General features: G+C 42.8%; 1 long non-coding RNA gene across 16 annotated transcripts; it reads left to right on the top strand.

Moving 5' to 3' along the window:
- The first annotated feature begins 45,803 nt into the window (after nt 1-45,803).
- LOC126994276 (uncharacterized) lies at nt 45,804-65,070 on the top strand. Of its 16 annotated transcripts, none has more exons than XR_007748940.1 (8): nt 45,804-45,948; nt 55,195-55,248; nt 56,103-56,198; nt 59,428-59,567; nt 60,298-60,495; nt 61,023-61,125; nt 61,543-61,640; nt 64,805-65,067. It is a non-coding gene; the product is annotated as an uncharacterized LOC126994276 (long non-coding RNA). The 16 variants fall into 16 exon arrangements; XR_007748933.1 differs by having other exon boundaries at nt 60,936-61,133; nt 64,805-65,066; XR_007748932.1 differs by having other exon boundaries at nt 60,936-61,125; nt 64,805-65,065.
- Nucleotides 65,071-67,500: the final 2,430 nt, after the last annotated feature.

Raw genomic sequence — 67,500 nt, 5'->3', positions numbered from 1 at the left:
TAATCCACACCCCTTGGACGGGCTTAAGTGCACCAAATTCCGACGATACCAGAACGAACCAGGATCGTGGCGCTGACTTCCCTAGATCGCTTATGTGTGAATAGGGCTTAATGGTGCGGCCGTGTATGCGCTTTGGAGGTGCATGCTCGCCTACTTTCACCGCGTGTTCAGGCAAGCAACTGACGAAAGAAATATACCATTTTATTGTGCTATGCGTGACTTAATTCCAAAGCCTACAAGCGGCGGTGTGGGATGTGAGGGGGGCGGGGGGGCGGGGGGGGCATGTTGAAGTGATTGATTTAAATAGTCCGCCTTTCTTCGTTTTTCTAAATCCTTCCTTCTACATTCTCTAGTTTGGCACTAAGCAGGGTCACGCATAAGCCACGCCTCTGCCGTGTCTCCTCCCACAAAGCTGCATATGACTTGACTTGGTATAAGTGACTTTGGAATACAAGATGAGCAGAACAGACAGGCTGCTCGGCCTCGTTTTCAGGGGAACACAAAATCGGAGTAGCTGTTATATCACAGTGGAAAATCTCGAAAAATTTTGAAAACTCAGATACTACACAGACCACGAGGCATGGTGCGTCATACCGGCGATCAGGTGGTGAGCCGTGTTGTTGTTCTTTAGCGTCAATACCCCAAGATAAAATTATTGTATCTTAGGTATGTGGAGCTCAACAAGAGTGGAATACCATTTATGAGCTGTTGGTCAGCTACGAGTTGTTAATAAGCGACATCTTTTAGTAAAGCAGAGGCAGAAAATACGCCGATAGAGACATCACAGCACTGGGTATATAAAGCAACAAAATCCTTCCAGCATGCTGCTGTTATAAATAAGCATGACATATATTAATGTACATTTGCGCTACGTAGATAATGTGTATGTTTTGATGTAGCTATTAACGTGTATAAGTGTCTCATAAAACCTTGTCGTGAAAGGGGTTTGGTATAATGAAATCGTGGAACTGATGTCAAGGGAATGGCCCAGGAAGAGAGGGCACGTAATATCTGCTCAGGTCTCTATGAGCAAAAACTTGCGCCCGTACAACTATTAATGCTCACCCCTACAGTTCACCTTGTCTGTTAGCACAGCCATGAACCCAACCACAGTCATCACACAGTTGTCATTGGTCGTCATTTTCTCTCGAATCATCTTTTTCGAGTCTTCCAGCCATCTTCCTTAAAACTCCCCACCACTAACGCGGACTGTACTCCTAAGACTACGTAATGTAAAATAGTTTCCTCATGAAAAAAAATAAATCTATCCTAAAGGAACGCGGATCAGAAGGCCTTTTATTCCAGACACCTTATGAAGGCGGCGTGTTGCTGGGGCAGCCTATGTTGTACGTTTCCTCAAGCACTAATGCCTAAGAAGGGTACCGTTCAATCCCTCAAATTACCGCCCTATAGCTTTACTTTCTGTCCATCTAAAGCTTTTGAATCAATCATAACCGGAAGATTCAAAAGCACCTTTTCCCATTCTAGCCTTCTATCTGATCCTTAAGTTTGGGTTCCACCAAGGTGCGTTCGTACTGGCAATCTTCTTCCTCCTTAAATTATTCTTGGTCATCCTCTCTTAGCCGTTTCCGGTGAGACTTTCCTCTGTTGGTGCTGAACATATCGAAAGCCTTCGATTGAGTCTGGCACAAGTCTTTGCTTTTAACTGCCATCTTTCCAGTTCTATCCTTCTCTCTGTTCCTTTATCTCAGTTTCCTTTCAGACCGTTCTATCTCTGCTGCTCTGGTAGACGGTCACTGTCATTCTTCCCTAAACCTATATTAATATTGTGTTGTTCCACAGAGCTCCGTCCTATCACCCACTCTCTTCCTGTTATTCATCAATGATCTTCTTTCCATAAAAAAACTGCATTATTCAACTTCTTTCAACAGAAGACCTTCTCAACAGGAATTACATTACTCCAGGCTAGAGGCTGCACGACGCTTAACCTCAGACCTTTCATCTCCGATTGGGGCAAAAAGAACCTTGTGTCCTTCAATGCCTCAAAAACCCAATTTCTCCACATATCAACTCGACACAATCTTCCAAACATCTATCCCCTATTCTTCGACAACACTCAGCTGTCACCATCTTCAACACTAAACATCCTCGGTCTATCCTTAACTCAAAATTTTCACGGGAAACTTCACATCTCCTCTCTCACTAAATCAGCTTCCTCGAGGTTGGGGGTTCTGTATCGACTCCGCCAGTCCTTCTCCACCGCACAGCTGCTATCCATATACAAAGGCATTGTCCGCCCTCGTATGGAGTATGCATGTCACAAATTGGGGGGGCTCCACTCACACAGCTCTCTTGGACAGAGTGGAGTATAAGGCTCCTCGTCTCATCAGCTTTCCTCCTCTTACTGATAGTCTTCTACCTTAATTTCCGCCGCCATGTTGCCTCTCTTTCTATCTTCTATCGATATTTTTACGCTGACTGCTTCTCTCAACTTGCTAACTGCATGCCTCCCTCCCTTCCGCGGCCCCGATGCACAAGACTTTCTACTCATGCTCATCCCTATACTGTCCAAACCCCTTATGCGAGAGTTAACCAGCATCTTCACTCTTTCATCCCTCACGCTGGTAAACTCTGGAACAACCTTCTTTTTTCTGTATTTCCTCTTGCCAACGACTTGAGCTCTTTCAGGAGGAGGGTATCTGGACACCTCTCCTCCCGAAATTAGCCTCTCTTTTGGCCACCTCTTTGGATTCCTTATGGGAGCAGCGAGTAGCGGCTTTTTTTTTTTTTTACTTTTGTTTACTTTTTGGTGCCCTTGAGCTGTCTGCTTTGTTGTAAAAAAATAAATAAATAAACTTGGCTCGTCAAAAATCACCTCTATCATAACGAGTAAATTTCTCTTTCGTCCAGTCCCTTAACATTTGCACTATTTTCCCTTTGAAAAGCTATACAGTGAAAACCTGATTAGTTTTTTTTTTTTTTTTTTTTATCAAACGACCTCCATTCTGAAGGAAATGTGTTGTGCAAGACAGCTTCTGTCTACCATAAAACAAGCCATTATCCCCGACCTCGCTAATGGTTGTGGTCACCAACCTACTTCACATGTATTAATGTTACCATTTGTACGACTTTAACGTAGCGTCGCAGTAACATAGAGTTTTGATTTTCTCCTCACCTCCCTCTGTACTTACACGCATTCGTTAGGTTAAGGTTAACATAACATTCCATAATAACTATGAGTTCGGGAAAGTCTCGAGTCTCGCGGGTAGTTCCCTGATAACATAAATATGTATGATAATCAATGTGATACTCCGCCTTGGAGGAACCCCTCAGCGCTCCTTTCATAATCCCGAGTTGGCTCCGTATTGCAGCCAAGCCAGAGCCGACGTGTGAAATAAAGCCTGAGCGGACGTGAAACTAAGAAGAAAACCTTGGACTTATAAACGGATAAAAAAGCAAAACGAAGAAAGTTTAAAAGATCACTTCTATAAATAAGAGACGTGCAGAACTGGCTGTTCGGGCGCGTTGTAGAACACTTAAGTTAACCATCCTGCAATGCCTTCCTCCCCCACTACTGAGCACCTTGAAAAGATATATAGTGATTTTTTTGTTTTTTTACAGCTAAGGAGACAGTTCAAGGGCGTAAAGAAAAGAAAAAAAAAGCCCGCTACTCACTGCTCCCGAACAGAGGTCAAAGGAGTGTCAAAAAAGGGAGGTCAATTTCGGGAGGAGAGGTGTCCTGATACTCTCCTCTTGAAAGAGTTCAAGTCGTAGACAGGAGGAAATGCAGATGAAGGAAGATTGTTCCAGAGTTTACCAGCCTGAGGGATGAAAGAGTGAAGATGCTGGTTGACTCCTGCATAAGGGGTTTGGACAGTATAGGGATGAGCATGAGTAGAAAGTCGTGTGCAACGGGGCCGCGGGAGGAGGGGAGGCACGCACTTAGCAAGTTCAGAAGAGTAGTCAGCATGAAAATATCGATAGAAGATAAAAAGAGAGGCAACATGGCGGCGGAATTTGAGAGGTAGAAGACTATCATTTTGAGGAGGAGAACTGATGAGACGAAGAGCCTTTGACTCCACTCTGTCAAGGAGAGCTGTGTGAGTGGATCCCCCCACACATGAGATGCATACGAGGGCGGGCAAGGCCCCTGTAAATGGATAGCAACTGTGCGGGGGAGACGAACTGGCGGAGACGGTAAAGAAAACCCAGCCTCGAGGAAGCTGATTTAGTAAGAGATGAGATATAAAGTTTCCAGTTGAGATTTTGAGTTAAGGATAGACCGAGGATGTTTAGTGTTGAGGAAGGTGATAGCTGAGTGTTGTCAAAAAATAGGGGATAGTTGTTTGGAAGATTGTGTCGAGTGGATAGGTGGAGAAACTGTGTTTTTGAGGCGTTTAAGGACACCAGATTCCTCTTCCCCCAATCGGAAATAATAGTAAGGTCTGAGGCTAAGCGTTTCGTTGCCTCCACCCTTGAATCGTTAGGTTCCTGTAGGGTGGGTCTTCTATTAAAAGAAGTTGAGTAATGCAGCGTGGAGTCATCGGCGTAGGAATGGATAGGACAGTTCGTTTTGGAAAGAAGATGATCAATGAACAACAAAAAGAGAGTGGGAGATAGGACAGAGCCCTGTGGGACACCACTGTTAATAGGTTTAGGGGAAGAACAGTGACCGTCTACCACAGCAGAAATAGAACGGTCAGAAAGGAAACTGGAGATAAAGGTACAGAGAGAAGGAGAGAAACCGTAGGAGGGTAGTTTGGAAAGCAAAGATTTGTACCAGACCCTATCAAAAGCTTTTGATATGTCCAACGCAGTAGCAAAGGTTTCACCGAAATGGCTAAGACAGGATGATCAAGACTCAGTTAGGAAGGCAAGGAGATCACCAGTAGAACGCCCCTTGCGGATCCCATACTGGCGATCAGATAGAAGGTCAGAAGTGGAAAGGTGCCTTTGAATCTTCCGGTTAAGGATTGATTCAAAAGATTTAGATAGACAAGAAAGACTGTAGTTTGAGGGATTGGAGCGGTCACCCTTCTTCTTCAGGCTGTATGAATACATACTTCCAGCAGGAAGGAAAGGTAGATGTAGACAGGCAGAGGCGAAAGAGTTTCACCAGGCAGGGTGGCAGCACGGAGGCACAGTTTTTAAGGACAATAGGAGACACTCCATCAGGTCCATAAGCCATCTGAGGATTGAAGCCAGAGGGGGCATAGAAAACATAATTTTGAAGAATCTTTATAACAGGCATAAAAGAGTCAGAGGGGGGATGAGTAGGAGGAATATGCCCAGAATTGTTCAGAGTGGAATTTTTAGAAAAAGTTTGCGAGAAAAGTTCAGCCTTAGAGACAGATGAGACGGCAGTGTTGCCGTCAGGACTGAGGAGTGGAGGGAAAGAGGAAGAAGTGAAGTTGGAGGAGATGTGTTTGGCTAGATGCCAGAAGTCACGGGAAGAGTTAGAGAAAGCAAGATTTTGGCATTTTCTATTAATGAAAGAGTTTTTGGTTAGTCGGAAAATAGATTTGGCACGATTCGTGGCAGAAATGTAAAGTTCATAGTTAGCATTAGTTTGAAGGCTCTGGTACCTTTTGTGAGCTGCCTCTCTATCATTGACAGCATGATAACAAGCGTGATTAAACCAAGGCTTTTTAGCGTGAGGAGTAAAGTAAGTACGAGGAGTGTTTGCCTCCATTCCAGAAACAATCACCTCTGTGATGCGCTGAGCACACACAGAGGGGTCTCTATACTGGAAGCAGTAATCATTCCACGGGAGATCGGAAAAGTACATCCTCAGGTCGTCCCACCGAGCTGAAGCAAAATGACAGAAGCATCGCCTCTTCAGTAGGTCCAGAGGGTGTACAGGAGCGAGAGGGCATGATACATAAATAAGATTATGATCGGAGGAGCCCAACGGAGAGAACAGTTTGACAGAATAAGCAGAGGGCCGGTCTCCAAGACGGTCGGGAATACGTGTAGGGTGCTGGACCAACTGCTCTAGATCGTTGAGGATAGCAAAGTTGTAGGCTTGTTTACCAGGCTGGTCAGTGAAAGAGGATGAAAGCCAAAGCTGGTGGTGAACATTGAAATCTCCTAGAATGGAGATTCCAGCGAAGGTAGAGTGGGTCAAGATATGCTCCACTTTAGAGTTCAAATAGTCACAGCATTTTACATCGTTAGTAGAGTTAGGTGAGAGATAAACAGCATAGATGTATTTAGTAATAGAATGACAATGAAGTCTTAGCCAGATGGTGGAAAATTCTGAAGAATCAAGGTTGTGGGCACGAGAGCAAGTGATGTCGTTGCGCACGTAGGCGCAACATCCAGCTCTGGATTGAAATTTAGGAATGAGATGGTAGGAGGGAACAGAGTAGAGATTGCTGTCAGTAGCCTCAGAAACCTGTGTTTCGGTGAGGAACAGAAGGTGAGGTTTAGAGGAAGAGAGATGGTGTTCCACAGAATGAAAATTAGAACAAAGACAGCGAATGTTGCAGAAATTGAGAAGAAAGAGGTTCGAGGAGTTATCAAGACACCTCTCGGGTCGGCAGCCAGAAGGGGAGTCCTCCCTGGGGGAATTTGTGGCCACCCCCCAGGCGGGGACTCCGAGGCATGATGTAGGTGTGCCATTTTGAAATTTGAACTTTGGGAAAAGGTGTATATGTTGTGTGAATGTAGTGTGGTGTGGATAAAGAGGATCTGTCTTTAGAGAGCATGCTGAACTACTCTCCGGTGTTGGTGATACAATAGGGAAACGGTTAGTGAGGACATGGGAAGGGTCTTTGGAGGGCTTCAGCTCCCTTCTCACCTCCCATATATACCTCACCGGGAGTGGCTTGCGCCCGTTCGGTAGGTGTCTTCCTACCTACTCCAGCTATACACGATTTACTTTTTTTAACGACCTCCATTCTGAGGGAGCTGTGTTGTGTAAGGCACCTTATGGCTTTCACAAGACAGGCCATTAGCCCAGACCTCGCCAGTGGCTGTGCTCAGCAACCAACTTGATATTTTTTTTCGTTTTTGCAACTTAAACGTGGCGTCCTATTTGAGTAATGCGCGTTTTTATGTTGTGCTTCGCCTCCTCCTCCTCCTCTTCCTTTCACTTTCCCTTTCTCGTTGCCTTAACGCTTCCCTTTCCCTTTCTTTTCCCTTTCGTTTTACCTATACCTATACTTTTGGGGTAGGCGGTGGCCGAAATGGTAGCGTACTGGGCCCACATTCACCGCGTGATGGACGACGCGGGTTCGAGTCCCCACGCTACCACTCGGATTTTTCAGTCACCGCCGAGTGGCTTAAAACTACCCACATGCTGTCCTGAAGACCACCCATCAACCCCGACTCTATAGGAAGCCGTCCAAGTGAATCAAGAACGAGTTCCGGGGGGCAGCATGAGCCAATGCAGGATGGCGCCACTATAAACACTCGCCTGCGCCAGAACGGGCTGGGCCGACCATCAGGCCCCACCTGGAAGAAGCCTTGGGCCGACCATCAGGCCCCACCGGGAAGATGCCTACCGGCGCAATAGGCAACAATGTAAAAAAAAAAAAAAAAAAAAAAAAATTCTCCTCCTCTTCCTCCTCCTCCACCACCTCCTCCTCCTCCTCTTCCTCCTCCTCCTCCTCCTCCTCTTAATCCTCTTCATATACTCCTCCTCATATCCTCCTCCTCCCCTTGTTTTAATATTTCTTCAAGTCCTTGCTGAAAAAAAAAAACGTGACATCCTGAGTCTCCTTGATAATATAACTGTGCGATAACGAACACAGTTGTATAGTCTGAGCAGACGTGAAATTAAGGCGATAACATTACATAGATTTATTGGACGAGCGAGTGGAATATGATTAACATTTCTAAACGGAGGCAAAGTAAAGAGAAAACTTCCCTCTCACATTCACCTTACTTTCCTTTTTCTTCTCATTAAGTCTGGTCTCGATGTTGGTCTGTGGTCTTATTTTGGTCTTGGTCTACTCATGTTCACCGCCACTGACCGATTCGTCGAGCTGTGTCCTCTCAACCCGCCGCCTTCTCCCTCCCTCCCTCTCTCCCTCGCTCCCTCCCTCCCTCCCCGCCATATCTCCCATCCACGCCAATAATCACAGAATCATCAAACGAGACTTCCACCTTCTTCTTCAATATCTTATGGAAGCGTAACAGCGTGGGTAGGCGCCCTCAAAACCCGTCCCATCATTGGTTTCACCCTGTCCAAATAACCAAACCACGGCAGCCGGTTAGTCAGGAAGTCACAGGGCTCTTTATCTCTCTCCTCTCTCCTAATTTCTCCACGACGTCCGTCCACCTCTACACCGTCCTTAGAAGCGTAGCAGTCTGGTTATACCAACTCTCAAGACACGGTCCTTTTATGGCCCTGAAATCCTGGTTCATGCAACAAAAACAAATTTAGCTTGCCAGCAAGACAGACTTGTTCCTCTTTTTCCTTCAATATAACCAGAACAAGCCTTCATTTTCCCATCCACAGTACCTACTTGGAAAGCGTAAACAAAAACTACATTAAATTAAGGTCCATTTAGAGCATTCAACTTGTCTAATTTAACCAAAACTAAAAGTCAGTCAGTCTTGTCTTTCTCATTGCCTTCAAAATAACCAAAAAAGTCCTTCACCTTCCCATCCACAGTACTTCGAAACCGTAAACAACAACTGAATCAAGGGAAGGCCCATTTAAGCTATCACCTCGTCCATTATAACCAAACCCCCAAACAGTTAGTCTCGTCCCTCCAATTGCTTTAAAAATCACTTGAGAAGGGCTTTAGCTTCCCATCCACAGTCTTTATGAGAGCGTAAACAAAAACATTCTGAAGGGAAGCCCCATTTAAAGCCAACGCCTCGTCTAATATGACCTAGCCCCCAGAATCAGTCAGTCCTCTTACTCCTATTGCCTTGAAAATCATCGGAAAAGGCCTTCATCCTCCTATCGATAGTAATTTGAAAACATTAACAAAAACTCTAAAAGGAAGACCCATTTATAGCATTCAAATTGTCTTATTTAACCAATCCAAGCCAGCCAGCCAGTTTGCGAGACAGTCAGACGCCCTTTCTTGCCTCCCTCCCTCCCTGCTTTCCGCCCTCCATCCTCTACTCTCTTAATCCCCCTCCTTTACTTCCTATGCCACACAGGTCATACGCAGCCACTCAGTCAATAAGACGGTTTCAATCCTTGCCTCTCTCTCTCTCTCTCTCTCTCTCTCTCTCTCTCTCTCTCTCTCTCTCTCTCTCTCTCTCTCTCTCTCTCTCTCTCTCTCTCTCTCTCTCTCTCTCTCTCTCTCTCTCTCTCTCTCTCTCTCTCTCTCTCTCTCTCTCTCTCTCTCTCTCTCTCTCTCTCTCTCTCTCTCTCTCTCTCTCTCTCTCTCTCTCTCTCTCTCTCTCTCTCTCTCTCTCGATCAACACCTGTCTGAGATATTAAAAATGATGTATATGTGAATTTCTTCGCCTGTGTGTGTGTACTAAGTGTGTACTAAGTGGTGTGTGTATGTGTGTCTTATGTTAGTGTATATGTCTGTCTGTGGCCGTATACATGGGATTTGTGTATGTCTGTTACTGTGGGTGTATGTATGGGAGTGGTGTATGTCTGTATGTGTGGGTTTTGTCTGTCTGTAGGTGTATGTCTATCTGTATTGGTTTATGTCTATCTGTGTATGTTTTGTCTGTCTGTGGATGTATGTCTATCTGTGTGGGTGTATGTCTATCTGTGTGGGTTTATGTCTATCTGGGTGGGTTTTGTCTGTCTGTGTGGGTTTTGTCTGTTTGTGGGTGTATGTCTATCTGTGTGGGTTTATGTCTATCTGTGTGGGTTTTGTCTGTCTGTGGGTGTATGTCTATCTGTGTGGGTTTATGTCTATCTGTGTGGGTTTATGTCTATCTGTGTGGGTTTTGTCTGTCTGTGTGGGTTTTGTCTGTCTGTGTGGGTTTTGTCTATCTGTGTGGGTTTTGTCCATCTGTGTGGGTTTTGTCTGTCTGTGTGGGTTTTGTCTATCTGTGTGGGTTTTGTCTGTCTGTGTGGGTTTTGTCTGTCTGTGTGGGTTTTGTCTATCTGTGTGGGTTTTGTCTGTATGTGTGGGTTTTGTCTATCTGTGTGGGTTTTGTCTATCTGTGTGGGTTTTGTCTGTCTGTGTGGGTTTTGTCTATCTGTGTGGGTTTTGTCTGTCTGTGTGGGTTTTGTCTATCTGTGTGGGTTTTGGCTGTCTGTTTTTTTTGGGTTTTTTTTACAACAAAGGAGGCAGCTCAAGGGCACACAAAAAAAGAAAACAATAATAAAAAAAAAGCCCGCTACTCGCTGCTCCTAAAAAAGAAACAAAAGAGGTGGCCGAAAGGAAGATCAAATACGGGAGGAGAGGTGTCTTGATACCCTCCTCTTGAAAGAGTTCAAGTTGTAGGCAGGAGGAAATACAGATGAAGGAAGATTGTTCCAGAGTTTACCAGCGTGAGGGATGAAAGAGTGAAGATGCTGGTTAACTCTTGCATAAGGGGTTTGGACAGTATAGGGATGAGCATGAGAAGAAAGTCGAGTGCAGCGGGGCCGCGGGAGGGGAGGAGGCATGCAGTTAGCAAGCTCAGAAGAGCAGTCAGCGTGGAAATATCGATAGAAGATAGAAAGAGAGGCAACATTGCGGCGGAATTTAAGAGGTAGAAGACTATCAGTATGAGGAGGAGAGCTGATGAGACGAAGAGCCTTAGCCTCCACTCTGTCCAGAAGAGCTGTGTGAGTGGAGCCCCCCCACACATGAGATGCATACTCCATACGAGGGCGGACAAGGCCCCTGTATATGGACACCAACTGTGCAGGGGATAAGAAATGGCGGAGACTTTACAGAACGCCCAGCCTCGAGGAAGCTGATTTAGTAAGAGATGAGATATGAAGTTTCCAGTTGAGATTTTGAGTTAAGGATAGACCGAGGATGTTTAGTGTTGAGGAAGGTGATAGCTGGGTGTTGTCAAAGAATAGGGGATAGTTGTTTGGAAGATTGTGTCGAGTGGATAGGTGGAGAAACTGTGTTTTTGAGGCGTTGAAGGACACCAGGTTCTTCTTTGCCCCAATCGGAAATAATAGTAAGGTCTGAGGCTAAGCGTTCTGCAGCCTCCAGCCTTGAATCGTTAAGTTCCTGAAGGGTGGGTCTTCTGTTAAAAGAAGTTGAATAATGCAGAGTGGAATCATCGGCGTAGGAATGGATAGGACAGTTCGTTTTGGAAAGAAGATCATCAATGAACAACAGAAAAAGAGTGGGAGATAGGACAGAACCCTGTGGGACACCACTGTTAATAGATTTAGGGGAAGAACAGTGACCGTCTACCACGGCAGAAATAGAACGGTCAGAAAGGAAACTGGAGATAAAGGTACAGAGAGAAGGATAGAAACCGTAGGAGGGTAGTTTAGAAAGCAAAGATTTGTGCCACACCCTATCAAAAGCTTTTGATATGTCCAGCGCAATAGCAAAAGTTTCACCGAAACGGCTAAGAGAGGATGACCAAGAGTTAGTTAAGAAGGTTAGGAGATCACCAGGGTGTATGTCTATCTGTGTGGGTTTATGTCTATCTGTGTGGGTTCTGTCTGTCTGTGGGTGTATGTCTATCTGTGTGGGTTTTGGCTGTCTGTGGGTGTATGTCTATCTGTGTGGGTGTATGTCTATCTGTGTGGGTTTATGTCTATCTGTGTGGGTTCTGTCTGTCTGTGGGTGTATGTCATAGCTGGGCACGATAACAGAAAACCTTATTCCCGATAACCGATAACTGATAATGAAAAACCTTATCGGCGATAACCGATATTCGGTAACTAGAAACAAAAATATAGGCGATAACCGATAACCGATACCCGATATAAATCCACAATTCCGATACTAGCTAGCGATAAGTCCGATAGGCGAAAACGATACTATATTGATATTTCAGATAGAACAACATTGATGAATTAAAATTTTCATTATCTGTATTTTAGGAAACTTACAGAACCTTAAAACCACACGTTGACACGTACATATGGACGGTAATACTAGAAATGCCTGAACCGGTGTTGTGTTATTTGGCGTCCCCACCGTCAAAAATTGTTTACAAACACTGGTCTCTCATGAACGGTGCATGCTCAGACCAGCAAGCGTAGACCTGTACAGTCTCACAAAGCTTTTAAACCGTAATAAAGAGTTGCTGGAAGGCTGAATCAGGCATATAGTACCACTACCACCATCCTCGCTGTTACTAGAACGGCACTCTGTACGAGTTGTATTTATATGTACAGAGTGTACGTCGTTCTAGAAACAGCGACGATGGTGGTACTGTATGTTTGATTCAGCTTTCCAGCAACTCTTAATGGGTTAAAAGAGCATTGTGAGACTGTAGAGGTCTACACTTTTTGGTCTGAGCATGCGCAGTTCACGAGAGACCAGTGTTTGTAAACAAAAGCGCCAGCTTTTGACGATGGGACACCAAATAACACAACACCGGATGCCTTCTATACCATGGCATGGTCACAAACGAATATGGAATATCAAATTTGAGGCAGTGAATAATCATTTTTGGGGCAAAGTTAAATGATTTTTCTTTATGATATATTGATTTTTGAGTAGCATAAAAAAATAACCTAGTGTTTTAATTTTCATGATCTAAGTATGAAATCTCATCACCGAAGATATTTTATACCCCGAAGTTTTATCATACAGCACCGGGCCACGCATGCGCAGTAGGGAGGAGACAACGTTTTTTTCTGAGAGGCGGAAAAAAAGTAGCGATTATCGCTAGTTTGGTTACAAAAGTAACGAAGATACCGATATATATTTAAATAGGTAGCGGATGGTCGATAATCCGATTTTGTTATCAGCGATAAAGTATAGCGATAACTTATCGCGATAACGCCCAGCTATGGTGTATGTCTAACTGTGTGGGTTTGTGTCTATGTCTGTGGGTGTATGATAACCGGTGTGAGTTTATGTCTATCTTTGTTGGTTTATATCTATGTCTGAGGGTGTTTGTCTTTCTCTGAGGGTTAATGTCTATGTCTGTGGGTGTATGTTTACCTGTGTGGGTTTATGTCTATCTTGTTGGTTTATATCTATGTCTGTGGGTGTTTGTCTTTCTCTGAGGGTTTATGTCTATGTCTGTGGGTGTTTGTCTTTCTCTGAGGGTTTATGTCTATGTCTGTGGGTGTTTGTCTTTCTCTGAGGGTTTATGTCTATGTCTGTGGATGTATGTCTTTCTCTGAGGGTTTATGTCTATGTCTGTGGGTGTATGCATTTCTCTGAGGGTTTATGTCTATGTCTGTGGGTGTTTGTCTTTCTCTGAGGGTTTATGTCTATGTCTGTGGGTGTATGCATTTCTCTGAGGGTTTATGTCTATGTCTGTGGGTGTTTGTCTTTTTCTGAGGGTTTATGTCTATGTCTGTGGGTGTTTGTCTTTTTCTGAGGGTTTATGTCTATGTCTGTGGGTGTTTGTCTTTTTCTGAGGGTTTATGTCTATGTCTGTGGGTGTTTGTCTTTTTCTGAGGGTTTATGTCTATGTCTGTGGGTGTATGCATTTCTCTGAGGGTTTATGTCTATGTCTGTGGGTGTTTGTCTTTTTCTGAGGGTTTATGTCTATGTCTGTGGGTGTATGCATTTCTCTGAGGGTTTATGTCTATGTCTGTGGGTGTTTGTCTTTCTCTGAGGGTTTATGTCTATGTCTGTGGGTGTATGCATTTCTCTGAGGGTTTATGTCTATGTCTGTGGGTGTTTGTCTTTTTCTGAGGGTTTATGTCTATGTCTGTGGGTGTTTGTCTTTCTCTGAGGGTTCATGTCTATGTCTGTGGGTGTTTGTCTTTCTCTGAGGGTTTATGTCTATGTCTGTGGGTGTATGCATTTCTCTGAGGGTTTATGTCTATGTTTGTGGATGTATGTCTTTCTCTGAGGGTTTATGTCTATGTCTTTGGGTGTATGCATTTCTCTGAGGGTTTATGTCTATGTCTTTGGGTGTATGCATTTCTCTGAGGGTTTATGTCTATGTCTTTGGGTGTATGTTTTCTCTTAGGGTTTATGTCTATGTCTGTGGGAGTATGTTTACCTGTGTTGGTTAATGTCTATGTCTGTGGATGTTTGTCTTTCTCTGAGGGTTGATGTCTATGTCTGTAGGTGTATGTCTACCTGTGTGGGTTGATGTCTATCTGTGTGGGTTTATGTCTATGTATGTGGGTGTATGTCTATCAGTATGGGTTTTGTCTGTGTGTGGGCGTATGTCTACCTGTGTGGGTTTATGTCTATCTGTGTTGGTTTATGTCCATGTCTGTGGGTGTTTGTCTTTCTCTGAGGGTTCATGTCTATGTCTTTGGGTGTATGTCTATCTATGTGGGATTATATATGTCTGTGGGTGTATTGGAATTGTGTATGTCTGTCAGTGCGGGTGTATATCCATATATCTGCGGATCTATATGAGTATTATATGTCTCTCAGAGTGGGTGTATATGTCTTTCTGTGGGTGTAGGTGAGTGGTGTCTGTTTGTCAAAGTGATTGTATATGTCTGTGTTTGTGTGTGTATGGGAGTGTTGTATGTGTCAATGTTAGTGTTTATTTCTATGTCTATCTACGTGGGTAAATATATCTATGTTTTTGTGAATAGTAGGCATGAATGCATAGAGTAAACAAAGACGGTGATTCAGGTGACGTGTTAAAGTTTGCCCATGGTGTTTTCCTGATCCCTTGAGTCATAAATAAGTGATCTGGAAGGGGGGCAGAAAAAAATGTCCCTTAGGGTCCCAAGGGGGGGCAGGGGTTTCAGGAAAATACATCTCTTACATATCGCATTTATTTCTCCTAGCAGGTAACATTAATTCGTGAATGATATACCGTTTCTTATGTTCTATTGCATGAAGAATCCGAATATACCATTATTTTGTCGATTAAGTTTAGCCAAAAAACAGTATAAGTCATTTATGCAAGAAAATGGTCGGTAATAAATATGATCATTGGTATAATCCTTCCAGAAACATGTATATAGACTTGAATACTGAAAATGTTTTCTAAATAAAAGTTATGCACCATTGAATTACCTATAAAATGATACCAAAACGAAAGTTCTATGTTGATAAATAAGAAAATAAAAGTGAATTATGTATGGGTAACATTTCATGACCTCACTCACAGATAGTCCTGAGACCCATTAGTTAGGGTTAACTTTTTTGTTTTGGCATATATGTATAACTTATCACACAACATAAATTTTTCTGGAACATTGCCGTGATTTATCTTTTTAGGTACAGATATACAAAGGTACATACGTGAGAAAGTAAAATGCATATGAAAAATACAGGCCATATTTTTTATACACTTATTTAACTTTCACAATTTAAGTTGCAGAATAATGTGCAGTTCATGTAAATACTGTGTCTTAATCCATCATTAGCTCAAAGGTATAATAAGCGTACCGTTTCTAGACATGCATAATGTGTTTTGTTTACGTAATCTCTATATACATGTTAGCGATTTTTAAGTGTTTTTTGATTAAGGCGCGAACTGTTATCTCACGTGAGGTCCGGTATACCGTTGCCTGCTTTCACAAGTTGATTGTAGTAGGTGAGATAACACAATAGCCTTTTAGTTAAGTGATGTGTGGCCGAGCGGTAGCCGTTATAAGTTCACTTTAGTTCACTTTTGTTCTCTCTCTCAGGTTGATACAAATACCAAATGTATTTTAACTATATTAACAGTTGTACTACATAAGGTTTACAGTTTACGTGAGCGAGACGCACGAAATCAGAGACAGCCACACCGCTGCAGGGCGCGGAGCGGCGGAGCACCGCTCGCCTGCCCGTCACCCGTCTTCTCTCTTCTTCTCTGCGTTGTTCGCCTGTTTTATTTGCTTGTAGTGCGTCCGGAAGGGTGGGGCTTCCGGTTGATGACTGTTGATGAAAGTCATCATTTGCTGATCCTAGTGTCAGTTCATCACAGCTTCCCACGGCCAAAAGCACGACGTGTTGTTAGACATCCTGTTGTGCGACACCGACCGGGTGTCGCCACACGTACAGTCATACATACACATGTACATTATAATATACACATTACATACAGTTTTCATCTAGTAAATAGTATATGAATTTTATATTTCTCCTAATGCATCACTTTCACGTATTACATGATTGTACTACCCTACATAAAACAAAGCTATCAATTTTACATATAACTAATGAAAATGATAATCACTTATCAATTTAAATGAAAAAGACTGCTTATTAAAATTAAATTATAATTTTATGTCATGAAAAATGCCTCGAATCACAGATTGAAATACATGAGTAAAGTTATCTCATTATTTTGTGTAAAAATAAAAGTATCCTTCTATTTACAAACTGCTGCACAGACATTTACATAGGGCTGTGCAGGGTAGGCCCTTCTTAAAGCAACTGCAGGCTCGGCTACATGGTCTCTTACAGCCACATTTTACTAGTTCCTGGCAGACTGATGCAACCTGTGGGACAGACATCCACCGAGGAAGTAACTTCCCATCAGTTTCCTTCCATCCATACAAGCAAGGGTCTGGTTCACGAACTTGTGAGTCATGGGCAGATATCCAGATACTGCTCTGGTAGAGAGCTCTTTGACAATGGTGATACAGAGCATTTTGAGTTGGAGGAATCATTTCTACATTCTGGTAGCGCTGGCAGAACATCTGCTTCCTTAACTGGTTTACTGATTTAGTTTGTGTGTCTCCTCCATAGACTTTAACAATGTAATGCTCAAGAGAGGTGAACAGCTGACTTTCCATTTTGAGTTCCATAAAAGGCTGGAAAGAACCCATTGCTTCGATCACCTCATGAGAACACTTTCTCAGGGCAGTAAAGCACATCCTTTTTGATCGACCTTTAAAAGCAGAGGTTGAATCACACCCGGTTACTGCATGAACAAGAGGAAGGGCACTGCAAAATCTTTTACCAAGGGCTTCTACAATTGCCCTGATGCTCAAAATGCGCCGATGCTTTCCCGTACCATAACTAATGTAGACTTCACAGCTGGTGACAGATGTAGCTTCAAAGAGTGGGAAATGATAAAGTAGAATAATAACTACATCAGAATCGCAGGTCCTCACCAAAACATTTGCATGACCTATCCGCAGTGCATGAAGAATATGTAGTACCATTCGACTGTCAGCTTCCTCTTTGCAAAACTGCCCTTCCATGTCTTCTCCTCGTCCCCAATGGAAATATACAAGTCACCTGGGATGCTTTGGGTGTCAACTGGGTTATCTCCAAGGAACTTAAAGAGCTCTGCTTTATTTTTGCTGTCTCTCAAGAATTCTGTCCAATTACCTGGTATTTTCACATTTGAATCAACTTTTATTCGCACTCCTGTTCCTCTTCCTGATCTTGTGGCATCTTTGATAGACTGCTCCTTATATGTGTCCCATACAATATGGAGCGACGAGACCTTTCTTAGCTCACATTGAATATACTTCTTAAAACACATGGTCTTAAAATCTGTGAATGTTGCAATTCCACGTCCTGGAACTAACATGTGAATGAGTGCCCCACCATCCACAATGAGACAATCATATGACATAGTTTGCTCCACAGAAATAGGGTTATTTGACTCAGAAACTGCTTTCTCCAGACAGTGAATTATTTCTGATTTCTTTGAAGAATACATAACTTCTTCACTCTCAGCCATAGATGGTGGAAAAGCATGGACCTCATGAGAGAAAAACAAGTCTAAATCTCCTTCACGAGTATTTGTTGCAATGTACATTTGGCTGAAAAGTGAGCTTGAGTGTTTTAGTATCTGCACTTTCTTTGGCTTCCGTTTTACTGCTTTCTTGCATTTAAAGAAGATAAATGAGTTATTTTTGATAGGGTCCTCAAAAGCTACTTTTCTCTCAAGGAGAACATTTTTCACAAAGCTGTTGAACTGTTCTTGACCTCGTTTGTCAAAGCTGCTGACTGAATGTTTGTCATTACTGTATTTCCCATCAAGATTCATTAAATCTCCTCCATTTTCTAGGAAAGGATTTCCTCGGCTTCTGATTGCATCGCTTAGGTTTTGGACATCATGGAGAAAGTCAATTTGTTGCTTAGTTCCCTCATCATGATGGAAAAAATCAGATGTTGTGTCGGTATATCCACCCATAAAGTCTTCAAGCATCCGGCTTACCAAAGGACCACAGAGGGACCATTTCACCAGAGATGTTGGATCTTGTGTAAGCCCAATCACACCACCAGAGCTTTTCACTATTTTGTTCATTTGTTCATGACTTTGGTCAATAGCAATGGCAGAGAACCGCTTTGATGATCTTTTTACCACAAAGTTTCCCTCCTTGAATTCTTTGTAAATTGCATCTGGTAGTTCTTTAAGATCCTGAATATGAACAGAAACCCAACGAGCATACTTTATGTGGTCAGTAGAGAAGAACAAAGGGGCAAGATGCTGTAGGCTTTCCAAATAGAGGCAGAAGTCAGTATTCCTTTGAGCTCGAATAAAAGTTAATATAATTGCTTGTAACTTCAAAATGAGAAGCCAAAAGTTGAAAGTTGGAGCGTCTGTCATAGATGTAGTCCATTCTTCCAATGACACATCTGGTTTACATTCCTGATGTGCTTCATGCAGAAGTAAGGTCATTGCAGTGTATGTTACCTCATGAGAATACCTTGATTTTGTTACATGTGCTGCTTTTAAGAGGGCATCTGCTGTTCCAGTAGTTGCTATTCCAGCTTATGTAATGGCTGTAGACCAACCTGAACCTTCTAACAGGTCGCCAAGACATACTAATGCCTGCTTCTCTAAATGGAATCCTCCTAGCATCACAACCATAATATTACCAACTGTTTGTGGGAGAGCCCACTGTAATTTCTTCATCAAAGCATATACAGGCTGGTCTCCAGTAATGACAGGCACTTGTCCTTGGTTTAGAAATGTTGTACTCTTGATCACTAACTTCATTGCATGTAATATCATTGCAGGGTCATTTGATGATTGCTTGAAAAGCGGGAAAAGTCCACTAAGAGAAGGAATAACCTATGTACCATGGGCTCCATGATAGGCAGACCATGTGATGGTGAGATGCTCATTGTTGTTGTCAAGGTTCTTTAAACAAGAGATCACTGTTTTTGCCAATTCTTCTTCTTTAGAGATCTCATTAGGGAGAATATCTTGGTCACTGTTAGTAATCCTAGAGAACTCTTGAGGTGGTACATTGAGTGGAACAGAAAGTTGAGGAATGTTTGTGTATTTATCAGGTAATTTCATTGTTTTGAAGCAGGATTCTGATACGGGTAGCTCTCTTTATTTCCCAGCATTCAGAGCACTGCGTAATTGAAACAATGAAATTGCATTACCATTAAAAGATTCTTTAGATGTAGTTGAAGAAGGGTTGTGGTCTATATTATCTACAGCACTCACTGTGAAAAGCCCACGGACGTAGACCAGGCGGGATGACAGTACCCTCCACTGAGAATTGTGTCAATGCAGATTGAGCAAGCTTACGCTGAAGATACTGAACACGATTGAAATTGATTGACAGGTCAAGTTGTGCTAGCCTGGTCACAGCCTTTTGACTTCTGAAAAGTGAGTGGAGGAAGAGACCAATATAGACGGGCAGTGGTGTTTCTACTGAAGACTTGTCTTGCTTTATCTTCAAAGAGCAGTTATAAAGTATCAACTGAGCAAGACTAAGTGTAGACTGTTCTGCTTCAGAATCAGTATCACATGATGGACCATGTATGAGCATTCCAATCAGAAATGTAAGTGCTTCTGGTACTGACGACTGTTGGGAATCAACTGGGAAACCATTTTCTCAGCAGAATATACATCCTTGTCTGTTATATGGCGCGTTATCTCCCGGCGACATATAAGTGCAGCTTTAGCAAGAGTTTGGTAGTCACTTGACAATCGGGCACGGTTTCCACAAACAGATGTTGGCACAAGGTCCTTCATGGTCTCAATAGTGACAAGTATAATGCCTCTTCCAAATCCAGGTTCCTCTCGAAGGTCTGGGTACCTTTCAAGCACAATTTTTTTAAATTCAGTACGATCAATCCCAGCACTGTTACCATGCAATTGCTTCCGGTAGCATGCTTCTTCATGGAGGTCTTTCAAAGCAAAGTGGGTTCTACCAGCCTAAATATTTTCGTCTATCAGAGCTAACACTTCGTCAAAGGCATGGTATTGAGCAGCGTCTTCAGGTAATGATTGGTTTTCCTTTGTCATGGCATCATAATGGCGGCGAAATTCCACAATACAGTTTGTATGATACTTAAGTTCATTTGCTACTAAGTCACCTACCGAGACATTGTTGAGAACTTGATTTTCATTCATTGCCAATGCCTTCTGTTTCACTTCATCAGTCAGACTTAGTTTTTGGAACTCATGAAGGGGTCTTTTCCAGGTGCCTTCTTGGGTACAGAACAAACACAGCTTTGGTATTGCATCCCCTGATCTTCCACTTGATCTTGCATTTCTTGTGACAGATGATTCATTTTCTGAAGTTGAAGGTAAATTATGCTGCAGTCTGTCTTTCCGAAGCTTCCGCCGGCAATTCTTGTGCCATTTCGCTTTTTTTTCTGAGAGAACTTCAACTGAGCATAAATCTGGAGTTAGGTATTCAAGAATAACTATGCCCGCTGATCTACATGCTTCCAAGTCTGTGAGAAATGTTTCATAAGCCTTTATGTCTTCCTTATTTTTACTGAGAACTGGGCATCTAAGATTATCTTGAGAAGGCCCCTGACACAGCAGACATCGAGACCACTCCATTATGGTATGCTGCTCCAACCATTTGCATGCGACTGGTTTCTGTAAATGGAGTAAAAAGAAGACTCTAGACTAAATAAAGTCATGCAACTAGTTTTGCAAGTTTAAATGTTATACCTCAAATAAACTTGTTTTACAATAGCAGTCGTAAATACACAAAGTACCTCAAAATTTAATCACTGTTTGTATGGAGCAGTTCTTACCTGTGAAACTTTTTCCCTTCAAGACTACACTATACTGTCATTTATAGGCTACATTAGTGACCAATATATCAGCATGCAGTTGGTTTCTGGAAGTGGAGAGAAAAAATATATCAAACTAAATCAGGTCATACGACAACTATCATAGTTCGAAACAGATCCTAAAATAGCCTTCCATCACACAATCAAACACTTCAATGATACACATAGGCCTATGTATCCAAATAGATAGCAAGGTTTACCCTAACTAATGGATCTCAGGACTATCTGTGAGTGAGGTCATGAAATGTTACCCATACATAATTCACTTTTATTTTCTTATTTATCAACATAGAACTTTCGTTTTGGTATCATTTGATAGGTAATTCAATGGTGCATAACTTTTATTTAGAAAAATTTTCAGTATTCAAGTCTATATACATGTTTCTGGAAGGATTATACCAATGATCATATTTATTACCGACCATTTTCTTGCATAAATGACTTATACTGTTTTTTGGCTAAACTTAATCGACAAAATAATGGTATATTCGGATTCTTCATGCAATAGAACATAAGAAACGGTATATCATTCACGAATTAATGTTACCTGCTAGGAGAAATAAATGCGATATGTAAGAGATGTATTTTCGTATACCCCGAAACCCCTGCCCCCCCCCCCCCTTGGGACCCTAAGGGACATTTTTTTCTGCCCCCCTTCCAGATCACTTATTTATGACCCAAGGGATCAGGAAAACACCATGGGCAAACTTTAACACGTCACCTGAATCACCGTCTCTATTAGTCATGCCCACTAGAATGGGAGTGGGGCATGTCTGTCAGAGTGGGTATAGACCAGGTGTTCGTTATATGCGAGGGCTACGTTCTGCAAAAAGCTCGCATAAAGAGAATCCGCATATATCGAACCTATCATCCCATTAATTCTAGGGGGTTATGTTCCACGACCCGTTTTCGAACCCTCTAACTATTTATTCCGGCATCGTTTCACAATAATAAAGCACTAAAGCAACAGTTATAATGTGCATGTTTTTTTTCTTCTATATCACGTAATGTATATTCATATGTATTTTGATTCTTACTGAAGGGAAATCAGGACATGGATATGTTATATGTGCCTTATTCAAGGTAGAGCTTCACCGAGTCTGACAACCCAGGGCTGCTGATTGCTTCCGGGGAGACACATCCAAAGTTAGGCTGATAATTAGCTACCTGAGTATTAACTTTAGGATCAGAGGGAGGAAAATGTTAATTATAGGCGAGGAAAGTGCGGGAAAACATTTGCACCACCGCCCCCTAGTCAATGGCGTAACAGACTGACTGGAGGCCCTGGACAAACTTTTGTTCGCGAAATTTTGCCGGAGGCGGCCGGCAAGCGAAGCAGCGCCATGGCCCGCGGGCTGGTAGTCGGCAGTAAAAAAATAAAATAAAAAAAAAGATCACAGCTCACAATTTTCAATAGCAAGGCATTTTCACGGAAAACTTGTCAAACCTGTAGTATGCGCATAATTCTCTAGTAATTAGTGTATTATTATTAGGTATTATTACTATTATTATCGTTATAGCAAATTATATTAATATTATTTCAGCCTATTATATTAAAATTAATATAGGTAACCTATTACATTATTATAATTACTATATCCTATTATATCATTGATATATCTTAATGTTATATTTTACATAGGTAGCCTATTATATTACTATTATTTAGCTCATCATATTAACATTATTATTATAGCCTATTATAATATTATTACTGTGTTCATATAGCTGGCAGCCATACCTATTCGGGATGAAGTAATGAAGGTAACCGGCAACAGTAACTATTAATTATGCTATTTTTAGTTGTCAACAATGTAATATTCGTGCAATAAATGATCAAAGTCGACTACGTCAGTCAGTCATGACGCAGTAAACGGAGAAACATACTTACAGGCACAGCACCTCGTAGGTGGCACCTGGTGGTGGTACTTTTGGCGTCGTGCATCACAACGCCAGCTGATCAGTCTCCCACATGGACCACTGTCACATAATATATTTATCGTGCGTATTCAAGTTTTCAAGTCATGAATCCGCAGAGGGCCGCATTTGGGCGGTATAGTAAGCGGGGGTTGTGCGGGGGGCTCAGGAGTTTGGAAAGGGATTAGGATTTGGGTTAGGACTTAGGATTAGGGTGAGGTTTGGGTGCAGTCTCCATATCTTTTAAACATGCAGCCCCTGGATTCTACGGTTTATACCACAACACAAATCCAACAAGTCCATTATAATCAGTATTCAGCACAATAGTTGTTAGAACAGCAGGATCCTGCCACGCATCATACCACTCAGTACAGAAACACCGCTGCAAAACTCATCGCACCTTGTGTGTGGCAATGACCGGGGTTTTGTCACTTTCTGGCCGACAATGATCACTCGTCATTATACAGCATACTGAATGCTGATAAAACACAACACAATGTTGTTGCTCGTATTCACTATAATTTCAGTCAGTCGGATTCTTACCCATCAGCACATAAGTTATTAAAATACTGAACCCCCCATGAACCATGCCATGCACCGAGCAGCCATCAGCCAGCCTTGTTTCTCATTTCAAAGATCAAGTCAACACTGCAAGACTCATCACAAATCATGTCTGTGGCAACGACCGGGTTATATCACTGTCTGACAGTGATGAGTGGCTATTACAGGACATGCTGATATACACAACACAACTTTGTCACTGATATCTCACTCTGAAAACCGCGAAAGATACAGATCCCACACAGTGGCAGTACAGTGTTGCCACTGTTGTTTGTTGCAGTGTTGACACATTAGTTATAGTATTTTAGCTAAAATGAAAATAGTACGAAGAGAAAAGCAGTAAATTTAGGGAAAGTAAAAAGATATTTTCACATTATTTTTGTTGGTTTTGTTTCTTTTACTAATTTATTTGTTTTTTTAATCATTGCCTCATCGGGGGCCCCCTGAATACCCAGGGCCTGAGGCTGCAGCCTCCATGTAAATCCGCCACTCTCTCTCTCTCTCTCTCTCTCTCTCTCTCTCTCTCTCTCTCTCTCTCTCTCTCTCTCTCTCTCTCTCTCTCTCTCTCTCTCTCTCTCTCTCTCTCGTCCCACGACCTCCAAGGCCCTTGGAGTTTGTCCACCCCGGTACTACGGGTGTTACGCCACTGCCCCTAGTGCGAGTCGGCCACCATACCTCACCAGCCAGTCGCACCAGCTCCGCTACTCGCATAATAGCGATTTTTTTTCGCATAAAACGAATACTTGGTACATATAGGTTAGTGGCATATGAGCGAATTCGCAAATATCGAATACCCGGTGTATATGTCTTTCAGTGAGTGTATGGAAGTGGTGTATGTCTGTCATTATGGGTGTATACCTGTATTTTTGTGGATCAATGGGAGTATTCTATGTCTATCCAAATGGGTGTATATGTCTTTCTGTGGGTGTAGGGGAGTGGTGTATGTCTTTCTGTGGGTGTAGGGGAGTGGTGTATGTCTTTCTGTGGGTGTAGGGGAGTGGTGTATGTCCTTCTGTGAGTGTAGGGGAGTGGTGTATGTCTTTCTGTGGGTGTAGGGGAGTGGTGTATGTCTTTCTGTGGGTGTAGGGGAGTGGTGTATGTCTTTCTGTGGGTGTAGGGAAGTGTTGTATGTCTTTCTGTGGGTGTAGGGGAGTGGTGTATGTCTTCCTGTGGGTGTAGGGGAGTGGTGTATGTCTTTCTGTGGGTATAGGGAAGTGTTGTATGTCTTTCTGTGGGTGTAGGGGAGTGGTGTATGTCTTTCTGTGGGTGTAGGGGAGTGTTGTATGTCTTTCTGTGGGTGTAGGGGAGTGGTGTATGTCTTTCTGTGGGTGTAGGGGAGTGTTGTATGTCTTTCTGTGGGTGTAGGGGAGTGTTGTATGTCTTTCTGTAGGTGTAGGGGAGTGGTGTATATGTCCTTCTGTGGGTGTAGGGGAGTGGTGTATGTCTATGTGGGTGTATATGTTTTTTTTTCTGAGGGTGTAGAGGAGTGGTGTATGTCTTTCTTTGGGTGTAGGGGAGTGTTGTATGTCTTTCTGTGGGTGTAGGGGAGTGGTGTATGTCTATGTGGGTGTATATGTTTTTTTTTTTGGTTGTAGGGGAGTGGTGTATGTCTATGTGGGTGTATATGTTTTTTCTGTGGGTGTAAGGGAGTGGTGTATGTCTATGTGGGTGTATATGTTTTTTCTGTGGGTGTAAGGGAGTGGTGTATGTCTATGTGGGTGTATATGTTTTTTCTGTGGGTGTAGGTGAGTGGTGTATGTCTGTGTTGGTTTATATGTTTTATCTGCGGGTGTAGGGGAGTGGTGTATGTCTATGTTGGTATATATGTTTTTTTTCTGCGGGTGTAGGTGAGTGGTGTATGTCTATGTGGGTGTATATGTTTTTTTTTTCTGTGGGTGTTGGAGAGTGGTGTATGTCTTTCATTGAGGGTGTACGTATATGATTTTCTGTGGGTGTAGGGGAGTTGTGTTTGTCTATGTGGGTGTATATGTCTTTCTGTGGGTGTAGGGGAGTGGTGTATTTCTCTATATGGTGTGTATGTATGGGAGTGATGTATGTCTCTTTGTGGGTGTATATGTCTCTTTTGGGTGTATGGAAGTGGTGTAAGCCTATGTGTTTACTTATATGTCAGTGACTTAACGTCTATCCATGTGGGTGTAAATGTCTATATCTATAGGTGTAATGAAATGGTGTATGTCTGTCAGTGTGGGAGTATACCTATATATCTGTGGATCTATGGGAGTATTGTATGTCTGTCCAAGTTTGTGTGTATGTCTTTCTGTGGGTGTATGGGTTGTGTATGTCTGTATGTGGGTGTATATGTCTATGGGAGTGGTGTATGTCTGTCCTTGAGGGTGTATATGTCTCTGTGGGTGTATGTATGGGAGACAGAGACACGCCAGTCCTCCTCGAGTGAGCAGCTTGGCCCGCCCTTCCGGTCCGCCGGTTTTAAGTTGACTGTCTGGCTGCTCACCCGGGTCCTGCTACGGGCTGCCCAGCGCACCCGTGCCTCCGCCGCGCGCACCTGCCGGCGGGGACGCCCCCCGGTACCCGCTACCGAAGCTTGCATTGCCTCGACTCTCCCTTATCGGGCCGCCGTACGGCCAAAGGCCCGGTTCCTCATACATGGGGATTAATCTTAGCAGCAGCAGCAGCTGTATGGGAGTAGTGTATGTCTTTATATGTTGGTGTTGGTGTCCATTAGTTACGTTCCTGCAATCTCTGTATTTTCTCTCTTGGTGATGAGCACTTTTTGCTGGTTATTGGTTTCCCCTCTTGCTCTCTCTCTCCCTCTCTCTCACACACCAGCTGACATTCAGCTATCGCCCTGTCATCATGTTTGTATCGTCTCTGTATATCTGTTTGTATTCACGAGTTTTTCACAATGAAGAGGACAGCATCAAGACGCCGTTTGCTCCACCTCGCTTTTGGCGTCTCGCTCTTTTTCCCTTTGCTCGGAGCAGCGCATAGTGGCCCTTTTTTTTGTTGTCTTTTTTTTTTTTCACTTGAACTGCCTCCCTTGCTTCAAAAATATATAAATAAATGAATCCGTAGTGCTCCACAATGATGTATCCTAGTTACCCTTTCGACAACTGGTTTTCTGTGCGTCCGCGAGACCTTAGGGGAGGCTTGCTCAGTGCCCGGCCGTTCAAATTCTTCCGTACATATTAATGGGAAACTTCCGCCTCATTCTAGACAGGTAAGTTGCAGGCCTTATTCTGCCGTGCACTTACGTTTCTCGACTTCGTTAATATGTATCCTTACCTGGGTAGGTATCCTCAGACGCCTTCAACACTCTCGTCAACTATTTCCAAAGGCCAAAAAGGATATTAATCGGGTTTTCATGGTGTTTTCACGCTCACGGTACAGAAGTAGAGTCACACTACCACCAGGGTCATAAAGGTACCTCTGGAAGGCACCAAACTCTACGAAAATCCTGTCAAAAGTCCCTGATATGCAAAGGTGGGCGCGGTACTGAAAAATCAGTAGTGCGGTTGCTGTAGTGCGGTATTTTTTTCTGGAATAGTGCGGTAAGGCTGGATTCACACCAGCCACTTTTTAGTGGTCAGTGGCCGCCACAAAATAATGGTCAAAATAGAACACACACATCTCTATGGGTGCAAGCACACGGGACACTTTTCTGTGGTCACGACTAAACAGTGGCGAGTTGTGGCGGGCGGTGCCATTTTCCGACCACGCCACTGTGGCCAGCGATAGATACCGTTGTTTCAAATGGCAGCGTGCACACGAGCCACTATCGGTGACCACCACCCTGCCACCCGCCGCTTTCCCTCTGTCTTGACACTCGAACACCTGAATTTTAAGTGTCGTAATGATGTATAAGTATGACCTTCACGCATAACTTGTGTTCAGGATATAATGGATAAGCTCTTATATGCTTTCAGAACTAATGTTTCATTTCGTATCACAGTTTTGCATATTGATTGATTCTGGTATGGATTTATTACTGAATGTGGTAGTTTTATTTACCCGGAAGTAGAAAGGGGAAAATGTTATGTAACCGCAAAGACTGCTCAATTATGTCAATAAATTACATCTAATGGGGCTTAATATTCTTCATGTTCAGTCTTATATTGAAATTACCGCAAGTCTCTCTTCTACTGGCACACTCTTCCTCATGTTGATGTCCTGCCGTGTTATACGTGGATCATTTATAGTCATAAGATGACTAAATCTATCCTGTGACCTCCTGAAGTAGTAAAAAAATTATCGTGTTCTTTTAGCTCTGTAAATAATGTGTGGAACGCTACACGCAGTAGTCTGTTGCTAAGTATATGGGGTGAACCCACGGCAGTACTTTCTTCAGCGCTTTTTGATAAGAGAGCACAGACAGCCGCTGCCTCGACGAGATCCATAACGCCACGTGCTGACCTCATTAGTGGCTGCCACCGAGTGGCTCGTGTGCATGGTGCACCTACCCGCCAATTTTCGTGGCGACCATTTTTTGTGTTCGCCACTTTTTGTGTCGGCCACTGACCACTAAAAGTGGCTCGTGTGAACCCAGCCTAACACTGCGGTTGCGGTAGTGCGGTCCCATTTTTTCTTTCCCAGTGCAGTACGCGGTGTGCGGTACTGCGGTAGCGGTAGTCAAAATAAAAAAAATACGTCAGTGTCTATCCTAGCTATCTAAACAAAGGAAACATGCTTAAAATAGTACAATGAAAAATCGGCCTGCACAAAGGGTCCGGGTCCGGGGTTGAAATGGCCGGCATCGCGCGGGTTAGAGAAGACTCGCAGTGTAGTAGTTTAGTCTGTCTGTAATTTATAGTATTTAATTTTGAACAATAACTGAAAAGCCAGAATGATTGAATCACTGATTGTGATAACTGATACCGATTGACTGATTGAGTCCGATTCACTGTAAAAAAAAAATTAAAAATGAATATTTATGTGAGCAGCATGCCGCGCTGCAAATGTCATCTTCAATAATTTTCAAAGTACCGCAAAAACGTACCGCAGGATTTTTTAGTGCGGTCCGCGGTAGTGCGGCATTTTCAGAAATTTTGCGATAGTGCGGTTCTTTTTTTGTGACGCGGTACTACCGCACTACCGCACTAAGTACCGCATTTGCCCTCCTCTGCTGAAGTGTTCGCCTTTGTTCAGGTACTCGCCACTGGTTCTCCCCGGCTGCTGTTGCTTGAAGTTCTCCAGGACATGTTATTTCCATAAGCCTCACGTTTAGTTGAACAATGCTGACGCTGATGTCATTACAAGAGAATGAAAAAAAGGATAAAGAGGTGGTAAGTAAATTCACCTGTCTGGCGGTGTTGCGATAAATAGCTCAACGCATAAATATTTCCCTCTATGTCCACTACGCATGTCCTCTGGGGGAATGCACAGCAGGAGAGCATGTTAATTTGGCTTATTGTGTTGTAGTTTGTCCACTTATGACCTCTGTGGTGGTTGATATTGCCCAAACCTAAAAGAACTGAGCGAACTAAAATCCGCCCTGTTCGTTTGTTGTAAAGCCTCCTCCGTATTAAAAGTGTTGCTCTGATGCTTGTGGCGCGTATCGGAGCCCAGACAGGACAAGTAAAAGGTGGCGGTGAGGGAAATATGGAAACAGTAAGCAAGCTGATCCTCTCTCGGCGAGCTATTTTGCGGCTGCCAGAAAATTCTTACGACAGCGGCATGGAGGGTTACTCCTGCCAGGCCCGCGGGTTGCCTTTGATTTGATGTAACATTGAATTTACTGCACGTTTGATCCGCCATGACGATTTGCTGGCAGGAAAAGCGTACATTACCTCTAAACGTGAGGTGCATCAACGGTGAACTTCCCAAAGACACGATTCAACACGGGGAGATAAGATGGACCGGAGGAGCGCACGTGACAACTCGTGCCCACCTCGCAGGCTCGCATATAAAAAATCTACAGGCAGTCTTGCAAGTATGGATACAATTGTATCCAATGGATACATTTTGACGGTGCTCGTACATTCACACGCCGCTGAGAAAAATGGATACAAAATCGAACTATTAGACATAACTTGATACTTTCTACCTTTTTTGGGGCAAATTGGATACTTTTTTGGCCTTTTTGGCCGTCCAAGTGCCGCACCTGTTTTTTTTTTTTCTCTTTTTTTACAAGCTTGGCCGGCCAAAGGAAATGCAAATACTAGCAACCTAATGACCGCAAGTGTGTGTGTGTGTGTGTGTGTGTGTGTGTGTGTGTGTGTGTGTGTGTGTGTGTGTGTGTGTGTGTGTGTGTGTGAAAAATCTTTCTGTATGCATTGAGCATAATGAGAAATGATTTACTCCCTTGTAATAGAATGCTCTCTCTCTCTCTCTCTCTCTCTCTCTCTCTCTCTCTCTCTCTCTCTCTCTCTCTCTCTCTCTCTCTCTCTCTCTCTCTCTCTCTCTCTCTCTCTCTCTCTCTCTCTCTCTCTCTCTCTAGTCATCTATATTTTTTGGTTAGTTTCATTCACTCAACATTATTTATGCATTTATATCATAATTTCGCTTGTACTTACTTATATTTCCGGGATATCTAATAGCCTATTATAACCTTTTGCGTGTGTGTGTGTGTGTGTGTGTGTGTGTGTGTTATTTACACGGGATCTTTCTCCTTTTTTCTCCCTCATACTTTTTTTGTTAGCTTCCAGTCCCTTTTCTTCATGCCATCCTTACACTCCGCTTTCATTTACTTTCATTTTCCTTTGATTCTGCACATTCCTGTTTCTTTCTTTTTCTCATTACATCGTCCTCTCGCCCTTCATTTCCTTTTCCACGGCTTTCATAATATATTTTTCTCATTTTTCTTTTTACAACAAAGGAGACAGCTCAGGGGCACAGTAAAAAGTAAACAATAATATAAAAAAAAGCCCGCACCTCGCTGCTCACAAAAAAGAATCCAAAGAAGTGGCCGAAAGAAAGGTCAAATTCGGGAGGAGAGGTGTCCTGATACCCTCCTTTTGAAAGAGTTCAAGTCGTAAGCAGGAGGAAATACAGAAGAAGGAAGATTGTTCCAGAGTTTACCAGCGTGAGGGATGAAAGAGTGAAAACGCTGGTTAACTCTTGCATAAGGGGTTTGGACAGTGTAGGGATGAGCATGAGTAGAAAGTCGTGTGCAGCGGGGCCGCGGGAGGGGGGGAGGCATGCAGTTAGCAAGTTCAGAAGAGCAGTCAGCATAAAAGTATCGATAGAAGACAGAAAGAGAGGCAACATGGCGGCGGAATTTAAGAGGTAGATGACTATCAGTAAGACGAGGAGAGCTGATGAGACGAGGAGCCTTAGACTCCACTCTGTCCAAGAGAGCTGTGTGAGTGGAGCCCTCCCACACGTGATATGCATACTCAATATGAGGGCGGACAATACCCCTGCACTATATGGATAGCAACTGTGCGGGGGAGAAGAACTGGCGGAGGCGATATAGAACGCCCAACCTCTAGGAAGCTGCTTTAGTGAGAGACGAGATGTGAAGTTTCCAGTCTAGATTTTGAGTTAAGGATAGACCGAGGATGTTTAGTTTTGAAGAAGGTGACAGCTGAGTGTTGTCGAAGAACAGGGGATAGGTGTTTGGAAGATTGTGTCGAGTCGATGGGTGGAGAAATTGGGTTTTTGAGGCATTTAAAGACACAAGGTTCCTTTTGCCCCACTCGGAAATAATAGTAAGATCTGAAGTTCAGTGTTCTGCAGCCTCCAGCCTGGTGTCATGTAATTCCTGTTGAGAGGGTCTTCCGTTGAGAGAAGTTGAATAATGCAGAGTGGAGTCATCAGCGTATGAGTGGATAGGACAGTTTGTTATGGAAAGAAGATCATTGATGAATAACATGAAGAGAGTGGGTGATAGGACAGAGCCCTGTGGAACATCACTGTTAATAGGTTTATGAGAAGAACAGTGACCGTCTACCACAGCAGAGATAGAACGGCCGGAAAGGAAATTGGAGATAAAGAATCAGAGAGAACGATAGAATCCGAAAGAGGGCAGTTTAGAAAGCAAAGACTTGTGCCAGACTCTATCGAAGGCTTTCGATATGTCCACTGCAACTGAGAAAGTTTCGCCGAAACGGCTAGGAGAGGATGACCAAGAATCAATTAAGAGAGCAAGATCGCCAGTAGAACGCCCCTTGCGGAACCCATACTGGCGATCAGATAGAAGGTTAGAAGTGGAAAGGTGCGTTTGAATCTTCCGGTTAAGGATTGATTCAGAAGCTTTAGATAGACAGGAAAGTAAAGCTGTAGGGTGGTAGTTTGAGGGATTGGAACGGTCACCCTTCTTAGGCACAGGCTGTACTAAGGCGTACTTCAAGCAGGAAGGAAAGGTAGATGTTGATAGGCAGAGGCGAAAGAGTTTGACCAGGCAGGGTGACAGCAAGGAGGCACAGTTTTTAAGGACAATAGGAGGCCCTCCATCAGGTCCATAAGCCGTCTGCGAGTTCAGGCCAGAGAGAGAGAGAGAGAGATTTACATAGAAAATCAGACCACACAGACCCCATGGTCCAGACTAGGTGGTCTGTCCTTAAACCTAAGTGATTTTACATTAATCAGAAGACTCCAAAACGTTGCTTTTCTACTCTAGTTAATATTAAGTTGAAGGAAGTGACGGTCGAGCTTGTTTTTAAAGAAGTCAATCGTGTTACACTGGACCACTGATGGTGGGAGCTTATTCCATTCTCGCACTACAACGTTGGTGAAGAAAAATTTGGTGCACTCTTAATTTACTTGTCTACATTTGAGTTTTGTGCCATTGTTCCTCGTTCGCAAAATGTCATCGATCATAAACAATTTTGTTCTGTCTACATTCGTGAAACCATTAAGTATTTTAAAACATTCGATCAGTTTTCCTCGGAGGCGACGTTTCTCAAGAGAGAACATGTTAAGGGTGGAAAGCCTTTCTTCGTAGGATTTGTTGCGCAAGGAAGGGATCATTTTTGTTGCTCGACGCTGAACACCTTCTAGTTTAGCAATGTCCTTTGCATGGTGGGGAGACCAAAACTGTACCGCATATTCCAAGTGAGGTCTGACTAAACTATTGTAGAGCGGAAGTATTACATCTTTATTTTTGAATAAAAAGTTTCTTTTAATGAAGCCCAACATTCTGTTCGCTTTATTTGCTGCATCGATGCATTGATGTGAGAATTTGAGGTTTGACGCGATTTTAATCCCCAGGTCCTTAACGCATTGAACACTTGTGAGTTTAACGCCGCGTATTTCGTAATCGAACTTCTTATTTTTTGTTCCAACCTGAAGGACCTGGCACTTGTCTATGTAAAAGGGCATCCCTCATTTATCCGACCAAGCTGAAATTTTGTGCAAATCCTCTTGGAGGCTTTGCCTGTCTTCGTCAGTGAGAACCGAGTTACCAATCTTTGTGTCGTCTGCAAATTTACTAATGCGATTATTGAGTCCAACATCCACGTCGTTGATGTAAATAATGAAGAGCACTGGTCCAAGAGCCGAACCCTGAGGGACGCCACTAGTGACCGGCGCCCACTCTGAGTTAAATCCGTCAATCACTACTCTTTGTTGTCTGTTGCTCAACCAATTCGCGATCCATTGGTTTACTTGACCGTCAATGTCTATTTGCTTTAATTTATAAAGTAATTTATGATGTGGGACTTTATCAAACGCTTTCTGGAAATCAAGATAGACTACGTCCACTGATTTGGTTACGTCATAAATTGAGAAGAGATCGTTATAAAAGGTCAGTAGGTTTGACAGGCAGGATCTTTTGTTACGGAAGCCATGTAGTGAATCCCCAATTAATGAGTGGCTTTCGAGGTAACTCACAATTTTGTCTCTAATTATGCTCTCGAGTAGCTTACCTACAATTGAAGTTAGACTAATGGGTCGGTAGTTACCTGGTATTTTTTTGTCTCCTTTCTTAAAAATCGGTGTCACGTTAGCCTTTTTCCAATACGAAGGGACGATGCCTTGTTGCAAGGACATATTGAATATCGAATACGATAGTGAGGGAGGAGAGTATTTCGCTCTTTGTTTCTTTAAGCAGTATAGGATATACTTTGTCAGGTCCGGGACACAATGTTCCTTCTGCCCCAATCGGAAATGATAGCAAGGTCTGAGGTTAAGCGTTCTGCAGCCTCCAGTCTGGAGTCGTGTACTTCCTGTTGTGATGGTCTTCTATTGAAAGAAGTTGAATAATGCAGAGTGGAGTCGTCGGCGTACGAGTGGACAGGACAGTTTGTTATGGAAAGAAGATCATTCATCAATAACAGGAAGAGAGTGGGTGATAGGACAGACCCCTGTGGAACGCCACTGTTGATAGGTTTAGGGAAAGAGCAGTGACCGTCTACCACCACAGAGATAGAACGGCCGGAAAGGAAACTGGAGATAAAGGAACAGAGAGAGGGATAGAATCCGAAAGAGGGCAGTTTAGAAAGCAAAGACTGGTGCCAGACTCTATCGAAGGCTTTCGATATGTCAAGCGCAACAGAGAAAGTTTCACCGAAACTGCTAAGAAAGGATGACCAAGAGTCAGTTAAGAGAGCAAGAAGATCGCCAGTAGAATGCCCCTTGCGGAATCCATACTGGCGATCAGATAGAAGATTAGAAGTGGAAAGGTGCTTTTGAATCTTCCGGTTAAGGATTGATTCAAAAGCTTTAGATAGACATGAAAGCAAAGCTATTGGGCGGTAGTTTGAGGGATTGCAGCGGTCACCCTTCTAAATATATATATATATATATATATATATATATATATATATATATATATATATATATATATATATATATATATATATATATATATATATATATATATATAATATCACCACCATGTTCACTTTTCAGCCAAGTTGTCCTCATGTAGATAATGGAACGAGGGGATGGGTTGATTGCATGGCCATTTTCTCCAGATGGAACCGTCCAACCTAAGGTGCAGCCATTCCTGAAAATTGAAAAGCTAGGCATTAAACGATTGACGCACATATTACATATTTATCCATGTACATTAAGTTAATCACAGTCTCTGATTAATATTGGTAGCATCAAACTGCATTAAAATGACTACGTAATACAGTACTGGCAAGAATTTCATACATACATACATACATACATTTAATTTATGATGTGGGACTTTATCAAACGATTTCAGGAAATCACGATAGACTACGTCCACTGATTTGGTTACGTCATAAACTGAGAAGAGATCGTTATAAAAGGTCAGTAGGTTTGACAGGCAGGATCTTTTGTTACGGAAGCCATGATGTGAATCCCCAATTAATGAATGGCTTTCGAGATAACTCACAATTTTGTCTCTAATTATGCTCTCGAGTAGCTTACCTACAATTGAAGTTAGACTAATGGGTCGGTAGTTACCTGGTAGAGAGAGAGAGAGAGAGAGAGAGAGAGAGAGAGAGAGAGAGAGAGAGAGAGAGGATAAGAGAAAATAATGTAAAGTACTTACCCAGCTCGAAATACTTGATGAAAGTGTCCCTTATCTTAGGGAGCACCCGAAGTTGATTCAGAGCCTCTGTAGAGTGATTGTGATGTCCCTTCATCGTGATGAAGCACGGGTATTTTTCCATCATCCTGTCCCTCCTAACAGTGTACTTCGTGATGATTCGAAAGTTAACATCCATTGTTACAGGACACCTATAAATGAGTGAGAGTATTACAAGATTACTATAATGTTGCATTGTTATGGTGAAGGGCTTGGTTGCGTGTAGCTCAGACAGGGTCTTGGTGAGCGAACAAGGCGTGAAGGGAAACACTCGCTGCTTTAGGTGAAATATATTCTTAACCTAAATACAGTGGGCGTTGGAGAGAGCCGAGACAGTAGGTCTGTATCAGTCGGGCTCTCAGGAAGGAGTGAAGATAGAGACATGGAAAATAATGAAATTACAACTGGTCACGTCTGTCAAGGTGACCTCAAGTTTGACGAAATGCTTGTTACACATACCGAGACGCTCGTCCGATAAACACTGACATTCCTACAATGGTGGCGTGATCTATCTGAAGTGGGTATTTTCCACTATACATGCATTCCTAATCCATGGTGATATATCATAATAATAATAATAATACACTGATATAATTACAACTACTATAACACATCGCATCAGCCGAAAGGAGTCCATTCTACAACTTTATTGATTTACCTGCAGAGTAGTATCACACATAATCACGACCACAATAAATAAGTGTTTTAGTTTACAGAGAACTTTGATAAGGAAGGGAAGTGAGGTCAGGTCAAGTTTTTTACCTGACCTGACCTGACTTTCCAACATGCTGCCATGGTGAGGAGCAGATCATGCAATATGATGCAGTACGATCCTTTTATCGTAATTCTTACCCAAGACAAAACTCTGTAACGTAACTTCTTACTGTATCTGAAATAAAACCCTCTTCTGCGGCGAAAAGTTTGTATTCACCAAACAGTTCAGCGATAAGAGGTGAAATAGGATGTAAGACATTTGACCAGTTTTTCATTTGACCAGGTGTGGAGTGTCATTTGACCAGGTGTGGAGTGTCACTTGACCAGGTATGGAGGGTCAGTTGACCAGGTATAAATTAAGAATCGCTTTTACTCAAATGTTATTTATATATGGTTCCCAACTGTATATGGTCAATCTGAAATGTGAAAAAAAATGGTGACAAAAATGAGGTCACAATCGGGGCAATCCTGCTTCATGTCTTTTAGTATCATTTTAGCTTTTTTTGATATCATAAGCATAACATATAAACCTCTTTTCCTTCCTATTTCAGTGTTTAGCCTGTCTGTCATCCATTGCAAGTAATTACCTGTTAACCTGACCTCCCTGTGAGGTTGAAACTGTTGCTGACCTTGTTTAGTCTCCCTGACCAGATTATTGTACTCATCCTCCAAGCTACTGACCTGACTAGTGACCTCACCAGAGATTAATGCCCCTCCTTGCTCTGACCTACTCCCCTAATCCTTTGCAGCTGCTTTCTTAGCCCCTCGTAGGCCGCCTTCCTGAAGTCAGGTATTAATGTGTTGTTACTGCTGACTCTGTCCTCACATTTAATATTAAATCTAATTTTCTTATTATCACTGTTACCTAATGAATCCCTAACCTCTATGTTGCTTATTATGTCCTCTCTATTAATTAACAATAGATCCAAAATATTTTCCTACCTCATTGGTGATCTAATTAACTGCTGTATCCTGTATCACATCTAACAAATCCTGCGCCTCCTGGTCTCCTGATAAAGTATCCCACTCAATGTTCCTATAATCACACCACACGTACTCATCAAATAACTCATTTCCACTGCCTGCACTCTAGACCTCTGACTTTCATTCCAGACCCACATTACACTTGCATATGTGAGGGATTGTATTTCTCAAATTCCTCTTTACCTCCATGCTCACACTTCTGCCATTTATGATTCGTCTCAAAGACCCTACCACCCATCTTCCTTGCAATGCAATGCCTCTGTTCAAATGTCCTTTCCCCGTGAAATAAAGAATGGTCGTACAGAAATACACATCTTTCATCTGCAAGAGTGGGTGAGTGATCATGTCTGTGTGAAAATCTCAGTCTACCATCGTACTGCATCTTCGTATCGCCTTTACATTTTACTAGTGCGATAAAATATAGTACTGTAATTTTGTACTGATATCGTAGCACCTTTATCAGCGCCATCAAGGTTCTGAAGTCCCTTGGAAGGGCTGAGACAAGGTCACACCTTCCTGACCACAATTACCCCAGTGATAAAACTTCTGAAGTCAGGGTTCAGGTCAACACAGGGTGGGTTAGTAACTGGCGCCACTGTTTGCCTCCCGTCAGTTCTCAGGTCCACATCCAGCCTCATACATATGTGGCTTGTTTCTACATCTATATACTTTCACGATTATTGGCTCCCTTAATTAATACAACTCAATCAAGGTAGATAGCAAAACAGATTCCCTCTGGGTTGAAACAATAGGTTTGCATAATAGGGTGGCGGGGGAATGGAACAGAGTCAGCAATCACATAGTGAGTGCAGGGACGATAGCTTGTTTTAAGAGTAGACTGGATGGCTACATGGACGAGGATAACAGGTGGCAGTTGGAGAGAATCTGGAGCTACCCTGTGTAGGCCACTCGGCCTCTTGAAATCTCCCTATGTTCTTATGCTCTTCATAAACTTATATAAGACAAAACCGCACAAACTATTTAGTTTACTGTAATGAGCATATACTTATTTCAATCAATGGTAAACACAGCTACATCTACACGATATATGTAAGGGCAAGTTTCCCATATATTTTTAAACGTTCAATAGAATTAAACCACATGATAAAGGAAAACTCAGGATTACCATCCATCTTCCTTTGTGTTTCTTTTTTGTAAAACTTTGTTACGTGTACTTATCCAGTAAACGTTTTCTTCTTTCCAACGCTGCGAGCACCATGGTGGCAGACGAGTTTTTGATGAAGGACCTTCCTCTCTCTTGCGGGGTATTCATGCTTAACATTGAAGCAGGTGTCGCTTCTCTTGATGCACAGCGTCCTCCAACGCATGAAGTCTTCTTTGGTTTTAACATTTAAGCGGAACTGCACAATGTCGTCTTTCACCGTTGTAGCTGTACCAAAAAATCCTTCTTCTTCAAAACTAAGCACATGTTGCCATGTTGGAGTGCAGTGGACGGCTAACCCATCTAGACTCTAGTCTGAGGTCACGCACCCAGACTCAGGTCACACACCCTCACTTTCCTCTCCCCCTTTCGTCCCCCACTATATCTTCCCTTTCCTCCACATTTCCACTTCTTACAACAATAATGTATTATCTAATTAGGAGTTCCTAATATGTAGAAGACAAGGGAAAAGGAATGAGAAGAGATAGGCAGATAGGGAAGTTATTATAATAGATACATGCTGAAAACTTGAATGATTGATTGATTGTTTTATTAGAAATAATATTAATTACGCTATTAAGATATCCCTAATGTATAGAAGCAAGGAGAAGAAACAAAATATATCTTCATTTCCATTCCTAAGTATAGTATTAAATCTTAAAAATAGTAAGGATAATAGTAAAATGTAAGTCACGCACACAATGGCATAGTTACCCATCAATTCTTGCCTGGCTAGATCCCCCCACACCCCCCCACACAGCAACACACACACTCACAGGCACCGCGGACAACACACACGCATAAACACACTCACAGGCACCGCGGACAACACACACGCATAAACACACTCACAGGCACCGCGGACAACACACACACCCATACACCCATACACACTCACAGGCATCGCGGACAACACACACCCACCCATACACCCATACACACACACAGGCACCGCAGGCAACACACACACACACACACACACAAGTTACCTGTGAATTCCATTTTCTTTACTTGTGGGTGGCGGCCTGGCCAGTCTCCCCCAGCACCCCGCGCTCACCGCGCGCGCTGATTGGTCCTAATTTCTCCTTATGCTGAACCCTGAAGGCGCGTCCACACCAGGAATCTTTGTATGACAACAATGAATCCCAGACGTTTCCCAAGTGTTTCGGTAACCCACTGGCATACATTTGAATACCCTCGGGAAATAATGTTTCCTGTCCACAGCTCAGGGTTGTTCTCAGGATGTCGGTGTGTGCGGAGATTGCTACAATGGCCTCTGTGTTTTACTTATTATTGCACTCACTGGAGAGCAAGAAGAAGACAAGAAAACGCGTATGGGTGCGGTAGTTTGTAGAAAGTTGAGCACTACAGAATGACTTACTTTTGGCGGAGCCGAGAGTTAATGGAGCAGGGTTTAGTTAATTAGTAATTTTCTTGGAAGGTCAACCACTGATTTTGAAGAACTGTTACGAACGGCGGCTCCCAAAATACAACGAATCTATGCCAGGCACAGAAAAGCCATTCCAGCTTCCATCAGCCTGCAGCCATAATCTGACAGGCGGAGATCCTTTTACGAGCCTCATTAACACCTTCGAAATGTCAAAGCTGAGTTTCCATACAAACTTTCCTGGTGTGGGCGGTCCTGAGAAACGGTTAGGAGGATTCTCATGTTTTCCATCCAGGATGGAAAACATGAGAAACTTTGGCGCGCTCGCGCGCTCGTATATGCGGGTGTGGGTGTGGGAGGGTGTCTGTGGGTGCATATGTATATGTATATATGTGTGTGTGTGTGTGTGTGTGTGTGTGTGTATATATATATATATATATATATATATATATATATATATATATATATATATATATATATATATATATATATATATATATATATATATATATATATATATATATATATATATATATATATATATATATATATATATATATATATATATATATATATATATATATATATATATATATATATATATATATATATAAGAACATAGGGAAACTGCAAGAGGCCGGGTGGCCTACACAGGGCAGCTCCAGAATCCCCCGGCCAGTACTCACGGTGGGTGAGGTGTAGTTACAGGGGTTATAGGTAGAGGCTTGGTCCTCGTTATATCGGCGGTACTAGGCACGCACCAGTACCCTGTCACCTTACTGCACCCACACCTCACTGCCACCTGTCGTCCTCGTCCATGTAGCTATCCAGTCTACTCTTAAAACAAACTATCGTCCCTGCACTAACTATGTGATTGCTGAGTCTATTCCATTCCCCCACCACCCTATTACTAAACCAATGCTTCCCTATATCTCTCCTAAATCTATACTTTTCTAATTTAAATCCATTACTGCGAGTTCTATCCTGCTGCTGGCTAATTCTCAGTACTTTACTTATATCGCCTTTGTTGTAACCCTTGACCCATTTGAATACTTCTATCAGATCTCCCCGCACTCTTCGTCTTTCTAGTTGATGTAAGTTTAGATGTTTCAGCCTATTTTGATACGGGAGGTTCCTCAGCCCCTGAATCATCTTGGTCATCCATCTTCTGAACTGATTCTAGCAAGTTGATGTCCATTCTGTAGTGTGGGCACCAAAACTGGATAGCATAATCTAAGTGTGGCCTAACTAACGCTAAATAGAGTCTGATGATGACCTCTGCACTCCTGTTGGTTACCGTCCTGTTAATAAAGCCTAATACCCTGTTAGCCCTATTCCTCGCACTAATACATTGCTTCCTTAGTTTTAGGTCAGAGTTCACTAACACTCCCAAATCCCTTTCACACTCTGACCTGCCTATCGCTGTGGAGTCTAAACTATACCCGTGTAATGGGTTGCGTGTTCCTACACTAAGTACGCTACACTTGGTGATGTTAAAATTCATCTGCCATTTCTCTGACCAAGCTGACAGTTTGTTGAGATCCTCCTGCAGTGGTCTAGCATCCTCCCCTGTCCTAATAGTGCGTCCTATTTTGGTGTCATCTGCAAATTTACCTATGTCACTAGTTATCCCATTGTCTATGTCATTGATGTAGATAATGAATAAAAGCGGGCCTAAAACTGAACCTTGAGGAACCCCACTGGTAACATTACCCCATTCGGATTTTTTACCGTTAAGGGGAGCGTCTGGGGGGGTATTTTTGATGAATATTTTTAATTCCTCGAAATTCACTTTATGGGCTCATCATACCAGGGATACAATGGGGTGTCACGTGGCGAGGTTAGTTTTTTAAAATTTAAATCCTCGCGCGGTCTGGCGGCCCTTTAAATATCTGGTAGTGTTGCCATACAGAGCGCTTTACGCGCCAAAATATGCATACATGAATCAGTGCTTTTATGTCCGTAATTTTTGGCTACTACAGGGTAAAGTTTATCACTCAGCTTGCTACCCTGGAACATAATATTGGGTACGAGAAGAGCAGCCTCCTAACCAAACTCTTCGGGACAAACCCAGACATCGAAAAGGGTTTGAAACGCCAAACAAAGGAGCTGCAAAGGCACCAAAGACCCAGGGCCATGAAGAGACTGAAGACAACACCAAGTGCAGACTATCAGCCTGGTCAGTTCTAGTCCCAAAACCTGGCTACAATGAGGAAGGTGGCGTCTTCTGATACCCTTGGCTTCGACCAAGTAATACCTCCGACAAGGAGGGGGGACCAGGTGCCAAAATATGGGACACAACAACTGTAAATGCAATGCTAATTTGCACTAAGATGTTGTGGTTACACAGGGTTAGAGTTACATTGACATTCATTACCAATACATTGTCATCGGAGAGCAGAATCGATGGGCGATCGATAAATTTAGTTTTCCTTCGTTTTCTCAAAACAGGGTCACACGCGCATTTATTTGATATTTCTAAGTTATTTATGGACCTAGCACAAACATAAAGATAGCGTTGGAAAGAGAAAATAATTAGCTATAAATGCTAGTGATCAGAATCTAGATAAACATCATCAAAATTTTTATATAAATTTTCTAAGTTTAAACTTTGAAGAAACAAAAAAAAAAATGGAAAAGTAATCTCTAGGAATACACTTATTTTGTATGCCCGTTCCAGTGGTGTTTTTATTTTTGAGCTATCTAAACTCTAAATATGCTTTTTTTCAATTTCAAAATTTTGAAATTTTTGAAAAAAAAATCATAATTTTTTTTTTCAACAAATCTTCACCAAAACTGTACATGATGTTCCTACTCAAGGTACACATCACCTGTGAGAAAATGGTGATCCTCTGATAATATCTTAGAACATGGCAGACGCTCCCCTTAATGGTAACCTTCTGTTTCCTGTCGCTAATCCACGCCTTAATCCAATCAAATACCTTCCCTCTTATCCCATGAGCCCTGACTTTATTCAACAGTCTCTGGTGAGGTACCTTATCGAAGGCCTTACTAAAATCAAAATAAACCACATCATAGCTCTCATCATTGTCAGCTGCCTCGTATACTCTATTGTAATAGGATATAAGATTAGTGAGGCACGACTTTCCTTTAGTAAACCCATGCTGTGAGTCGTGAATTATATTATGTCTGTCTATATGGTCCCTAATACTATCAGCTATTATTGACTCAATCATTTTACCTATAACTGACGTCAAACTGATTGGCCTATAGTTCTCCATAGAAGATTTGTCACCCTTCTTAAATATTGGAATAACGTGTGCCTGCCTCCATGAAACAGGCACCCCCCTGTGTCTGGCGCCTTCCTAAATACTTCCGTTAACTGCCCACTGATTTCAGTTTCACATTCCTTTATTACCCTGGGGAAAAGTTCATCTGGCCCTGGCGCCTTGGTGACTTTAAGTCTATCTATCTGTCTAATCACTAGCTCCCTACTTATGTATCTATATCTATATATCTATACCTATAACTATATCTATATCTATCAATATATATATATATATATATATATATATATATATATTTAGATATATATATAGATATATTGAGATATAGATATATATATATATTGATATATATAGTCACACACACACACACACACACACACACACACACACACACACACACACACACACACACACACACACACACACACACACACACTTAGCTAGATTTTGAGTTATGTGAATGAATGATCATTATAATCCCAATCCCTGTTCCCCGAGAATGAGGTGTGGGAGATGTCTTTATCCACGCCCCCCTGAAGGAGGTCACTCCCAGCAGTCAAGGTGTGTGCCCCTCCTCTCTCTCTCTCTCTCTCTCTCTCTCTCTCTCTCTCTCTCTCTCTCTCTCTCTCTCTCTCTCTCTCTCTCTCTCTCTCTCTCTCTCTCTCTCTCTCTCTCTCTCTCTCTCTCTCTCTCAATTATTATTCAATCTAATATTTATTATTTTTTTGTCTTTTTTCTCCCTATTCATCTATCCCTTTATTTTCTTTTTTTTTCTCTCACTCCTTCCACTCCCACTCTCACTGTTCTCCCACTCTCCTCCTTTCCTCCGTTCATCTTTTTTTTTCTCTAATTTCCTCTCCTTTTTTTCTTATTTGCTCCTCCTCTTCCTCTTCTTTCTTCTTTTCCTACTGCTCCTTTCTTTCTCTTTTATTAGCTTATTCTTCTATTTTGTCATTTCCCGTTGAGAGAGAGAGAGAGAGAGAGAGAGAGAGAGAGAGAGAGAGAGAGAGAGAGAGAGAGAGAGATCTATGTAAATAATTGTGACTACAACATTTTTTTTCAATTTTCTATTTTTTTTTTCACTTTTTCTGAACTTTTTCCTCTTCCATTTCCCTTTCCCTATTTTTATTTCCATTTTTCCATATATTTCCTTCACTTTTACTACTACTACTACTACTACTACTACTACTACTACTACTACTACTACTACTACTACTACTACTACTACTACTACTACTACTACTACTACTACTACTACTACGTACTATTATATATTACTACTACCACTACCAAAATTCGTTTAATATTCTCTCTCTCTCTCTCTCTCTCTCTCTCTCTCTCTCGCTCGCTCTCTCTCTCTCTCTCTCTCTCTCTCTCTCTCTCTCTCTCTCTCTCTCTCTCTCTCTCTCTCTCTCTCTCTCTCTCTCTCTCTCTATATATATATATATATATATATATATATATATATATATATATATATATATATATATATATATGTATATGTATATGTATATATATATATATATATACTGTAAAGAAACAAAGAGCGAAATACTCTCCTCACTACTGTATTCAATATGTCCTTGCGACAAGGCATCGTCCCTTCGGATTGGAAAAAGGATAACGTGACACCGATTTTTAAGAAAGGAGACAAAAAAATACCAGGTAACTACCGACCCATTAGTCTAACTTCAATTGTAGGTAAGCTACTCGAGAGCATAATTAGAGACAAAATTGTGAGTTACCTCGGAAGCCACTCATTAATTGGATTCACTACATGGCTTCCGTAACAAAAGATCCTGCCTGTCAAACCTACTGACCTTTTATAACGATCTCTTCTCAATTTATGACGTAACCAAATCAGTGGACGCAGTCTATCTTGATTTCCAGAAAGCGTTTAATAAAGTCCCACATCATAAATTACTTTATAAATTAAAGCAAATAGGTATTGACGGTCAAGTAAACCAATGGATCGCGAATTGGTTGAGCAACAGACAACAAAGAGTTGTGATTGACAGATTTAACTCAGAGTGGGCGCCGGTCACTAGTGGCGTCCCTCAGGGCTCGGTTCTTGGCCCAGTGCTCTTCATTATTTACATCAACGACGTGGATGTTGGACTCAATAATCGCATTAGTAAATTTGCAGACGACACAAAGACTGGTAACTCGGTTCTCACTGACGAAGACAGGCAAAGCCTCCAAGAGGATTTGCACAAAATTTCAGCTTGGTCGGATAAGTGGGAGATGCCCTTTAACGTAGACAAGTGCCAGGTCCTTCAAGTTGGAACAAAAAATAAGAAGTTCGTTTACGAAATACGCGGCGTTAAACTCACAAGTGTTCAATGCGTTAAGGACCTGGGGATTAAAATCGCGTCAAACCTCAAATTCTCACATCAATGCATCGATGCAGCAAATAAAGCGAACAGAATGTTGGGCTTCATTATAAGAAACTTTCTATTCAAGAATAAAGATGTAATACTTCCGCTCTGAAATAGTTTAGTCAGACCCCACTTGGAATATGCGGTACAGTTTTGGTCTCCCCACCATGCAAAGGACATTGCTAAACTAGAAGGTGTTCAGCGTCGAGCAACAAAAATGATCCCTTCCTTGCGCTACAAATCCTACGAAGAAAGGCTTTCCACTCTTAACATGTTCTCTCTTGAGAAACGTCGCCTCCGAGGAAAACTGATCGAATGTTTTAAAATACTTAATGGTTTCACGAATGTAGACAGAACAAAATTGTTTATGATCGATGACACTTTGCGAACGAGGAACAATGGCACAAAACTCAAATGTAGACAAGTAAATTCAGACTGCACCAAATTTTTCTTCACCAACGTTGTAGTGCGAGAATGGAATAAGCTCCCACCATCAGTGGTCCAGTGTAACACGATTGACTCCTTTAAAAACAAGCTCGACCGTCCTTCAACTTAATATTAACTAGAGTAGAAAAGCAACGTTTTGGACCCATCTGATTAGTGTAGATTCACTTAGGTTTAAGGACAGACCACCTAGTCTGGACCATGGGGTCTGTGTGGTCTGATTTTCTTTGTAAATCTATATAAATCTCTGACACACACACACACACACACACACACACACACACACACACACACACACACACACAGAGTATATATAAACCTCACTAATATATTAGGCCTATATTATTATTATTATTATTATTACTATTATTATTAATGTTGCTATTTTCATCATATACTTATACTTGTAGCAGTAGTAGTAATAGTGGTAGTAGTGGTAGGTACCAATATTATCGGCACCAATGACTACGGAACTGGTACCTATTCTGAGTGGGCCTGCTATATCCTATACATGGTACCGATAATAGCGTACCGGTACCCAAACCAGAACCAATACGCCAATACTGGTTTCTATTAACGGTTCCCAAACTAGAACCAACAATTCAATACCGGCATCAAAACACAGGTCCGATACCAAAACAAGTACCAATAATCTGTTATCGGTACCATTAAAACAAGTAGTCCTTCAAGATGGCGGACTGGCAGACGGTTCAAAACGAAGCGGAGATTTATAAAGTGATTTCCTCGGTTTATTCATGGTGAAGGAGGCTGTTACTGTCTGCCTGGCACTTGGCACTCTTCACCGTTCTGCTTTCCGCCTGGAGTGCCACGGGGGTAAGCCTGGGCGGAGATATAGGCTGTTTTATAGGCCTGTCTGACTGACATACCCCTTCTAATCCTGGCGGCCGTGTTTTAAGGCGTGTTTTTTTTGTCTGTTACGGATGTTTTATTTGTGGGGGGAAGGCTGTGGGCGTGGGGGGTGAACTCCAACCATGGGCGTGTGGCAGGGTGGGCGGTGGGCATGGGGGTGAATTCCAATCATGGGCGTGTGGCAGAGTGGGCAGGGTGGGCATGGGGGGTGAATTCCAACCATGGGTGTGTGGCGGGGGGAGCATGGGGGGTGAAGTCCAACCATGGGTGTGTGGCGGGGTGGGCATGGGGGTGAATTTCAACCATGGGTGTGTGGCTGGGTGGGCATGGGGGGTGAATTTCAACCATGGGTGTGTGGCGGGGTGGGCATGGGGGGTGAATTCCAACCATGGGCGTGTGGCAGGGTGGGCATGGGGGGTGAATTCCAACCATGGGCGTGTGGCAGGGTGGGCATGGGATGTGAATTTCAGCCATGGGTGTGTGGCAGGGTGGGCATGGGGGGTGAATTCCAACCATGGGTGTGTGGCAGGGTGGGCATGGGGGTGAATTCCAACCATGGGTGTGTGGCAGGGTGGGCATGGGGGGTGAATTCCAATCATGGGTATGTGGCGGGATGGGCATGGGGAGTGAATTCCAACCATGGGTGTGTGGCAAGTGGGCATGAGGGGTGAATTCCAACCATGGGTGTGTGGCAGGGTGGGCATGGGGGTGAATTCCAACCATGGGTGTGTGTGGGGTGGGCATGGGGTGAATTCCAACCATGGGCGTGTGGCGGGGTGGGCATGGGGGGTGAATTCCAACCATGGGTATGTGGCAAGGTGGGCATGGGGGGTGAATTCCAACCATGGGTGTGTGGCAGGGTGGGCATGTGGGTTTAATTCCAACCATGGGTGTGTGGCAGGGTGGGCATGGGGGTGAATTCCAACCATGGGTGTGTGTGGGATGAGCATGGGGTGAATTCCAACCATGGGTGTGTGGCAGGGTGGGCATGGGGTGTTAATTACAACCATGGGTGTGTGGCAGGGTGGGCATGGGGTGAATTCCAACCATGGGTGTGTGGCAGGGCGGGCATGGGGTGAATTCCAACCATGGGTGTGTGGCAGGGTGGGCATGGGGGTGAATTCCAACCATGGGTGTGTGGCAGGGGTGGGCATGGGGGTGAATTCCAACCATGGGGCTGTGGCACGGTGGGCATGGGGGGTGAATTCCAACCATGGGTGTGTGGCAGGGGTGGGCATGGGGTGAATTCCAACCATGGGTGTGTGGCAGGGTGGGCATGGGGTGAATTCCAACCATGGGTGTGTGGCAGGGTGGGCATGGGGTGAATTCCAACCATGGGTGTGTGGCAGGGCGGGCATGGGGGGTGAATTCCAACCATGGGTGTGTGGCAGGGTGGGCATGGGGGGTGAATTCCAACCATGGGTATGTGGCGGGATGAGCATGAGGGGTGAATTCCAACCATGGGTGTGTGGCAGGGTGGGCATGGGGGGTGAATTCCAACCATGGGTGTGTGGCGGGATGAGCATGAGGGGTGAATTCCAACCATGGGTGTGTGGCAGGGTGGGCATGGGGGGTGAATTCCAACCATGGGTGTGTGGCAGGGTGGGCATGAGGGTGAATTCCAACCATGGGTGTGTGGCAGGGGGCATGGGGGTGAATTCCAACCATGGGTGTGTGGCAGGGTGGGCCCCCTCTCTCCTTCTCTTCACTTACTTACCTTACATTCCTCTCTCTCTCTCTCTCTCTCTCTCTCTCTCTCTCTCTCTCTCTCTCTCTCTCTCTCTCTCTCTCTCTCTCTCTCTCTCTCTCTCTCTCTCTCCTTCCATTCTCTCACGGCCTTTGGGAGTGCGGGGAATACAGCGGCAAACAGGAAATGTTTTTCAGTTATGTGGGTTGAAAAATACCCTAGATGTAGGGAAATTCTTTACATTTATCTTGATGTAGGGAAATTCCATACATTCAGCCAGGGGTGAAGCCCCCCGTTAGAAGGTCATGTAAAGTTAGGTTGGAGTAGTTTGAATGGTAAATCTTGGGAATAGCGGCTCCCAGGGATGGCCCGAGCGGGGGTGGGTGGGGGGGGGGTCACCCCCCCCAATGTTTGGTCGGAGTTGGTCAAAAAGTCCTAGTGAGTTGGTCAAAAATTTGAGTTTTTTTTTTTTTTTTTTTTAGGCAGGAATGGCCACAGGCGGGGAGGGATCAGGGAGCATGGATGGCCCGACTGCGTTATTCGGAACTGTATACTGGCTCAGTATCATCACTCTTGAACCAGCCTCCTGCAGGGGTTAGCGCTGGCTATGTTTGGGTGATCCTCCAAATCCTTCCATGCACATTATGTGCTCCAGGTGGAGTAGATGGTGACATGTGGATAGCTTTAAGACACTCGGCAGTGAATAAGGGTTTGCCTGTAGACTGTAGTAGGGCTGGAACTCGGCACCCCGAGAACGTAACCACAACACGCTCACCACTCACCCACCTCACTGCTTTTATTTGACCATCTGAGGTCACCTCAGATGGTCAAATAAAAGTTTAAGGGTTTTTTTCTTTTTATTTAAGAGAGTGATGGTCCAGGAGGGAAGCCCTGGGAACAGTGGGAAGGGATCAGATCAGGGTCCATTCGGAGAGCAGGGATGGTCCAGCCGGAGCCTCAACTCCGGAGTGTCAGGTCAATTACTCATGGAGGTGACATCAAAATCCATGCTATGGCATTGCTTAATACCATAAAATGTAGCCCTTGGTAGTAGTGCTAATTTGTGAAGATATCACACTCATCCCTTGAATAATGAAATTTTACCATAGAAAAATCCTTCAAAATTTACTATAATTTCAACTGAGCGTTCTGAGGAAACAACTTACCTGAGCTGCTTTCGTTTTCACCCAGTGAAAGAAAGGACTTCATTGAATATTTTGTATTTTCCAGATTTTTTGTCTAGATGATCTGAACAGATTTGTGATTTTTTAATGAGTCAGTACTAAAAAAACTGCTGATTTGCTTAGAAGGAAAATAATAGTAAATTTGCAGTAAACATAATCTGTATTTTGGACTATACAAAAGAAAAACGTAAGAAATCCGCTTAAACAGAAAAAAAAATCACTAAGATATCACAAAAACTAAGGGAGATATGCTTCTTTAAACTAGGAAAAACAAGTTCCGAGAAAAACGGTGTTTTAATTAAAGGGAGGGTGTTTAACTTGAGGGCGGACATTTAAAAGTCCCCCGCGCTGTACTCCCTGTTGAGTTCCTGCCTACGCTGCTTGGTTTTCCGTGCCCGCACGGCCTCACGTTTTCTGTCACGGGTTTCAAGGTGTTTCTGCGTTATTTTTGACACAGGACAACCTAGGAGTGGACCCAAGTGACTTTCCCCATACCCTACATTGTAGTCACACACAGCTTGTGCTACTGCGAACACCAATGTATTGCTGTTTGCGTTTTTATATTTCGAGCAATATCTCCACACCCGAGAGTGGAGATGTTCGTTGGCATTCTGTGTTTTGCCAAGCAAACACCCACTCAACAGTTTGTCTGAAGTAAGTCTTTTGTACACAGCATACACCTTCTGTCTCATTTCGTCATTGAGAACAAAACTGACCTTCATTGTCTTGTGGCTAGGGGGTGTTTCATTGTTGGCTATTGCTCTTTGATAAAAACACCAGCTATCCTGTGTCTTAGGACAGAGATAATGCCTGGGAGCCTCGTCCGTTGAGGTGCAGTGGAAAAAAGTTGACAAAATATCTTGTCTCATGTTTTCCACTGTTCCATTCATGTTTCTTCTGACAGCAATGCCATAGTACTGCGTCAGCTTTTTTATTACATTGTCTGTCAATTTCCTTTTGCCACCCATGTCCTTCATTCTAATCACTCTGCCAGTTTGTGTTTTCTTTTCTGTTACAGCTTCAGCTCGCAGCTTTCTTAGTGCAGTACCCAGTCTTTTAGACATATGGTTCACGCATTCCCCTTTAGCAATCTTTACATCACCGTATGGCCCATCACCGTCGTTCATTTTCAACACTGCATCGTAAGCTGAGCTGTCACCATCTGATATGAATACTGTGTATCTCAGTTTCTTTTCAAGGCTTCTACCGAATAACACCACTGCCCCGGCAGCTTCCATACCACCAGAACTGCCTGAATAGTTTCTCTGACACTCATCACGGTGCCCCACTAGCCACTCATTATATTGTTCTTGATTTATTTTTTTTCTCTTCAAAGAACTTTCCTTTTTAGTGCACTTCTCACAGAACTTACTCACAGTCACATAGTCAACGACAAGTCCAGTTTCTGCCTCAATAACAGCACAGACTGCAAGTAAGCTGGTGTGGCCTCGTTTCTGCCATGACCCATCAAAAGTCACTCTTATGTCATATACACCATCTTCATCAGGGCCCATCTTCAGTTCTTCCAAATAATGTTTCTTTACAGCATCAGCACACAACTGTAATACACTTTCTGCTCTTTTCTTGGCAGCGTCAGCTACTTCTGTGGAATACTTGAAATATCTTTCATACAGTGGCTTCATACACAAGTTACTCAGTAATTTATGAAATCCCTCATACCCACTGCCCATCTCCATATTACTGTACACCATCATTTTTGTCAAAGGGGTTTCATTTATTTTCAAATTTTGTTTTCCATCACAGTTATCACACATAATAACAACTTTACTGTCCAAATCATGTTGGCCTAAACACAGTTTCACTTTTCCATAACATTTACCACAAGACAAATTTGCTGCAGCCTCTTCTAGTTCCCTTTTCTCAATGATGATACATTCTCTGTCCACAGACACACAAGGCTCGGAGATGCAAGCATCACTTTCCTCCTCTTGGCACTAGACATCTCTGACAATGTAGGGGTGGAGGTGGAGGGGGTGGAGGGTGCAGTGGCCAGCGTGGGTGACGAGTTATCAGTTTCATTCTCACTCCTATTTCTCTTTCTCCTTTCTTGGTCTTTCTTCCTTTTTGCTTCCCTGGCCTTCTCCAGGTTCCCGCGTCGATGCTGGGCAGATTTCGTAACTCCACCCATGCTTCCGACCAAGCAAGAAATGAATGGCAGATAGACGCGGTGATAAATCCTCTTTACTCATCTGCGTTCATCTGACTTCTGATGCCCTGCAGATAGGATAGGCATCTCTGGGAAGGGTGTACAGTTGTCAGATGCTTCTAAAGACATAAATATTGTTGTTGAAAACAGAAAAAATCCAAAAGGTCCAATACTGCCAGGTTAATAAGCTTCAAAATAGCTGTACTACCTGTAAGTTAGATTGCCGCTACTTGAACATTTCCATCTATTTAAGTAAAATAAGTAAAGATAGAAACTCCGTACCGGCACGAAATTTGGTGAGAATGTTGCCCACACCACATCCCTATTTTAGCAATAAAAAAAAGAAAAAAGAGGCTTTTCATCAAAAACACTCCATTTTCGGCCTGACGCTCCCTTAATAGGTGGTCAAATATTTTTAGAGAAGGTAAAAAAAAAATTTAAAACTTTTTTTAGGTAAGCATGGGCCTCTATGGCCCAAGGGAGTATATATATATATATATATATATATATATATATATATATATATATATATATATATATATATATATATATATATATATATATATATATATATATATATATATATATATATATATATATATATATGCTGATGTAATTTATGCCATTATTTTTATTTATTTCCTTGCTTGTACAGTTTCTACAAGCATTATAATTCTTAAATGAAGTCTTAGTCTTGCATGGGGTGGGGTCTGACTGGCAAGACCAGTCCTCTGCCATTTGTTGAGTACATGTACATCTTAAATTATTTACTTGTATTCCCAGAAATACTGTAACAATGAAAATATTTGCAGCTTGCCATAAAGTTCACATGTTCATACGTGTAGTTTCTTTGTACCTGCTTAGTTGATCAAACATAACACTTACCAGCAAAGACAAAGTTCAGACAAAACTGGCCTTACAAAGTTACTTCACAAGTTCACCTGCTCCACTAACGACAAACCCCTTGAGCCATAAGCCATTACTGGCAGTGGCAGCAACACAACAGTAACAATATCAACAAATGACACTTTAGACAAGGGTACGCAGAATGACTTAATGACCCTGGGAGAGCAGCCGCCCCCATGACCAAAATTATTATACTCTTAAATGCAAATGAAAAGCATCTGAGACTCATAAATGTCCCTACTTAGGCCTTAAAAATGCCCCTAAAAAAGGTGAGTTTTAAAAACCCCCCGCTGAATGGCTCGCTTCGCTCGCCAGTTTGGAGTTGGTCATAAAATGACTGAGTTGGTCATAGGTTACCTTAGCCCCCCAACTGCAACTTCGCATTCCTGGCGGCTCCTAGCGGGTGGTGAGCGTTTAGGGCACGGTGTGGTGGTAATTGCAACAGTTCCAGCAGGTACGACAGGGTTTTGACAAGCGGACAGGCGTGTTTATGTCACAAGGGTGTATATTTCCACGCCGGCCTCACGATTTCTTCGAAGTTGATGGGCGATGAGACTGCGAGCTCCAGGGTGAAGAAAGGGAAGAGCCTGCGTGGAAATATACTACCTTGTGACATAAACACGCCTGTCCACTTGTCAAAACCCCGTCGTACCTGCTGGAAATGTTGTAATTACCACCACACCGTGCCCTAAACGCGCACCCACTTGGAGCCGCTACTCCCAAGATTTACCGTTTGAATATATTAGAGGGATTTTTTGCCACGTTCAAAAACCTTGTTACTTTACTCAGTGTTTATAGCAGAGGGGGGGTCGAGAGGGGTGAAGCCCCTCGTTGGAAGGTTATGTAAGGTTAGGTTTGAGTAGTTTAAATATATTTGAGGGATTTTCTGCCACATACGGAAACCTCGCAATTTCACTCATTGTCCATAGAAGAGGGGGGGGGTCGAGAGGGGTGAAGCCCCCGTTAGAAGGTTATGTAAGGTTAGGTTGGGTAGTATAACCTGGTAGCAGCGACGGGCCAAATTTGTGGCTTTACCGTGTAGCAGCGACGGGCCAAATTTGTGGCTTTACCGTGTAGCAGCGACGGGCCAAATTTGTGCCATGATATAAACCCCCAAAATAGATGATACATAAACTGATCACAAATGCTTTGATATATACGTATTAAGAAATGGTTTGTATGAGGGGTGATTTTTTCTCGCAAGGAGGGACCATTAAGAAACATGACCCCCGCTGCTTCCGGGTTAAATATATTCAAGGGATTTTTTGCCACGTACGGTGTTGTGTTTGTGGCCTAACAGCATTTGCTTACTGGTCACAGCACCAGTGCAGACCTGTAATAGCTTGTAGTAACTGGTTATATCCCATCCTCATGGACGTGTCCGTGGTGTCAGTCTGGAGGATACGTGTGGAGGCACTTAATATTTATTGACAACTCTACATTGCTCCTTGAGTCTCAGCGCCCTCGTCTGAGAGGAATCCTCTCCAAGCTACATACATGTAGCTCAAACTTACAATACAATCCTATTGCAGAAACATACAAAACTATAATGGTATTAAATCTCCTAGAAGGGATTTGGATTCCCTGTTATTATTGAGTTACTTTTTGGGGCGCCTACAAAGAAAACTTAACAGTAATGTATAACTTATAAATACTCCTTACTCTATTCTTAATCTACTTACGTATCAAACGGAAACTGCACAATTTCACTGTCTTTCTAGCAAAGGGTGGTCGAGAGGGGTGAAGCCCCCAATTAAAAGGTTATGTAAAGCTAGGTTGGAGTAGTTTGAATATATTTGAGGGATTTTTTGCCACGTACAAAAACCACGCAATTTCACTCAGTGTCCATAGAAGGGGGGGGGAGGGGTCGAGAGGGGTGAATCCCCCCATTATAAGGTTATGTAAAGTTAGGTTGGAATAATTTAAATATATTCGAGGGATTTTTTGCCACGTACAGAAACACGCAATTTCACTCAGTGTCCTTAGCAGAGTGTTTGTACCAAGTACAGCTTGATCTTGGCGAGTCAGTGCCTTGACCCAGTGTTATATGTGTTCTCAATAGTATGCCATTTTAAATTTGCTCCTGTGTTTACAAAACTTTACCATGTACAGTATAGTAATTCCTATGTGGCCAATTAAGTGGGTCTCAGTTTTTGTCTTTAAGCCTACATGCATTAACCCAGTAGCAGTGGTGGGCCAAATTTGTGTCTTTACCGTGTAGCAGTGACGGGCCAAATTTGTGTCTTTACCGTGTAGCAGTGACGGGCCAAATTTGTGTCTTTACCGTGTAGCAGTGACGGGCCAAATTTGTGGCTTTACCGTGTAGCAGTGACGGGCCAAATTTGTGGCTTTACCGTGTAGCAGCGACGGGCTAAATTTGTGGCTTTACCATGTAGCAGTGACAGGCTAAATTTGTGGCTTTACCGTGTAGCAGTGACCGGCCAAATTTGTGGCTTTACCATGTAACAGTGACGGGCTAAATTTGTGGCTTTACCGTGTAGCAGCGACAGGCTAAATTTGTGGCTTTACCGTGTAGCAGCGACGGACCAAATTTGTGGCTTTACCGTGTAGCAGCGACGGGCCAAATTTGTGGCTTTACCATGTACCAGCGACGGGCCAAATTTGTGGCTTTACCATGTGGCAGCGACGGGCCAAATTTGTGCCATGATATAAACCCCTCAAAATAGATGATACATAAACTGATCACAAATGCTTTGATATATATTATGAAGTGCTTTGTGTGAGTGATGGTTTTTTCTCATTTTTCTCGCTTAGAGGGACCAATAAGAAACATGATCCCGGGTTAAGAATACAATTTGTTGACAAGGAATCTATATTGTTCTTGGTTTAGAATGATATAATTTATCAGAAATTGGTAGCCTCATTTTTGTACCCTTGATATCAATTCCAGTAGTAGTGAAATAAGCTAGTACTATCAAAGTCCAGCTAAGCCAGTGCTCCTTCCTCATCCAGAATAACATTAGATTAGTGTATTGTATCCACAAACACTTTCCTCCCCAGTGTTGTCACCTTTAAGTTGTTCTTCGTGGGTGTTTTTAATATTCCATCTCATATAAGGTTCAGTACGTTCTCCATAAATGGAATGGTAGTGACTTTCGTCTGTTGAATGCTAACGTAGGCGATCTTTCAGTAAATTAGCAACGATCAAGTTTTTTATCCATCAACTTGAAGCAACCAATCTACCAATCATTTGTTGTGTTCTTCATTGAATTCACTGAACTTGCTCCTCTTCTTGCATTTTGCAGCCAACAGTGAGTGCCGGGCAGCTGACGGTGGACCTGGTAATTACCTGTGAGAAGGTGAGGCAGTATCTGAAGCAACCACACACACACACACACACATACACACACACACACATGCATGCAAGCATACACTTAGCTTGAGACATTCCATGTACCTTCTGTGGTGAACTCACACCTTTGCCCTGTCTTCACACATGACTTGTTAATATCATGCTTTAAACCCATTATTAGTCTAATGTTTTAGTTAGTCCTTGAATGTAAGGCAAGTCTTGCTCAGCTCAGTGACATTGCACTGAAGAATGAGGCTTGTCCCTTGTTTGCTTGTGTCTCATACTCCATAAATCAGGAACTTGAGAAGCTGCTTCCAGTCTTGTCTCAGGTGACTGAGTTCCATGAGGGTTGATCCTTCACTGGTGACTTTGTGGTGTAAACATTGTGATTAATTTGATTGTCATGAAATGCAAGGTGCATAATCAAGTCACTGGAGATGATTGTTAGCAAGATAGTCGATACTTTAGTTTTTAATGGAGGAAAGATTGAAGGACAGTGTAATTTAACGGTAAATGTTGTATCAAATGTAACACAAATACTCTGATATAAGTTTTCAATTGAGGGAAAGCTTGTAAATTCTCAGACTTGAATGAAGAATGAGTATGCATGTTTCAATGGGTGATCTTTCCCTTTCCCTAGATCATGAGATGTTATTTTTGTCTCCAAGGATCTGTTCCCATGCCTTTGGCCTTGCTCATGTACCTATATTTGCATGTCATTCTGTCCCCAGCAGTACAAAACAAGAGTGGCAAATATGATATGATGGAGATACAACACCAACAACAGTAGAAGAGAGAGTGTTATGTTAGATTAAAGATAATGGAAGCATGGTGCCAGTAACTGTGTTTTGTGCCCAACAGGTGGGCACCACCCAGCCCCTCTGACCACAGCAGCAAAGACCAGTGCCATGTCTTGCCTGCCCAGTCCCTTGCTGTCATGCAGACCCCCTCATAGAAGTGAGTGGCTTGGCCTTTACATGTGTGACTCTAGCTGTGTATGCCTTTGACAGTCTGTCATATCTCTAAATACATTCAGTTATCAATATATCTGTCTGTCATGTCTTTAAATACATTCAGTTATCAATATATCTGTCTGTCATGTCTTTAAATACATTCAGTTATCAATATATCTGTCTGTCATGTCTTTAAATACATTCAGTTATCAATATATCTGTCTGTCATATCTTTAAATACATTGTTATCAATATATCTGTCTGTCATATCTCTAAATACATTCAGTTATCAATATATCTGTCTGTCATATCTCTAAATACATTCAGTTATCAATATATCTGTCTGTCATGTCTTTAAATACATTCAGTTATCAATATATCTGTCTGTCATATCTCTAAATACATTCAGTTATCAATATATCTGTCTGTCATATCTCTAAATACATTCAGTTATCAATATATCTGTCTGTCATATCTTTAAATACATTCAGTTATCAATATATCTGTCTGTCATATCTCTAAATACATTCAGTTATCAATATATCTGTCTGTCATATCTCTAAATACATTCAGTTATCAATATATCTGTCTGTCATATCTTTAAATACATTCAGTTATCAATATATCTGTCTCTCATATCTCTAAATACATTCAGTTATCAATATATCTGTCTGTCATATCTCTAAATACATTCAGTTATCAATGTATCTGTCTGTCATATCTTTAAATACATTCAGTTATCAATATATCTGTCTCTCATATCTCTAAATACATTCAGTTATCAATATATCTGTCTGTCATATCTCTAAATACATTCAGTTATCAATGTATCTGTCTGTCATATCTTTAAATACATTCAGTTATCAATATATCTGTCTCTCATATCTCTAAATACATTCAGTTATCAATATATCTGTCTGTCATATCTCTAAATACATTCAGTTATCAATATATCTGTCTGTCATATCTCTAAATACATTCAGTTATCAATATATCTGTCTGTCATATCTTTAAATACATTCAGTTATCAATATATCTGTCTGTCATATCTCTAAATACATTCAGTTATCAATATATCTGTCTGTCATATCTCTAAATACATTCAGTTATCAATATATCTGTCTGTCATATCTCTAAATACATTCAGTTATCAATATATCTGTCTTTTGCCAGTCTGTCATATCTCTAAATCCATTCAGTTATCAATATATATGTCTGCCAGTCTGTCATATTTCTAATAAATACATTCAGTTATCAATATATCTATCTTTTGCTAGTCTGTCATATCTCTAATAAATACATTCAGTTATCATCAATATATCTATCTATATCTGTCTTTGCAGGAAAAAAAAACCTGGAATATAAAAAACACTCTCTTGGGGGGTTATTGAGTTTTATTGTTTTTTTTTTTTGTTTTTTTTCATTATGTTAACATGTAAATGAGTTGAAAGAATCCATTACAAAGTGTTGGACTGGACTCTCCATTTCCCGGAGTAATGGTGGGAAGGCCAAAAGTCCGGGCAGGAATATACTTGTCTGGCACCCTGGGTCTGGCAGTGCCACACACCCGAGCACCACATTTAAGAAAAATTAACAAAAACAAGTTATTTGAAAACTTCCAATACATGTCAACCATGGACAGTGACACCAAGTGTCTGCAATTTTTTTTCAGCTCCAGGTGCTTAAGCACACTGTACTACTGTGAAGTATTTCCAATGAATGTTTTCTATAAGAATTTAATAATGAAGGAACTGAATGATAATCCTAAGCAGCAGTTGATACCTGTGAACAGTGTCAGCAGCAGATGTGCAGTGTTTGCTGCGTTCTCTGCGGCCATTACAGGCAGTCCTCAAGTTTGGAGGTATGCAACCTACCTCACACCTACGACAACCAGGCCAATAATATTAGTAATATGTCATTAAGCAATGAGGTGACATTTTAAATATCCTGCCATGGAGTGACTTGTTTACTCATTGTTTCTGCACCCCTACAGCCCACCACTGCCCTCATGTGCTGGCAGGAGGGAGGATGGGGGTTGGTTGGGCCAGCCCTCCCAATCATTCCCCTCCATTGCCTGTGGCACTCAAGCTGTAGCACTACTCATGATACTCTACCTATAGTTTATAGACCTACAGTCTGCTATACAAGCATAGATCCAGCAGCTGCTAGTCTGCTAGCACGTGAGGTGAGCAAGGGTGGAATGAGTCTACCCAATTATCTCCACACTACAAGTCTCAGCTGTGTTCGGTTCACCTGTTAGCCCACACAGGCCCCGGCAGGTGAGGAGAGAGCCAGCCTAGATTGTCAATCAGCTGAGTACAGCCAAAATGCCATTCCAGAACAACAGCAGGTCAAAGCGTGGCTGCATGAGACAACAACATACTGATATGTCCAGGCGGCAGAAACTGACCAGGGGACGGAATCTGATGTACGGCTGGACTTGTTTTGATGCCCAGACTGGGTCAGAAAAGGCTGAACACAGCCGGGCACATGTCTTGAGGACCCAAGATTTTGTCTACTGGGAAATCCAATATCTAGGAAATTGAGGTTCAAGTGTGATTTAGAGTGAAAAGATTATTATAAAGTGAAGAGCAGACACTTGATCCAAGGTGCAGGCTGGTCTGTGTTAATTTATACTCTACAGAAAATGACCTTTTGGTTCTCTAAACATGACACCAATTTTGACTGATTTATTTTTTAATATGAAGAATAAAAATGATAAAAACAACAATACAAAAAGTCAGTAAAACCCAACATAAGGCAGTGGGTCGGGTTTAAAAGACAAGGATCATTCCCAAGCTTGTTTATATCAACACATCAACCAGAACATAGACTCGGGAGGCCACCAACATATACATAAATTAAAAGAAAACATGTTCTTTTAGGGAAATTTTAACTGATTTCCTTTTTTTTATGGGGGGGAAGGGGGAGGGGGGTGTTATGCCAACCCGGATATTTTTCAGTCCATCTCTGTCTATCAATATCTATCTATGGTTCTATATTTAATTATGTTCTTCATGTATCCATCTGTCTGTGTATTGATGAATGAATGCATCCATTTATATTATTTTTGTATCTGTATCCATTGTTGTAATGTTGCAACCATTTTTACTAGTACAAGAACTTCTCTACTCCATAAATATTACCTTTCTCAAGCCATTTTGTTCACTGGAAAGCTTCACTCACCATGTTTAACCCTTTCAAATGAAGCTGCTTTTTACTCTTCTCTCCAGAGTGAGCGACATAACCTCCTGACTGAGCTGGTCCAGGAGGTGGTGGTCCTGCAATGCCTATGAGCAATGGGACAACAACCAAATCCCTGGCCACAGCTGCGCTACCTCACCTCCCACACAACAGAGGAGGACGTGCTAGTGTGAGTGTCCATTGTAGAAGCATAATTAATTTTCTTCCTATTTGTAAGGAAAGAGAACAACCAAGTGCCAAATCATCAAAAAGGAAGATAAAGATAAAGTTGAATTGTCACAACATGCTCCCGAACAGACAGGAGGAATTGCCAAAGAATCGTTAAAGTTCCAGACATGTTGATGCTTCCATCCTGAGAGAGTGTAAGCTATAAGAGAAACAATAGTAAGAAGGCTGGTCCAGGGTTTACTGATGAAAGGTATGAAGGTGCTGATCAGGAGTACCATGAACAGCACGGGTGATTTTGAATGGAAAGTTGCGTGTGAGTTGGTCGGGTCACAGCCAAACTAGTCTTTTGTACCTGTTTCCTTAGTGCCATTTCCATGTCTTTCTGAGTGTCAATAAGTACCAGGACAGCAAAATGGGATGTTTAGTGCCTGACGGGACAGCTTGGTGGGGTAACAAGAGGCGTGATGCGTCTGCCTCCCTTCAAAGCATCTCTGCATTGCTTTAAGAATATTCTGCAAGTTTAAAGCTGATGAAGGAAGATGTACAGCAGCTATAGTCACCATACACTAGGCTGAAGCCCCTGTCCATAGCTAAGGGAGCTGATTGCTTAGATGAAAGGAGGGTAGGCCTTGGTGAGGGAGGGGGCAGGGCATCTGGAGCAATGCAATATGCAAAGTTTGAGTGTCTGGTGCAGTAGTAAGAAGCATGATGTCTGTTTCCTCCACTCACAGCTCACTTGGGGCCCTGGAGCTGGAGAACACAAAGGAAGAACAAACAACAGCAGACCTGATGGTTCTTACGAGGCTGTTTGTGACAAGCTACACTAACTATCTAATCAAAGGTGGAAGATGAAGGACAGCAAGATGAAGAAGCGTCTCTCAGCCCTTCCTTTCGGGTGCCGGCTTTGTCAAACTCTTCATGGAAATTTGGTACGTAGTAGTAGGGCTCATGTTAGCTGGTGATGCAGGGGATGAAAAGTGTGGTGTGTAAGACATGCTTCACACCTTGACTGGTGAAGGCCAACAAGTGGAAGAATACCTTCATTAACCTGACCTAGCCATTGCTTCCTTCAGATATGAGCCTTTCCATATGACAGGTTTTCCTTTTCCTGTACAGATATTTTGAATTAGTTTTCTCTGATTGGTTTCAGAATATCCTTAACAACAAAAGTCACCAAAATTATATGCTCCTGCAGTGTTGGGTCACTATTAGATGCACAAGAGTGTACTGAAGGTCTAACATGTGTGTGTAAGCTTACTTGAGGTACTGTGTACATACACAATAGTAAATTTTTGGGAAAAAAATCATTATTTTTGGATATATTATTACTGAATAATCTACTCTGCTATTCTCCTGCCCTCTGACTCAGCACTGACCTCATCATGGCAGAGACTGGGCATGCAACTCTTTGCTGCACAAGGCGACCCATTGTAGTAGCAGTGTTGTGTTCCCCCAGTGACCTGCCGACCACTGTGCTGCTCATCAAGCTTGTGGAGGAGGGAGACAGTGCGATGGGCACAGTCATGCTGCTCAACTTTCTCAATGCTTGGAAGGTCCAGGTGAGGAGGTAAACAGAAGCTTGGTCTTCCTCCTTCCATGCTCTTGTCAGCTGCTGTCTAGTTTTTCTTGGCTGAATTCTTCATAAACCAGTTTACTGTAAAAACTCTACTTATTTGTTTCGTAAAGTTGTATATTTTTACTTATTTGTTCAATATATATTTAAGGATTTATATATTTATATATGTCAGCTGCTGTCCAGTTTTTCTTGGCTGAATTCTTCATAAACCAGTTTACTGTAAAAACTCTACTTATTTGTTTCGTAAAGTTGTATATTTTTACTTATTTGTTTAATATATATTTAAGGATTTATATATTTCCTTTCACGGCTTGAATCAGGAATTGGGATAAAGACTAATTAAGAGAGTGATGGCACTATTCTTATAAGCTTTTTTTTTTTTTTTTTCTTTTCTTTTCAGGAGCAAGCTGCAACATGGACGATGCCTTTTCTTGGAAAAATATGTTTTGGAGCCCAACACCACAGAGGTTGCCAGGAGTGAAATTTTTATATTCAAAAGTGAGAAAGATTTTGTGTTTGCTCAGTTTTCAAGTAGCTGCTGCACAGTGTTCACTTTCTTGCAGTGTTTAACCCTTAAACACATCCGGGGGTCGGATCGGACCCCACTATATTTTCTCAATGTTAACACAGCCGCCTCATTGGCGCCAGACAGCTGTGATGTCTGATAGCTTTTCTGTTCTCTTTGATGTTGTCGATGTTGTGTGCATGCAGCTCTCGCTCTTTCCGTGTCCAGTGTAGAAGCGATTGGTGCCCGTTTCGACCCCATGTATGTGTATACGTAATACAACGCTGTATTACACGAGTCCCCCCAAAAAAAAAAAAGAATATATATATATATATATATATATATATATATATATATATATATATATATATATATATATATATATATAATATACATATATATATATATATATATATATATATATATATATATATATATATATATATATTTCTATTATATATATCTATATAGGCGCTGACCGTCAAAATGTACATTCCCAATAAGCCTGCCAAGTATGGACTGAAACTTGTCCTTATAGTTGACAACACAAGGGAGTACCTATTGGGGCCAAAACCGTACTTGGGAAGGAGATCCACCAGCTCAAGGAAACCTGGGCATGGGACACTGCCTGACGAAGGAGCTGACTCCGTAGACCATATCATAACACCAACAGGAACGTAACTGTGGAGAACTGGTTCACCTCAGTTCCCCTTGCAATCCTTCATATCCACCGTCTGCAACATCCCCATTGATGTTCAGCGTCCTAATGGAGCAGTGGAGCAGGCGGTGTTGTTCAATATCAGCTCCTGCATAGTACGGTGCAGGAAGTGTCCTCCGCGGAATGATGTTAGGAAAAGCCGCAGTGTGTGCTTTACTTGTATAAGGAGGCTCTCTGCAAATTACTCAAATGTAAGTAATAATTTTCTATGAATTGCAACTGTACTAATGTACATTTGTACAAAAATAATCCAGACTTTTTTTTTGCACTAATAAAATATCAACTTTTTTGATAGCTTGCCTCAGAACTAGCAGTGGTGCCAGAATGCTAGGGGTACATCAGCTGCATCCCACACTCCCAGGCTGTACTTGGGACACGCTACATGGGAGTACTTGCATGGGAGGGCCTGATACAAAATGTATTGTGAACAGGTGTATTATTTTTCATGAGTTTTGGAGATTTTGGGGGCTATCCAATCTAATACTTACTTATCAATCTTTACATATATTTGTTTCTCCAGAAACAGGATTAAGTTTGCCATTGCCCATGCTGCTTTTAGTTTGAATAAAATACAATTAGAAGTATTTTTTTCATTTTTTAAAAGTTGGGGTCCGCAAGGACCCCCACATGTGTTGGTGTATAATTTAATAGGTTATGTGTTTAAGGGTTAAATATATTCAAGGGATTTTTGCCACGTACAGAAACCACGCAATTTCACTCAGTCTTCATAGCAGAGGGGGGGGGGGTCGAGAGGGGTGAAGCCCCCCCACCCCATTAGAAGGCTATGTAAAGTTAGGTTGGAGTAGTTTAAATATATTGGACACACGGTGTAAGGTGTCAGAAATATGCAGCGCGGGACGTGTAACCGCAGTCAGTTGATTGTTAAGGAAAGTCCCGCCTGTCTGATGTGGTCTCTAGTTTTATGGATCAAACCTGTCAGTATGAAGTACATGTAACCATCACACTCCGAGAATCATCTATTCTCATCACTGCGTTTATACATCAGTGATAACTGATTACTGTCCAGTCGAGTACAAAAGACAATACACGGATCAGTATAACACATTATAATACACCGTCAGGTGTCCGACTGCTTGACATACATACAAGTACAACATGTGGAGCACTATAACACGTAAGAACACAACTTCAACGGACCTTACACCGTCAGGGTCTATAAACACCTCGGGCTCTCGGTCGTTCGTCCGCCTCAACGTCTTCCCTGCATCAACTTCCTTAACCGTCTGCCTTTTGCCTTCGTACGTACCTCCCTCCTGTGTGGGACACACTCATGGCTCTGAACAAGGACGCCTTCAGACGACTGTAGGCCGGCCTGATGGATTTGGTGACCTCTCTGACCGTACTGTCATAACATTCCCGACGACAAATGGCCTTTGCAATAGTAAACCTCTCCCTTATTCCTTCCTCTCCACTCTTCCACCTCTCTCCACTTCTCACCCTCTCTCATTTTCCTCTATTTCCTCACATCGCCAAACGGCGATAACAGGACGGGAAGTTTCCCTAAACTTTCGGGAGTAGGGAATTTTCCCCATTTTAGGGAGGGGGAGGCGGACCTCTTGTAAAGAATTACCTGCATTAGTTTAGTTTAGGTTATGACACGTTAGATTTGGTACCTCACCTGTCCGCTGCGATAGGCACGGATTTTTCCTTCACTGGTAGCCTGGTAACCTGTACTACCAGGTCTTTCTCTGCCTCTGTGGTGGATAGTGGAGTGTTTCCCATGTGGTATTGGTGTGCTGGATATCCCTTCACTGGTAGCCTGGTAACATACACTCCCAGGTCTTTCTCTGCCTCTGTGGTGGATAGTGGAGTGTTTCCCATGTGGTATTGGTGTGCTGGATATCCCTTCACTGGTAGCCTGGTAACATACACTCCCAGGTCTTTCTCTGCCTCTGTGGTGGATAGTGGAGTGTTTCCCATGTGGTATTGGTGTGCTGGATATCCCTTCACTGGTAGCCTGGTAACATATACTCCCAGGTCTTTCTCTGCCTCTGTGGTGGATAGTGGAGTGTTTCCCATGTGGTATTGGTGTGCTGGATATCCCTTCACTGGTAGCCTGGTAACATATACTCCCAGGTCTTTCTCTGCCTCTGTGGTGGATAGTGGAGTGTTTCCCATGTGGTATTGGTGTGCTGGATATCCCTTCACTGGTAGCCTGGTAACATACACTCCCAGGTCTTTCTCTGCCTCTGTGGTGGATAGTGGAGTGCTTCCCATGTGGTATTGGTGTGCTGGATATCCCCTCCCAAGGTGCAGGACTTTACATTTTTCTTCCGTGAATTGTAGCAGGCACTTTTTGTTCCACTCCTGCAGCTTGGTGATGTATTCTTGTAGGAAGTCAACAGTCATGGGGTTATGAACACCCAAATTCTTTATTTTTTCGGAGGCAAAATCACTCCCAAGCTTCCCTTTCCGTAGGAACCGTCCAGCCGCCCCGGAGAGCCCAGCGACCACACCCTGCAAGACAGCCTGCTCATCCTGGGACACACACAGCCTCACCCTTCAGGCAGGAGACTGACAGGTAGGTCACACCTGGAGAGAGAGAAAGAGAGAGAGAAATAGTGAAGATGTGTAACAATTGGCTTTTGAAATAATGCATAATTCCCTTCCCTTCCTTTCCCTTCCCTTCCTTTCCTTTCCCTTCCCTTCCCTTCCCCTTCCCCTCCCATCATTTCCTTTCCCATCCCTTCCCTTCCCTTCCTTTCCCTCCCCATCCTTTCCCTTCCCATCCTTTCCCTTCCCCTCCCTTCCCTTCCCATCCCTTCCCTTCCCTTCCTTTCCCTTCCCTTCCCTTCCTTTCCCTCCCCTCCCCTCCCATCCTTTCCTTCCCATCCCTTCCTTCCCTTCCTTCCTTTCCTTCCCATCCTTTCCCTCCCTTCCCTTCCCTTTCCTTTCCCTCCTTTTTCTTTCCCTTTCCTTCCCTTCCCATCCCTTCCCTTCCCTTCCTTCTCCTTCCCATCCTTCCTTCCTTCCCATCCTTCCTTCCCTTCCCTTCCCTTTCCTTCCCATCCTTCCTTCCTTCCCATCCCTTCCTTCCTTCCTTCCTTTCCCTCCCCTCCATCCCATCCATTCCTTCCCATCCTTCCCTTCCCATCCCATCCTTTCCTTCCCATCCCTTCCTTCCCATCCATCCATCCTTTCCTTCCCATCCCTTCCTTCCCATCCCTTCCCTCCCTTCCCATCCTACCTTCCCTTCCTTCCCTTCCCTTCCTTTCCTCCTCCTCCTTCCCATCCTTTCCTTCCCATCCCTTCCCATCCCATCCATCCTTCCCTCCCTTCCCTCCTTTCCCATCCCATCCCATTCCTTCCCTCCTTCCCTCCTTCCCTTCCTTCCCATCCTTCCCATCCTTCCCATCCCATCCTTTCTCTTCCCATTCCTTCCCTTCCCATTCCTTCCCTTCCCATCCCATACCTTTCCTTCCCTTCCCATCCCTTCATTTCCCTTCCCTTCCCTTCCCATCCCTTCCATTCCCATCCCTTCCCTTACCTTCCCTCCCCTTCCCTTCCCATCCTTTCCCGTCCCATCACTTCCTTCCCTCCTTCCCTCCCTTCCTTCCCACCCTTTCCATTCCCATCCCTTCCCTTCCCGTCCCCTCCCTTCCCTTCCCATCCCATCCCTTCATTTCCCTTCCCTAACCCTCTCTTCCCTTCAAAAACCTTCCCATCCCTTCCCTTCACTTTCCTTCTCTTCCCTTCCCTTCCCTTCTCTTCCCTTCCTTTCCCTTTCCATCCCTTCCCTTCACTTTCCTTCCCTTCCGTAACCTTCTCTTCCCTTCCCTTCCCTTCCCATCCTTTCTCCGACACCCAGCATGGCTTCAGAAACAAGCGCTCCTGCCTAACGAATTTATTAGACTTCTTCCAAGGCATATATAAGAACTGGGATGCCCACATCCCCAGTGATGTTATATACCTGGACTTTCAGAAAGCCTTTGACAAGGTACCGCACGAGCGACTCCTTAACCCGGCAGCGTCGGCGGATCCATTTTTGGGCTCCCGCGAGTCAGTCCGCTGAAACGACAGACCCCATATGGGGCTTGGCTCAAAACACCTAATTCGAGCTAATTGTAGGCGGTGGCGGCATAGAGAAACCAACCATGAATGCCCTGGGTCATTGTGGTGGGTGATTGATCTGGAGGTGGGCTTATTTGTCATAGGTGGTGTTGTAAGGTCATGGCAGACTGAATTAGCTATCCATACAGGAATCACTTGTCAAATTCTCTAAAGTAGACAACAAGCGACTCTCGGCTAGATGCCACGTGTCACGAGACTGTTTAATTTGTAACAAACACCACCCAAAAATAATGGAGTTTGAGTATAAATAAATATTTTAAACAGCTTTATGGTTATGAGTAGTGTACTCTGATATACGTTCCATGCTCTTTTCTTAGTCTCAAAATGTACTGTAATGTTGCCGTTTCTCGGTCACTTCTCGGCTTTCCCATAGCTGAAGCCCACGGGTTAAGAAACTGCACTCAGCGGGCATTGGAGCCAATCTGATCGCGTGGATAAGAGATTGGCTCACCGGCAGAAAACAACGAGTACTACTCAACGGACAGCCTTCCGATTGGCTACCAGTCACTAGTGGAGTGCCTCAAGGGTCAGTGCTGGGACCCATCCTCTTTATCATGTATATCAACGACCTAGCATCAGGACTGAAATCCACAATATCGAAATTTGCTGACGACACCAAGGTGGGTGGAGATGCCCTCACAAAGACCGACTGCGAAATCATTCAGAAAGACCTCAATCACATTATAGAATTGTCGGAAAAATGTCAAATGTCTTCTAATGTTGACAAATGCAAAGTCATGCACATTGGGTCCAGAAATAGTAACCACACATACATCATGAATGGGAGACCTCTGCAGGCGATGCAGGAGGAGAAGGATCTTGGAGTCACTATCAGCAGTGACCTGAAACACGCGAATCACTGTAAAAAAGCCTACAACAAGGCCAACACTATGCTCGGGCTCATAGCGAGGAACTTCGAGTGTAAAACACCAGACGTGATGCTATCCTTGTATAATTCCATGGTAAGACCGCACCTCGAGTATGCAGTACAGTTCTGGTCTCCTAATTACAGAAAGGACATTGCTTTACTGGAAAGGATTCAA

Source organism: Eriocheir sinensis, unplaced genomic scaffold (genome assembly GCF_024679095.1).
Source record: "Eriocheir sinensis breed Jianghai 21 unplaced genomic scaffold, ASM2467909v1 Scaffold766, whole genome shotgun sequence".
Lineage (NCBI taxonomy): Eukaryota > Metazoa > Arthropoda > Malacostraca > Decapoda > Varunidae > Eriocheir > Eriocheir sinensis.
This window is presented reverse-complemented; position numbering and strand designations above follow the sequence as displayed.